At 47.5% G+C, this 71,780-nt stretch overlaps 2 protein-coding genes across 2 annotated transcripts; one reads left to right on the forward strand and one right to left on the reverse strand.

Moving 5' to 3' along the window:
• Positions 1-1,746: 1,746 nt before the first annotated feature.
• LOC306815318 (olfactory receptor 14J1-like) lies at positions 1,747-50,394 on the forward strand (the record flags this gene model as incomplete). Its single annotated transcript, XM_079331904.1, has 2 exons — positions 1,747-2,642; positions 50,328-50,394. 2 exons carry the CDS (start codon positions 1,747-1,749, stop codon positions 50,392-50,394), a joined length of 963 nt encoding a protein of 320 aa, XP_079188030.1.
• On the reverse strand, positions 39,869-40,843 carry LOC306815309 (olfactory receptor 14A16-like; the record flags this gene model as incomplete). The annotated part of the gene is made up of 1 exon (XM_079331896.1): positions 39,869-40,843. The coding sequence occupies one exon, from the start codon at positions 40,841-40,843 to the stop codon at positions 39,869-39,871; it is 975 nt and encodes a 324-aa protein (XP_079188022.1).
• Positions 50,395-71,780: the final 21,386 nt, after the last annotated feature.

The raw sequence follows: 71,780 nt of genomic DNA on the forward strand, positions 1-71,780 counted from the left end.
CACCTCTCATCACTACTTTCAATGCTAGGCTCTAACTGGAATCTGGGGACAGTTTCACAGTCATGTCCCTCAGTGGGATCCATTAAAACTTCAACAAACTTTGGATTTTACTCTGACGTTTAGTTCTTGAGAAGTTTATGAACAGACTCTCAGGGACTGAGTTTGATGTAAACAACATCAAAGCCCTGAGGGGGTAATAAAACTCTTGGTGCTGTGTCTGTGCTTCTGAGCTGGGCTGGGCTTCTGGAACAGCGGGAGCTTCAGGCCACCAAGAAAAGCTTCAAAATGTCAATTCTGCTAAGGAGCAGTTTCTCTCCCAGCCCAGCACGGCTGAGGGCACTGCCTGCAGGCACTGAGGGGACAGGAGTCAGGCACAAACAGGCTAAAGGCAATCAGGACTGGGAAGACATTGAGCTGAGACTTCACTTAGAGAAACATCTTCACAGCCCCCAACATGGTGAGTCCGTGGGTACAAGGCAATGTCCCTTGTGCTCCTGGAGGGATCTCCTGGAGCCAACACAGCCCATAGCCTAGGGGATGTGTCAGGAGGACTCTAACAATTTCTCTGAGGCACAGGAGGAGGAGGATGTTCTGCAGAGTAGGGCTGCCCTGGGCAGTGTCAGAGGGACAGGGCAGGACAGCTTCTGCTGCCAGGGATGGCTGCAGGGGCTGAAGCTGGGGCTGCAGCCAGAGCTGCCCAGGGCTGTCCTGCAGAGCAGCTCCTGCAGCCCTCAGGGCTCTTGGCCAGCCCAGGGCATGTGCCACCTGCCAGGGACAGCTCTCAGCCTACCTGGCAGCTCCCCATGCACTGTAGGGAGAAGTTGGAGGTGGAAGGAGCTACCCCCATCAGGATAGATTCCTCCTGCTGTGGAGATGGTGCTGCATGGCCAGGGCTGCTCTCAGCTTTCTCCTCAAGGCAAGGGAAAGGGGCTGTCTGGTGTGTTGTGTCACTGAGACCCCTGCACTGTTCCACTGGGCATCAGTAGATCTGTCTCACATCTCCCTCTCAAAGTGCCTCCTCACCCTCCTCTGCCTACAGACAGCAGCAGTACCAGCACCTTGGCTTGCAGCATTTCAAATTTTCTGAGCTGCCCTTAAGGCCCTGCTGGCAGGGACTTGTCCCTGGGCAGTGCCCTGTGCTGGGAGGGGTCTGCAGGGTAAAGCTGAGCCCCCAGGGTTTGGTGGGCTCTTGAAGGACTGGCAGGGACAAGGCCTGGATAGAGACAAACAGCTTGCAATAGGCACAACTCCAGGCAACAGAAAGCCACATCAATGCTGGATACCCTCCCTCTTCTGGTGTCTAGGAAAGAGCGAAAGCTTCAAAGAAGTTGACTTTGAAACTAGACCCATCAAAGAGTCATACTTATTTTTCCAACATGTTTTTAGTGCAGTCACACTGAAAAAGAGAGAGATTTAATGATCAAGTGCCAGCTGTGTGGGACCAGCAGTTGTGACAGCACTGGGAGTGGCAGCCCAGTATTCTCTTTGGGCTCCCCATTGTTCAGGCTGAGTTCAATGATGAAAGACGATTTCTGCCCCTTCAGTTAAAGGGACAATATGTTAACAGAAAAACCCCCAACTAAAAACAAATTAAAAAAAAAAAAAAAAAAGAAATGACATTTCTTCAAATAAAGTGAAGCATTTTTGAGTACATTAGTAAGAAAAAAACATAGCATTGACACAAGAAAATCTGTTCCAGTGTATCAATGTCTGCTTTCAATAATCCACAATGCCCAGAATGAAGAAATGTCCAACAGCAGCTCCATCAGCCACTTCCTCCTGCTGCCATTGGCAGACACGAGGCAGCTGCAGCTCCTGCACTTCTGCCTCTTCCTGGGCATCTCCCTGGCTGCCCTCCTGGCCAACGGCCTCATCATCAGCACCGTAGCCTGCGGCCACCACCTGCACACCCCTATGTTCTTCTTCCTGCTCAACCTGGCCCTCACTGACCTGGGCTGCATCTGCACCACTGTGCCCAAAGCCATGCACAATTCCCTCTGGGACACCAGGAACATCTCCTACGAAGGATGTGTGGCACAACTATTTCTATTTGTCTTTTTCCTTTCAGCAGAGTTTTCCCTCCTGACCATCATGAGCTACGACCGCTACGTGTCCGTCTGCAAACCCCTGCACTACAGGACCCTCCTGGGCAGCAGAGCTTGTGCCCACATGGCAGCAGCTGCCTGGGCCAGTGCCTTTCTCTATTCACTGCTGCACATGGCCAATACATTTTCCCTGCCCCTGTGCCATGGCAATGTCCTGGGCCAGTTTTTTTGTGAAATCCCACATATCCTCAAGCTCTCCTGCTCCAAATCCTACCTCAGGGAATTTGGGCTTCTTGCTGTTAGTGCCTGTTTATCATTTGGTTGTTTTGTGTTCATTGTTTTCTCTTATGTGCAGATCTTCAGGGTTGTGCTGAGGATCCCCTCTGAGCAGGGACGGCACAAAGCCTTTTCCACCTGCCTTCCTCACCTGGCTGTGGTCTCCATGTTTGTCAGCACTGCCACATTAGCCTACCTGAAGCCCCCTTCTGTCTCCTCCCCATCCCTAGATCTGGCCCTGTCAATTCTGTACTCAGTGGTGCCTCCAGCTCTGAACCCCCTCATCTACAGCCTGAGGAATCAGGATCTTAAGGCTGCAATGTGGAGACTGATGACACAATGATTTTAGGAACATTGAACTGCTGGCAAATTTCTGCAAATCACTTGAAATAAAAGTTGTTTTTCATAGTTCTTGTTGTTTTGGTTTTGGAGTTTATTTCTGTTGTTCTGCTTTTCTATTATATTCCATTAAAAAATGTCATTATTTTGCCATTATCCTTTTGTTTCTCTCCACATTCCCTGTGGCCAGAGACTGTGTCCATGAGACCCTGTGATCTCAGGGGCCATAAATGTACTAAAGGATCTCCAAGGAAAGTTTTCACTAGAGTTCCCCAATATGTTCCCTTCTCTGGAGCTGCAGCAGCAATGCCTGTGTGCAGAACTGGGGCAGATCAGTGCTGGCACAACAGCTTTGCCCAGCAGCAGCAGCATTTGGTGTTGTCAGTGCTGCTCCCGTGCCACTGCTCTGCTGCCCTCCTGCTCCTCGTGTTGCTGCAGGGCCTGAGTGCTCTCGGGGCTGGGCACAGCCCTGGGGGTGGCAGTGCCGGGGCTGCAGCAGGGACAGGCCATGGGCACTGCTGGGGCAGCGCTGACACCTCAGGGCAGGGCCTGGGGGCTCCAGGCTCCTTGCCCAGGCTCTCTTCACAACATTTGTCCAGGCCAATGCTGAGCAGAGAAAACCCCCATGAGCAGCCCCAAGTTGGCTGTGGGCAGGCTGGGGGCAAGCAGCATGGCTGGTGCTCTGCAAGGTCCCTGAAAAGGGAGAGAGTCTGGCAAGGAGCAGCAGAGCAGGGGCTGATCCATCCCCACTGTGCTGGACAGCCCAGGGCAGCGTCCCAGAGCGTCCTCATGCACCTCTGCAGCTCTGGCCTCTCTCCCAGCTCACACAGGTGCCGCATCCTTGCAGGCACAGACACGGCAGCACTGGCTCAGGAGCCCCTGTTTGCACTGCACAGAGCAGGCGTCAGCACCCCCATGGTGCTGCTGTGGGGAGATGGAGCTGAGTGAGCACAAATGCCATCAGCCCCTGGGGCCAGCAAGGGCTGGGGGACACAAGGGAAAACACTCAGGTTTGTCATTGTCTCTGCAGTCAACCAGAAAGTTTGTTCCCATGAGCTGTGAGTTTCCTATCCCAAGCAGACTCTGTTGCTCCAAGCCAGCGATGCCTGGCAGCCACCACCAAATTGATCTGAGCATTTCCTTTGCTTCAGCTTTGCGTTCTATCCTCTTCTCTGCTCCAGATTTTTTCCTACTGCCAATTCCTGTACCTTTCCTTACAAACAGCCCATCCCTGTTTTACCTTTTCCTCTCTGGCCCCACTCTCCATTTCAGTTCCTGAGTTAGCACCATGAGAATATCCCTTGGGGAGAAGGATCATCCTACAAGTGCTTCAGGAATTGTCTGAAGGGTCTTGCACTGCCTAGTGCTACTCCCTTGCCAGAGGCACCACAGGCCAGGGGGGCACATCTGGGCTGGTGTGTCTGGGTGTGGGACTTTTTGTTGTGGGCAGTGAGGAGGGGCTGCAGAGGCTCTGCAGGACTAACAGGATGGGCTTTTGGGGCTGTGTAGAGAAGCTGAGGGACCTGGGCTGATGGACATTATGAAGGGGAGGCTCAGGGCTCATCCTGCTGCAGCTCCAGGGGTGGTTTCAGAAAATTACAGAATCAGCAAGGCTGGAAAAAACCTTGGAGATCATCAAGTCCAACCTGTGCCCTGACACCACCTTGTCTCCCTGAGCCTCCTCTTCTTCAGGATAAAAAAGCTGAGCTCCCTAAGCAATTCCCCACAAAACTTTTTTCAGATCCCTCACCAGCCTTGTTGCCCTTCTCTGGGCACTCTCCAGCCCCTCCATGTCCTTCCTAAATTGGGAGCCCAGAATTGGACACAGCATTCGAGGTGTGGCCTTACCAGTGCTGAGGTCAGGGGAAGAATCACTGCCCTTGTCATGCTAGCCACACCATTCCTGATCCAGGCCAGGAGCCATTGGCCTTATTGGCCACCTGGGCACACTGCTGGCTCATGTCCAGCCTGCTGTCCATCAGTTCCCCCAAGTCCCTTTCTTCTTGGCTACTCTTCAGCCACTCTCTCCCCAGCCTGGGGTGCTGCAGGGGTTGTTGTGGCCAAAGTTGCAGGACCTGGCACTTGGTCTTGTTAAGTCTCACCTGGCAGGATTTGGAACCTGGATCCAGCCTATCCAGACCCCTGTGCAGAGCTCTCCTTCCCTCCAGCAGATTTACACTCACACCCATCTTGGTGTCATCTGCACATTTGCTGATGGTGCACTCAATGACCTCATGCAGATCATCAATGCAGATATTGAAATCCACGCTGGCTGGCTCTGATTCCTCAGCCATCCTGTAGGTGCCTCGTGATGGCTCTCAAGGTGATCTGTTCCATCACCTTGCTGGGCACCAAGGTCTGGCTGACAGGCCTGGAGTTCCCCAGATCCTCCTTCCAGCCCTTCTTGGGAATGGGCTCACATTGGCACCTCCAGTCCTCTGGGACCTCCCTGGTGAGCCAGGACTGATGGTAAATGATGGCGAGGAGTTTTTGCCTTTTTTTAAATTTTTTGAGGAATTCGAAAACTTTAATTTTCCTCACTGCAAACAGACACACTTCTCAGGTGTGTGCCAGTCCAAGGTGCTACTGAGGAGGTTCCCTTTCCTCAAGGCAGAATCCTGCAAGAAATGTTTGAGATCTTTGCACTTCTTCGTTCCCTGAGACCTTGAAGTGTCACAAAGACCCCTTGGTTCCATGAGGTTCCAGGCTGTCACAGTGGATATTTGGTTCCATGGCGTCCCATGGTGTCACAATGCTCTTTTTGGTTCTGAATTACCAAAATATGAGTATTGGGCTAATACCGATACTCAACTGTGATGGACAAGACTCTCTAACAGTTTAAAGTTAGAAAGTGTATTCAGTGCAGGGCAGCAGCCTGAGGTAATCCTCTAAAACATGCTGCAAAATCACAGGTGATCACAAAGTCTATTTATTAGCAAAAGATTCAAACAAATACATATTCATAATAACAGCCCCTCCCATTCCCCACTTCCTGTGATAATTAGCTTGAATAGCTATTAAGCATACATGATTGACTTCTTAAATTAAGTCTGGGGTCGTTTTCATGGGGAGAGGTCTTAAAAGGAGGAAGTAAGGTGAGTTTTCCTCACTCTAAATCCTGATCTTTTCTATCACTGACAATACAAATTATTGCCGGGGATAGTCCACTTTTCAAAAATAAAATGGGTTTCTGGTTGCATTGTCTATGTTCCTTTGGATGTGGTCACTTAGATTTGTCTTTTCCCATTTTAAACAAAGCAGAACAAACATCAAATGACAGACAATCAATTTTTTCAGGTTCAGATAACTACTCCTTCTAACTTCTAATTTTTAATTGTTTTCAGCAAGGTAACTAAAATTCTAATTTTCTAAGATTAGTGTTTCAAGCTGGAGTATCAGGCCTGAGCTGTGATTTTACAAGGCCTTCCTTTTGTAATTTTACTTAATGGTAATAGGCTGAGAATTTACTCATTTCCTTTTCATACCATTGCACCACAGTGATCTCCTTGCTTCAGTGAGGTCACATCGTGAAACAGTGGACACCTGATTCCATGAGTTTCCATCCCATCACAATCCTCTCTTGCATTCCATGTGGCCCTGCAGTGTCACTATAGAGCCTTTGTTCCATGTGTTCCCATTGTGACACAATGGCCTCCAGCGCTCTATGAGGCTGCACCGTGGAACTGTGGACACTGGGTTCTATAAGAGTTCATGTTGCCACTGTCAGGAAAATCCATAAATACCAGTGGTTTATGTCCAAAAAAAAGGAGACTCCAAAAGAGTCTTTCCACTTTATTTGAATAAAAGGAGAGAGTTCACCAAGACACACACATCCACAGGATTTTCTCTCTTGATGTTTCAGAGGGTGCAGCCTCCTTTTATCCTAAACTCCTGGCCACATGTTGCCCTCTTCCTTTCCCCACTAACCAAGGTACAGGGAAGGTACAACCTTTCCAACCCGCCTACCCCATATCCCTCCTTGAACATGGCATTTCCTCCCAAAGTTCAGCTTTGTGCAGACCCTTGTCTGTTTCAGGAGCCAAGCTGTCTGGGCCCGGTAACAAACTTGCTGCCCAAAGTCAATAGAAATGTTACGACCCATTTCAAAGACCTTAACAACAATCCCTTCACACATCAAATGATTTGCAAATACATTAGCACACATCTTTCCTCTCACACTGATGTTTCCTGTGCTGATAACAGTCTTTAACCCCAGCCTTCCCCCTGACATCTCTGTTGTTGTAGTTCCATGGAAGGAGGTTGTTGTCTTTTACCCCTTCTAAGGGCAGGCAAGTGTTCAGCCATCTCCAGGACAGCAGGGGCCCACCCCACATCACCGTGCCCTGGAAAGTCAAAAACCATCATTCCAAATGTCCCCTCCTCCTTCTTCCCTGGCATTTGGCACTGTCAGTGGGATTTGCTGCTTGTTGCCGCAGGGAAAAGGAGACCACTGTGAAACTGCGAGGCCCAAAGGAACCAAGCCTTCATTATGACACTACAGAACCTCACAGAACCAAGGAAACCCCTATGACACTGCGGGGCATCATGGAACCAAAGGGCTACTATGACACCATGGGGAACTATAGAACCAAGGACACCCTTATGATACAGCAGGGCCTCCTGGAACCAAATCTCCATTGTGACACCACAGAACCTCACAGAACTAAGGGCCCATTGTGACACAGGAAAGCCTCGTGGAGCCACGGAGTCCAGAGGTCTAAAACAGTTCATGCAAATTTCTTCCTTGGGAATAGAAACCTCCTTGGTGGCAACTTGGACTGGCACACCCTTAAGGAGGGTGTCTGTTTTTAATGAGGAAACTCAGGGGCTTTAGATTGTTTCAAAAAAAGAAATGGGAAAACCCCTGTTTGCCTGAGTGCCACCAGTTCTCCAAGCAAAGAAGATTCTGTGTGAGGGGGACAGACAGGAAAGGGTTGGGCAATGTGGAGCAAGGTTGTCCACACTGGGTCACACCTCAAGGCACAGCTTCTCTGAGCAGGCCAGACCTCCTGAGGAGAGACCCTGGATCAATGTCAAAGAATGCTGCAGTCATCTCTGGTCTAAAGAGAACTGCAATAAAATACACCATTTGAAATTAGAATGTGTATTTCTCAGAAATTCTTTGAAGTAGTTCTCCTTAACTGGAGTTGATAATTTTCCTGATGAACTGTACTAGATCAGAGGGAAATCAATGCAGAGCCATAGTTTGGTAGAATTTGCTTGATCCCAGTGAGCCCCGTGGTGCATTTGGTGCTGAGCCCTTGAACTTCATGGCCTGAGAACAGATTGCACAAACCATTCCAGGAATCCAATTCAGAAGAAAAATCAAAAATGTCTAAAGGCATTAATGGGTCCCACTGTGGTCCTTTCCCAACACAGGCTCCTCTTGGACTCCTTGGAGGAGAGGATTGGAAGCCATGATTGCACAAAAACCTCTCAGAGACTGAGTGTGGAAAAGAAAAAAATGAAAATATATTTTAAAACTGAGGCACCTAGAGGCACTGAGCCCCACTGCGTGTTCTTACTGAGAAAGGCTCTCAAGAAACTAATTAAAGCAGATAACTGGAGGCCATGATTGCACAAAGCTGTCAGAGACTCCAAGGCAAAAGCAAAACACAAAGTCCTTTGAAAAACCTGCAGCCCCTGGGAGCATGAAGGAGACCCCCAGGGCCATTCCTGACCAAGGCTCCCCAGGAACTGGTCCCAGCACATCCCTGAGACCACTGGGATGTGGGGAGGATGCTGAGGGCAGGACAAGGGGTGGCAGTGCCCAGCCTTGCTGGGGCTGTGCCAGGAGGCCCCAGTGGCTCAGGACAAGGTGTCTCCTCACAGCCCTTGGTGGCACAGACCCTGCTGTGCCCCAGGACACCAAGACTTGGCTTCTCTTTGTCCCCACCTGTCATCTCTGCTTCCAGTTCTCTGCTCTGATTGTGGCTTGGGGACACTTTCTCACCTGTGTTCCTCGATGGGAACCCTTAAAACTTCAAGAAACTTTGGAGTTTGATTCTCACTTGGAGTTCTTGAGAGGTTTCCTAACAAACCATGGTTGTACCTTGATTTCCCTCTGGTCTGGTGCCGTTCATTAGGAATGTTTCTTATAATAGTTATGGAAAATATTTCGAAGTGCATCTTAAAAATATCCATTCTAATTTTAAAAGGTGCATTTTTTTTGCTGTTCTCTTGATTGCAGCATTCTGTGATTGATACTGATCCAGGGTCTCTTCTCAGGAGATCTGGCCTGCTCAGACAAGCTGAGCCTTGGGGTCTGACCCAGTGTGGTCAACCTTGCTGCACATTCCCCAACATCATCCTGTCTGTCCTCACTCACCTGGGACCTGCTTTGCTTGGAAAACCAGCTTCACTTATGCAGAGGGACATCTCTCTTTTCTTATTTTTGGTGCAATCTAAAACTCTTAGTTTTCCCCATGGAAAACAGACACACTCCTCAGGTGTGTGCCAGCCCAAGGTGCCACCAAGGAGGTTCAGGCCGGGGATTGGTGCTTCAGGGGTGCTGCCTGGAGTCAGCGCCATCTTTCCTTTCTGCCTCTAACTCCCGTCATGCCCCGCAGCCCCATGGAGCCCCATTGGAGCTGGGACCACAATTCCCATCATGCCCTGTGTTCCACAGAACCCCGGAATTCCCCCATATGTCCCATAAGTGTCCCCAGACCACCAAGGATCCCTAAGTGCCTCCTCAGCTCCCATTTGGGAATCCCTAAAAGCCTCCCCAGATCCCCTTAATGCTCCTAACACCATAAATGCCCCTTTACAGCAACTTCTGAGAATTGATCTTCTCTCATTCCTGCGAGCTCAGAGCAGCTCAGAACCCAATCACTTGCCTAAAATTCCTGCCGTGCCCTGCGCTCTAAAGGGCCTGGTTCAAGCTCCCCAAGCTCCCCCCAAGTGCTCCCAAGCCATCTATGTTCCACTTGGAGGACTTGAAATCACAGCTCAGACACAAAGGTGTCCACCAAGTGCCCTCCTGGACCCCCAAACCAAACATCTGAGCCACTTCCAGGACTACAGCTCCCAGCAGGCTTCACAGTTCCATAGAGTGCTGGTTGAGCCGAGATTTCATCTCCCATCATGCCCCACGCCCTACCAGCAGACATGGCAGCCGCGTTTCGGGCTCCCATGATGCTCTATGGCCCTATTAAACCATAAAGATACCTGCACCTACATCTCCCATGATCCCCTGCGCCCCAGAGAGTCCCATCAGAGCCCCAAGTGCCCGCCTGAACCCCGAAGGTCCCCAGATTCACCTCCCGGACCTACAAGTGCACCCCTGGACACCCAAGTGGCACTCTGAAGCCCAGACCTTCCCTCAGGATCCCTAAGTTCTCTCTTAGATCCCACTCAATTCCCCCAAGTGTCTTCTTGTCTCTCAGATTCCTTCTAAATTCTTTCCCCAGACCCAAAACAGCCCCAGATTTGCCCCACAAATGTCTCCCTGGATCTCAAAGTGCCCACCTTGACCCTGTCTGAGAAAAATATGATAATAAAGATGACAAAATGACTGCAAATATTATGAATTATCTTAAATAGGGAGAAATTAGTAACCAATGGAGCTCATTTAATTAATTAAGGGAATTGTGTAACTTAGGCTGAATGACCAATAATTTTTTTATTGCCAATAATGTATAGAGTTTTAATATAAAAATAAAAAATTTAGGTTTTAAAACTATATTATACTAATGTTATAAATAAGAAGAATATAACTGTAATTTTCATATTTAACAACATTTTTATTTGAAAGAGAAATTTATAATGTATTTTAATATTATGAGTTGTCAGCCCCAGGTGTGAGATAGCATGACATGGTGAGGTTGGGGGTGAGGAGCAGGTTGTCCAGACAGGGTCACCATGCAAGAGGCTCTTTCTTCCATGTGCCCAGATCTCCTAAGAAAACATTCAACATCAAGACCACTTGATGTTGAAAAAAGGGAAATCCTTCTATCAGTTTCTCTCTGCACTGAAAAGTAGAAAAATATTCCCCTGAGGTAAATAAAGTCAAGAGATGCACTTTGAAATCTTCCTCTGAAACACAGGCTCCAAATTGACTCCAAGCAGCTGCACAAGCCCTGGAGACTTGAAGACAACAGAACGAAGACAAATTTACTGAGTGCTTTCTGCATTATAATGATCCCCATGGTGAATTTGGGGCTGAGTCCAGGAGCCTCAGACAATGAGAGAAGGTTGAAGAAGCTGCTCAAGGAGTCAGAAGCAAAACTCCAAGTCCCTTGGAGAATCAATGGCCCCTCTGAGGGCATGGACTGCCAAAGGCTCCCCAGGCACTGGTGAGAGCAGGTCCTTGAGGACAGGATTGCAGGAGCCCAAGGCTGTGAGCAGGAACTGCAATGCTGAGCAAGTCCTGGGCTGGTTGGAGGCAGCAGAAAAGCCAAGGGCTGAGCCCAGGCCTGGCCCAGCAGGGCCTGTCCCTCACGGACGGCTTGGGGCTGTTCCTGGGGCACTGGGATGGGAGGGGCAGCAAGGACAAATGGCATCACCCTGTGTTACACTCCAGATGCTCATGGAACCAAGGGCCAGTGTGACACTGCAGGGCCAATGGAAACAAGAGGCCCTTGTGAGCCTGAGGAGCTGTAACACCCCAGAACACTGAAATGCTGGAGGTGACCAAAGGTTCCTTTACCTGAGCTGGGTGCACAGGAGAAACCCCAGCCAGATATTTTCAAGAGATCAAACTGGAAAAAAATTTGCTGACAGAGTACAGAAAATCAAGGAACTTTGGAAAATGATTTATTGCAGTGTCCACTTCAACATAAAAACACTTATCATAACAACTTGAATAACTTCGCCCATTTAAACTTAGAAACCTTCAAATACATAAATAGTTGAGGTACACTAAACTCTTTGATATAAAGAACATTAGAATGACATGAAAGAGAGAGAGACAGAAGATCTGTAGAAAGACACACATGGCTACCAGCTCCTAGGGTTCCAGTGTGGGTGAGACGCAGACCCCAGCAGAAGGCAGGGTATGGACCATGGGTTCAGCGCCTGCTCTGTGGTTTGAAACCCTGGGCCTTCATGGGCCTTTCCCCTGGTGGGACTCGTGATTGCTCGGGCAATCAGTGACTGGATCAGCACCAGCCCACTGTATGACTGACTTACAGCTCATCCCAAGGTGTCTGGGACATTGATCTCATCCAGTTTCTGACAGCCTGACATGGTGACACTGCAGAACCTCATGGAACCATGGCTCAGTTTTTGTGGGAGCTCAGGGCGTACCACTGACCTCCTTGGGGGTCTCAAAACCCCCATGGTGAGGGTCTCAAAGACTCCTGAGTGAGACTCTTGTGTCTCAGGCGCTGAATTCTAATCCCCTGGGGAAAATTACCAACACAGAGGGAATGGAAACAAGCCACCAAAATTAGTAAATTAGATTGTTAGAACGTAGATAAACAGTCTTTTGGGAATATTTGTGATAAGGAACATGTGGCCAAGATGGGGAATTTGGGGGGGATGAATACCTCTTCCTCCTTTTTCTCCCTGTCATCCATGCTGGGTGACATGCTGTCACTTTTAGATTGGATGGGGTCAGAGCTGGACCATTTAACAAGATTATATTGTATTGGAAAATCGTTGTAAACATGTAGCACGTAATTTAGATTATATAAGATAAGCCCTGACTTCATCAGGCAGATTCCATCCTGGATGCCAGGCAGAGAAGACCACTGTTAGCTGGGCAAAAAGTTCCTGAGATGAGAAACAATAAACAAACCTTGAAGCCTCTGAAAACCGTCTCCTGCAATCTCTAATCGGCTGCTTCAGGAAAAACCAGGATTTAACCATTGCATGTCCTTCTGAGGTGATCTCAGGTCTAAGGACAAACCTCAGACTGTGACAAGTTGTGAGAAGCACAGAAGCAGATTCAAGGACACCATGGAACCTCCTGGAAGAGACCATTGTGACACTCTGGTGCCTCATGGAATCAGGGGAACCCTTGTGAAAGTCAGGATGCCTATCGAACCAAGAGTCAAGGATGAAGTTGTGGAGCCCATAGAACTGAAGAGCCATTGTGACATTGAAGGATGCGGAATTAAAATCAAAATTAAAGACTTAAAGGTAAAAATACAGGAAGATGCTTTAGCTGGAAGGGGGCTGACAAGATTCTATGAGTGCTTAACATTTGATGTCTTTACAAGAACAGGAGGACAGAGCAAGGCTACATGGTAAGGTAGAGGGCCAAGAATGCATAAACAGGGTGGAAGGGCGAGGCCTTGTCCAGATAAGGAGGAATCTTTAGACCTTTGAGCCAGCGAAAAATCTCTACCAAGGTTTGGAAAGCTGCCAAAGACTCATACACATGGGCAAAGAAAGCAGGGTAAAAAGTTCACCAGAGAGGAAGAGTGTTTACTTCATCCCAAAGATCCCCAGATGACCACCAGGGTGACCAACAGAGAGCAGTGCTCAGTCGCAAAGAGGCCTGGAGCTATTTTTACTATGAAGTAGGGACAGGCAGGGTTAGGAAATGAATATGGATTAGGTGCATTGTGCAATCCTGGTTTGTAGAGAGTAAAAAGAGAGGCGCAGATCACTGAAGGTGTGCGTATTTTGGAGGAGTTATCCCCCATGCACCTCAGCACTGAATAAAATACATACCTATAACTTACTTTGTGGGTTATTAAGATTTTCCTCACATCAGTTTGGGTGACCCCACTGTTCCCCTGAGATTTTGGGGTGCCCCCTTTGCCCCTCTACAGCTGGAACTGGTGCAGAATGCCATCTTCACTGACCCCACAGACCAAAGAGCCGGGGTGTACCTTTGCTGCATCCTCCCCCGTGGTAACTCAGGGCTCCCTCCCACCCCTGGGGCCCTCACCCACAGTATTGGGGTACCCCCTGATCGTTGGGATGCCCCTTGACAGTCCCCCTGCAGCTGCAGCTCAACTGTGTCCATGTCGACCAGGAGCATGCAATGATGGCCATCATGTTCTCCCAGCCAGTCAAGGTGAATCAGGACACTTGGGTGCCCCAAGCATGACTTGGACAATGCCAAAAATGACCTGGATACACATGGATCCCCCAAAAAATATCTTGGATCACACCCAAAATCACCTGGATACACCTCTGTACCCCTTGGACACTTGGATCACCCAAAACCCCTGGGGCTCGCCAACACTGGTGTCCCAAAATCTTCATTGCTTTGACAGGGTAGACCTGGTTTCCCTAAATTCCTATTGACTTCAATGGGGTAGACCTGATGTCCCTCAATCCCTACTGATTTTTTAATGCAGTAGATCTGGCATTCCTAGATTGCCATTGATTTCATTAGAAATATCTGATGTCTGAAAAATCCCTATCAGGAGATTAATATGACAAGAGATGGGGAACTAAGAAATGTTTTAAAGGAGGATTTATTATGTCATGTCATCAGTCTTATGGAAGGGTGAGACATTAAATGTGTCACATCCAACAGCATAACATCAGAAGCTGTCTAATTCTTAGTTACAACGCCTGATGTTAGTTTTTTAGCCAATCACATACTTCTACAAAGTTTGCTAGTGTCTTTTTGCACCAAACATTAATTGCTTTGCTTTGCTTTTCTTGGCTTTCCAGCAATACGTAATTTTTCAGCCAATTATATAACACTTCACAAACGTACATTGATATATCTTAAGGTTCTAACTAGCTTTGTAGTAGGCTCTATTGCAAACTTGAAAATATTTTACTATCTTAACCAATATATTGCTTTGCTTGCATAATAGATATTTCTGTTTGCTTTAAACATATTGCTACTTAAACTATTAACTTATATTCTTGTTTTACGTTTATTTTACTTTTAATGCTGTTATTCTCTAAGCTTTCTGAAAGGTCTTGGGTCAAACCTTGTATCCATCTCTATCTCTGAGACTGTATGCACCAGGTTATGAGAGCTCTCCATGCCTGCATTTCTGCCTCCAATTTTCTACTCTAACTGGAACCTGGGGACACTTTCTCAGTCATGTCCCTCAGTGGGACCTATGAATGACATCAGAAACTTTGGAGTTCAGTGATGAATGAATTCTTGAGAGGTTTCCTAACAAACTATTTCTCTGCCTTGATTTCCCTCTGGTGTGGTGCAGTTCATTCAGAAGGTTTTCAACTCCAGTTATGGAGAAATACGTCAAAGAGATTCTTAGAAATATCCATTCCAATTTTAAAGTATGCATTTTATTCCTCTTGTCTTTAGAACAGAGGCAATTGCAGCATTCTGTGATTGATTGTTGTGAGAAATGGATTTGTAAAGGATTCTCAAAGCCTGGATGAAAGCTCACAAAGTCTTATACACTTGTATGCAAACTCTGAGATAACATGCGCTGACTTAGAAAGAATGGAAAGAGAAGACATTGTTGAGACAGAGATTGAATTAGAAACAAGTTTCAGATCATGGCTTTGCAAAAAGATCAGATATTTTTGAGAATTAGAACTTTGAAAGATGCATTGTGTCAAGACCATGTGGGGTAAAATTCTAGGTGATTGGTGATAGAAGTATTAGCACCAGTGTGTAGCTAAAGCTAATAGGCTGAAAAATATTTCTAAGGAATTATAACCAGGAAATAACTTGTTTTTTTGATAGAATGGCATTGAATTTTATATCTCTTATGTTTCACCCTTCGTCAAGACTGATCATGGAATAAAATCTTTTAAAATTTCTCTCAGTTGCCCTATTTCTGGAGAGCTGGGATTTTCCAGCAGTGCTGAGTCCCTAGACATCAGTCCCTGAGAGAATGTTTTCAAAAAATCTTCTCAAAACTCAGATTAAAACTCGAAAATTTATTGAAGTTTAATGGTTTACACTGAGGGACAGAACTGTGAAAGTGCCCCCAGGTTCCAGTTAGAGAAGAACACTGGAGGCCTTGATGACAGATCGTGAGAAACAAGGGAAAGATATCTCTGATGCTGAGCAAACCTGGATGTGTTTCAGCAATGCAAAGGGCCAAGGGTTGAGCCCCAGCCCCTGGCAGGGCAGATCCTGTCTCTGCCTCATTGCTCAGGGCTCTTCCCGGGGCACTGGGCTCTGGGGATGTGCAATGCCAAGGGCAGGACCATGGGGAGGCCCCTGCCAGGCTGCTGAGCAGGGACAAGGAGGCAATGAGGCCCCAGCACAGCAAGGCTCACTTGTCCCCTGCTGGCCTCAGGCCCAGGGCCAGCAGCCATGGCCCAAGTGCTGCAGCAGTTGGCTCTGGCAGGGCCTTTCAGCTGCTGCCCATCCCTGTGCCCTCTGCAGCCCAGGCTGTGCCACAGTGTCCATGGCCTGCCCTCTGTCCCTGCAGGCTGTCGTCATCCCCCGGCTGCCCCACCTCGCTGGGCCTTCCTTTGCTGACAGCTCTGCGTTCTGCCTGCCTCTGCCTGGCCACACAATGCCTTGGGCTGCTCCAGAATTTTTCTGAGGGACATGTTGCCCAACAGCCCTGCCCTGACACAGAAATTCCTTTCTCCTTCTGTTCAGTGCAGACTACCGCAGCTTGGCATCAATCCTTCCTTTCTCTGTTTTCCACTATGTCAGAATGATCCACCATCTCTGAATTGGCCCTTCAATCCCTCCCAGGGCTCTCTTCTGCTGTCCTCAGTCTCCACTCCACTGAGCACTGAGCTCTTTTGTCCCTATATATTTGTCATTTGCTTGAGGTTTCCAAGCCCCACCTCTGGAGATCTCTGGCTCCACTCCAAGGTGTTTTCAAATGAAAAAATTCAGCTCATAGTGTAAAAAAATCACCAGAGCAACAAGGCCAGCCAGACCTCTCTCTTCTGGCTACATTTGTCTGGGAGCAATCCTTGGATAGATAGAATTTAGGAGGCCAAATTCCAGTTTCATCCATAGCCCCTGGATGAGAAGTCCAGTTCTTTTCCATAGGAAGGAAAGCACAGGGTTTCAGTGCTTCATGGACTGATGAGACGCTGCCCTTGTGATGTCAAGGACAGCTGGATATGTCAGGTCACCCCTGGGAGGCCAAACAAATCAGACCTGTTCCATCTTCCCTTACCTTAAGAGGCCCCAGAGTGCCACAGTGTTCTCCTTGCTTCTGCACTGTCACAATGGCCCCTTGATTCCATGAGGCCTCACAGTGTCACAATGGTCTCCATGATTCCATGGGGCCTGACAATGCCACAATGTTTTCCATGGATCCACGGTGCCCCGCAGGATCACAATGGCCTTTTGGCTGCAAGAGGCCCTGTAATGTACCAATGGCCTCTTGGTTCCACACAGCCCTGCTGCTTCACACTGGCCCCTTGAGACCATGCAGCCCAGCAGTGCCACAGTGATTTCCTTGGTTCCACAAGGTCTCACAGTATCACAATTGTCCCTTGGATCCATGGTGCCCTGCAGTTTTATAATGGCCCATTGGTGCCACAGGGTCTCCAAGGTGTCGCCGTGGTCTCCATAGGAAGGAAACAAGTGAGCCCCAGTGTTACAGGGGCAGATGAGGGACAGTCACCAGAGGCCAAGGACAGCCAGACCCTTGTCCTGGCAGCTTTCACTTGGGAGAAATCCTTGGATGTAGAGAGTTTTGGTGGTGGAATCCCAGTTTCAGCCATGGAGGCCTGGTCAAAATGGATGGTTTTTTTTTTTTTCATAGGAAAGAAAAGCAAAGCCCAGGTATTTTGGAAAAGATGAGAAATGTCTGCCCATGGGCCAAGCCAGTTGGACCTGTCTCTCCTGACACCTTTCATCTGGGGGCAATCCTTGGATGTGGGTGTTTTTGGAGGTGGAATCTCAGTTTTGTTTTTATGTGCCTGGAATGAAAGGAGAGTTCATTAGGAAAGAAAGCACAGAGTGCCAGTGTTTCAAAAGACACATGAGAGGCAGCCCTCAGGAAGCCAAGGCAGCCAGACTTGTCAGTCAGCTGGCAGCTTTAGTCTGAGAGCTGAAATTGGATATAGGGAATTCTGGAGGGGCATTCCCAGGTTTGGCCATGGATGCCTAGAGGAGAATGATGATTCTTTTCCATACGAAGGAAAGACCAGAGTCCCAGTGATTCAGTTGCAGATGAGAAGAGACCCTCCACATGCCAATGTCTGCCTCACCTGTCAGGTGGCCCCCAGGAGGTGCAGCCAGCCAAACCTGTTCCACCTGTTCCACGTTCCCTTAGTTCCACGGGACCCCACAGTGTCACAATGTTCTCCTTGTGCCCATGAGTTCCTGTAGTGGCACAATATTCTCCTTGTCTTAATATTCTCCTTGTCATAATATTCTCCTTGCATCTGTCATCATGCAGTGTCATCATGGCCCCTGGGCTCCATGCAGCCCTGCTGTGTCACAATGGCTCCTTGTTTCTATGGGCCCACAGCTTCATCACTGACCCTTGGTTCCATAGGGGTCCTGAGTTTCACAATGATCACCCTGATTCCATGAGGCACCAGAGTGTCACAATTGTCTCTTTAGTTCCATGAGGTTCCATGGTGTCTTCATGGCTTCCTTGGATCTGCATTGTCCCAACTCATCCATGGTTCCATGAGTTTCTGTACTGTCAACAATGGTTCCTTTGTTCCAAAAAGGCCTTGATGTGTCAAAATGGCTCCTTGGTTCTATGACATTCCATAGTGTCATGTACGGAAAATCACACTATGAAAAGTCAGTGTCCATAAAGAATACAGAGGAGTTGTTCAACTTTATTTGAATAAAAGGAAAGAGTACACCAGGGCACATGTCCACGGGGTTCCCTCTCCGGATGCTCCATAGGCTGAAGCCTCCTTTTATCCTAAACTCCTGGTCACAGGCTGCCCTCTTCCTTACCCCATTATCCAGGTACAAGGAAGATACAGCAGTCCCAAACCACCTGCCACATCTTCCCCTCTTGAAACTGTCATTTTATGCCAAAGTTCATAACCTCAGGCTCCTGCAGACCCACTTGTCTGTTTAAGGAGCCAGGCTGACTGGGCGCTTTAATAAACCTGTTGCTTCAAGTTAATAGAGACATTAAGACCTATTTCAAAGATGTAAACTTCCGTACCTTCAGTCACTGAATTCTCTTTAAAGACATCTTGCCTATCAGTCACACTGGCCCCATGGTTCCAGGAGGTTCTGCAGAGTCACCATGGGGTCATTGGACCTGCATTGTCACAACTGACCCATAGTTCCATGAGGTTCCGCAGTGTCACCATGGTCACTGTCAGAGGCTGGATGAGATCAATGTCCCAGACACCTCGGAATGAGCTGTCAGTCACTCACACAGTGGGCTAGTGCTGAGCCAGGCTCTGATTGCCTGGGCAATCCAAGTCCCACCTGGGGGAAGGCCCACAAATGCCCAGGGGCTGAAAACACGGAGCAGGCACTGAGCCCATGGTCTGTACCCTGCCTTCTGCTGGGGGCTGTGTCTGACCCACACAGGAACCCGAGGAGTTGGTAGCCATGTGTGTGTCTCTCTATAGAGCTTCTGTCTTTCTGTCTCTCTCTCTTCCCTCTTCTTCTAATGCTCTTTATAAGGAACAGTTTTGGGTATGTCAACAACTGAAGTGTTTAATGCTTTCTATGGTTACATGGATTAAGCTAATGAAGTTCCTGCAATGACAAGTGTTTTATGTTGAATTGGATGTTGTATTAAATACTTTTCAAGCATTCCTTAATTTTTCTATACTTTGCCAGTAAAATTTTGTGTCATTTTGACCTCTTGAGAATATCTGGCTGGGGTTTCTCCTGTGCACCAAGCTTGAATAAAGAAACTTTTGGTGACCCCCAGCATTTCAGTGTTCTGGGGTGTTACAGCCCCTCAGGCTCACAATGGCCTCTTGTTTCCATGAGGCCCCACAGTGTCACTCTGGCCGTTGGTTCCATGAGCATCTGGAGTGTCACACAGGGTGATGCCATTTGTCCTTGCTGCCCCTCCCATCCCAGTGCCCCAGGAACAGCCCCGAGCCACCCGTGAGGGACAGGCCCTGCTGGGCCAGGCCTGGGCTCAGCCCTTGGCTTTTCTGCTGCCTCCAACCAGCCCAGGACTTGCTCAGCATTGCAGTTCCTGCTCACAGCCTTGGGCTCCTGCAATCCTGTCCTCAAGGATCTGCTCTCACCAGTCCCTGAGGAGCCTTTGGCAGTCCCTGCCCTCAGTGGGGCCACTGATGCTCCAAGGGACTTGGAGTTTTGTTTCTGACTCCTTGAGCAGCTTCTTCAACCTCCTCTCAGTACCCGAGGGTCCTGGACTCAGCCCCAAATCCACCATGGGGATCATTAAAATACAGAAAGTTTTCAGGAGCTCTTTTCCTGTCTTTATTTGTCATCAAGTCTCCAGGGCTTGTGCAGTTGTTTGGCGTCAGTTTGGAGTTCTGTTAAGGAGGAAGATTTGAAAGTGTGTCTCATGACTTCTTTATTTTCCTCAAGGGAATGTTTTTCTGTTTTTCATTTATGAGATAAACTGATAGAAGCTTTCCACAGGTGATCTTCGTGCTGAATGTCTGCTTAAGAGCTCTGGGCACAGAGAAGTATGAGCCCCTTGCAGACTGACCCAGTTCAGGCAACTTGCTCCTCACCCCCAAACTCAACAATTCTTGATATCTCCCACCTGGGTCTAGCAACCAAAAATATAAAAAAACCCTCATAAATTTATGTTAAAAAAAAAAAGTTAATAAATAATAAAAGTATGGTTTTATGAGATATAATATTACTATTCTATACAATTAAACCTCATTTTTATAATTATATTAATAAACTTCATATTATTAGCAACCAAATAAATTATTGGTCATTGTTTCTAAGTAAGACAAATCCCGTAATTAATTTATTTCTTCCTCTTTAGGATAATTCATAATATTTGTAATCTTTTTATCATCTTTATTATCAGCTTTTTTTTCAGACAGGGTCAAGTTGGGAACTTCAGGGTCCAGGGAGACCTTTCTGGGGCACATTTGGGGCAGTATTGGGTCTGGAGAAAAAATTTAGAAGGAAGTCTGGGCTTCAGAGGGGCACTTGGGGGTCCAGGGAGGCACTTGGAGGTCACGGAGGAGAATCTGGGACCCTTCGGGGACAAGGCAGGAAATGGAGGAGCTCTGTCAGGGCTCTCAAGGGCGTGGGGGATGATGGGAGTTGTAGGCGCTGGTATAGTAGGGTGTAAAGGGGCTGCAGAGCATCATGGGAGTTCCAGGTGCAACTGCAATGTCTCTTTGTGAGGCATGGAGCATGATGGGGGATGGAGTCTCAGCTGGAATGGTGTGTTAATTAAACCATGGAGCATGATGGGAGCTGTAATCCCGGAACTGCCTCTTGCCGAGAGTTTGGGGTTCGGGAGGGCCCTATGGGGACACTTTTGCCTCTGAACAGCGACTTGAGGTCCTCAGAGGGGAACGTGTACGATTCAGGAGAGCTTGGGGGGATCTTGGGGAGCTCTAACCGGGCTCTTCAGGGCATGGGGCACAGCAGGAATTTTAGATGACTGACTGGATTATGAGGTGCTCTGAGGTCATGGGGGATGGCAGGAGATGAATTCCCAGAAGTGGCTGTAACGGGCATCTGTGGGGTTGGGAGCGTTCCTGGGATTCGGGGATGGTTTGGGGAGGTTCCCAAATGGGCGCTGAGGGGACACTTGGGGATCCTGGAGGACATCCGGGGGGGAAAATACCGGTGTTTTCTGGAGCTCGGGGAGTGATGGGTATTGTAGTCCCGGCTTCAATGGGGCTCTATGAGGCCACGGGGCATGATGGGTATTGTAGTCCCAGCTCCAATGGGGCTCTATGGGGCCACGGGGCATGATGGGATTTTGAGGCACAAAGGAAAGATGGCGCTGGCTCCAGGCACAACCCCTGAGGCCCCGATCCCCGGCCTGAACCTCCTTGGTGGCACCTTGGGCTGGCACACACCTGAGCAGTGTGTGTGTTTTCCATAGGGAAAATTAGGAGCTTTAGATTGCATCAAAAGTATAAAAGTGGGAAAAATCCTGTTTGCTTGAATGGAGGCAGCTCTCCAAGCAAAGCAGGACACAGGTGAGTGAGGGAAGACAGGATGGGGTTGGGGAATGTGGAGCAAAGTTGTCCACACTGGGTCAGACCTCAAGGCACAGCTTCTCTGAGCAGGCCAGATCTCCTGAGAAGAGACCTTGGATCAATATCAATCACAGAATGCTTCAATCACCTCTGCTTTACAGAGAACAGCAATAAAATACACCCTTTAAAAGACGAATGAATATTTTTAAGATGCACTTAGAAATATTTTTCCATAACTATTATAAGAAACATTCCTAATGAACAGCACCAGACCAGAGGGACATCAAGGCAGAGCTATGGTTTGTTAGAAAACCTCTCAAGAACTCCAAGTCAAAATCAATCAAATAAAAGTTTCCTAAAGTTTTAATGGGTCCCAGGGAGGAACCTTAGTGAGAAAGTGTCCCCAAACCTCAATCAGAGCAGAGAACTGGAGGCAGAGATGACAGGTGGGGACAAAGAGAAGCCAAGTCTTGGTGCCCTGGGGCACAGCAGGGTCTGTTCCACCAAGGGCTGTGAGGAGACACCTTGTCCTGAGCCACTGGGGCCTCCTGGCACAGCCCCAGCAAGGCTGGCCACTGTCACCCCTTTTCCTGCCCTCAGCATCCCCCCACATCCCAGTGGCCTCAGGGAACTTCTGGGACCAGTCCCTGGGGAGCCTTGGTCAGCAATGGCCCTCAGGGCTCCTTCATGTTCCCAGGGACTGCAGGTTTTTCCAAGGACTTTGGTTTTTGCTTTTGCATTGGAGTCTCTGAGAGCTTTGTGCTATCATGGTCTCCAATTATCTGCTTTAATTAGCCCCTTGAGAGCTTTTGTCAGTAACAACACTCAATGGGGCTCATTACTGCTTCAAGGCACTCAGGGTTAATTTAAGTTCTACTTTATGACACTGAGTCTGTCAGAGATTTGAGCAGTGATGGTCTCCAATTATCTGCTTAATTAGTCCCTTGAGAGCCTTTGTCAGTAATGATACTCAGTGGGGCTCAGTAATGTTTCAAGGTACTCAGATTTTTTTAGGTACTTGGAGTTTCCCATTTGACACCAACTCTTTATGTAGTTTATGCAATCATGGACACAATTATCTGCTTTAGAGAGTCCCTTAAGAGCTTTGTATTGACACTCACTGGGGCTCATTAATACTTTGAGATACTCAAGGTTTTAAAGGTACTTAGGATATTCCTTTCCTCTCTGACTCTCTGAGAGGTTTTTGGGCAATCCTGGACTCCAATTCTCTCCTCCAAGGAGTTCATGAGGAGCCTGTGATGGGAATGGACATCAGTGGGTCCCATTAATGGTATGACACACTTTGAGTTTTTCTTCTGACTTTGACTCCTGGAAAGGTTTGTGCAATCTTCTCTCAGGCTCTGAGGTTCAAGGACTCAGCACCAAATGCACCATGGAGCTCATTGGGATCAAGCAAGTCCTGACAATCCATGGCTCTGCCTTGATTTGCCTCTGGTCTGGTGCAGTTCATTAGGAAGGTTTCCTAATAGAGTTAAGTAGAAATATTTCAAAGAGCTTCTAAGAAATGCACATTCCTATTTTAATGGATGTCTTTTATTTCTGCTCACTTTAGAGCAGAGGTGATTGCAGCATTCTGTGATTGATGTTAATCGAGGGTCTCTCCTCAGGAGGTCTGGTCAGATCAGAGAAGCTGTGCCTTGAACTCTGACGCAGTTTGGACAACCTTCCTGCACATTCCCCAACCTCTTCCTGTTTGTCCGCACTCACCTGGGACCTGCTTTGTTTGGAGAACATGCTGCACACAGACAAAATAAGTTTTCCCCCCTTTTTTTTTCCTCTCTTTTTAAGCATTTTAAAACTCTTGAATTTCTCATTCAAAAAAGACACTTTCAATTAGGGTGGCGCCAAAGCTGGAGGAGGTTCCCTTCCCCAAGGCAACAACCATGAAAGGAATTTTTAGACCTTTGGGACTCTTGATTTCCACAGGCCTTTTTTGTCGCCACGGACTCTTGGTTCTGTGAGGCTCTGTATTGTCAAAATGGATATTTGCTTCCACAGGTGGTCTGCAGAGTGTCACATGCTCTTTTGGTTCCATGAGGTTCTGAGCTGTCCAGGGAGATTGTGTCGATGGGCACCTTACAATATCACATGATATTTTTGCTTCATGATGCCTTGATCTTCCATTGACTTCTGGGCTGTCACAATGGAGATTTTTGTCCATGGGGCCCCAGAGTGTCACAATGCTCTTTTTGCTTCCATGAGACCTTGATCTGTCACACTGACTTTTGGTTCCTTGAGATTCTGTACTCTCAACAATGGTCTTAGTGTCACAAGAAACCCTTGGTTCCATGAGATTCTTGAGTGTCAAAATGGAATCCTTGGTTCCAATTGGCCCTGCATGTCACCATGGTCTCCTTGGTTCCATTCAGTGGCCATTCAGTGTCACAATGGCCCATAGGTTTCATAAGGCCCCACAATGTCACAGTGGACCTTTGGTTCCATGAGTTCCCCCCAATGTCACAAGAGTCTTCTTGGATTCACAGTGTCAAAATGGTTCCTTGGCTTCACACAGCCCCGCTGTGTCACAATGAGATCTTGGTTCCATTAAACCCTACAGGGTCACAGGGATTTCCTTGGTTCCGTGAAGTTCTGTAGTGTCACAATGGACGTTTGGTTCCATGTTACCCACAGGGTCACAGTGGTTTCCTTTTTCCTGTGGCACCCAGCAGAATACCCCACTGGCAGGGCCAAATGCCTGGGAAGAAAGAGGAGAAGCAGGCATTTGGAGTCATGGTTTTTGTCTTCCCAGGTCACAGTGCCATGGGGTGGGGCCTTGCTGTCCTGGAGATGGCTGAACACCGGCCTGCCCACAGAAGGGGGGAGAGACAGCAACCTCTGTGCATGGAACTGCAACAGCAGAGAGGTCAGGCTTGAGAGGAATGTTGCATTTATCTTTGCAAACAAGCTGTGGATATCTGTTGGTAGATAGAGTTAGCACTAACAGGTAAAAGAAACCAAGGGGCGCATTCCACTGATTGATGAATGGGAAAAGAGATTTGCTTTTACAAAAAAGCCTGTAGATTTGCTGGTAATTGAAATTGGATATCAGAAGATGAAAGAAGCAATGGCGGGGGGTGGGGGGGGATGGAAACTATGAATTCTGAAAGAATTAAAAATTAAAAGGGAGGGTTGCACATCAGAGAGGAATCTCAGGCATCAGGTGTTCCAGGAAGTCTGGGCTTCTCAAGTACTTCAGCCACTGGGGAAAGAGAGAGGGAAATACAGCCAGGAAAATAGGATAAAAAGGAGGCTGCGTCCTCCAAAAAACTGAGAGATCCCAGGGCAATGTGCCATGGCCTCTCCCTTTATTCGAATAAAGCAAAAAGGACTCCTCTGTCTCCTTTTTCGACATAAACCTCTGGTGTTTGTGGATTCATTTTCCTTACAGACTGAAGGTTGAGCTTAAAAGACTGTCACGAGCACAGGAAACATCCATCTGAGAGGGAAGATATGTGCTACTGTCTTTACAAATCATTTGATGGGTGAAGGGATTGGTGTTAAGACCTTTGAAATGGGTCATAATGTTTCTACTGACTTTGGGCAGCAGGTTTGTTACCAGGCCCAGACAGCTTGGCTCCTGAAACAGACAAGGGTCTGCACAAACCTGAACTTCTTAATTTAGGGGGAAATTCCAGGTTCAAGTGGGAATATGGGGTACACGGGTTGGGAAGACCGTACCTTCCTAGTACCTTTGGCAGTGGGTAAAGGAAAAGGTGTGGCCAGGAGTTTAGGATAAAGGGAGGCTGCACCCTCTGAAAGCTTGAGAGAGAAAGCACGGTGGGTGTGTACCCAGGTGAACTCTCATCCTTTATTCAAATAAAGTTGAAAGTGTGCTCTGTCTCCTTTTTGGATATAAACCTGTGATGCTGATGGATTTTCCTGACAATGACAATATGAAATCTCATGGAACCAAGTGTCCACAGTTTCATGGTGCAGCCTCATGGAGCGCTGGAAACCATAACGTCACAATGGGAACACATGGAACAATGGCTCCATAGCAACACTGCAGGGCCTCATGGAATGCAAGAGATCCTTGTAAATGGATGGAATGGAAATTCATGGAACCAAGTGCTCACTGTTTTACAGCAAGGCCTCATGGAATGATGGAGATCATTGTGTTGCAATGGAAACACATGGCACAAAGGCTCCACTGTGACCCAGAAGGGCCTCGTGGAATGCAAGATATCATTGTGATGCACTGGAAACCCATGTAACCAAGGCTCTGTTGGGACAAACCTGGGCCTGATGGAACCAAGGAGATCACTGTGATGAAATGGAATCTCAAGAAACCTTGGGTCAATTGTCAACACATCAGGCTCTCATAAAACTAGGGAGAACATTGTGACACAATGGATTCTTATGGAACCAAGGCCCCATTGTGTCAGCGCAGCCTGATGGAAACCCAGTGCCACTGGGACATGCCCAGCCTTGGAGGAAGCAAGTGTCCACTGTGACACAGCACAGCCCCATGAATCACAGGAGAGCACAGTGACACCATGTAATCTTGGGGAATAAAATGTTAATTGTAAACAGAGCAGGGACTCATGGAAGCCAGGAGACTATTGTGATGCTGCACTTTGTCACAATGGGGCCCTGCTGTGTGAGTATCCATTTCCCCACAATCTGATGGGTCCCATGAGGCCCCACTGTGTCTCAATGTCCCCTTGCTTCCACAAGCCATGGCACGGTCCCAATTGCCCCTGGGTTCCATGAGGCCATGCTATTTTCAGAATTGACTCTTTCTTCCATGAGATTCCATTGCATCACAATGGTCCCCATGTTTCCATGAGGCTGTGCTGTGTCACAAAAGACTCTGGATTCCACAAGAGCTGGCCATGTCCCAATGGCAAATGGGTTCCAGGAGGTCGTGCCATGTCACAATTGACTGTTGCTTTCATGAGATTCCATTGTGACACAGAGCTCTCCCACACCCCATGAGGCCTTGATCTGCCACAATGGTGTCTTGTTTCTACTATACCTGTCAAAATTTTCCTTGCCCTTGTGGTCCATCTGGCCCCTCTCTGTCAGAATTGACTTTTGATTTCATTGCATTACAATACTCCCTATGTTTCCATGCCCTGCCCTGTGTCTCAATGGACACTGGATTCCACAAGAGCTGGCAGTGTCCCAGTGGCTCGTCTCCTATTCGGCTCCACTTTGTCAAAATAAAGCCTTGGTTTCTAGAGATTTCACTGTGTCACAATGTTCTTCTTAGTTTCCTGAGAACTTGATGTGGTGACAATTGACCCTTGGTTCCTTGAGATTTGATTCCATCACAGTGGTCTCCTTGGTCTTATAAAGCCCAGGTTAGTCACAACACTTTCAGGATATTCCATTCCAACATAATGGTCTCCAACACTCTATGAGGCTGCACCGTGAAAGAGTGGACACTTGGCTCCATGGGATTCCATTGGGTAACAATGTTCTCATGTGTTCCATTAGGCCTGGCTCTGTCACAATGGACACTTGCTTGCACCAGCCCTGGAAATGTCCCATTGGCACCTGGGTTCCATCAGACCCTTCTGTCTTGAAAATTTACCTGTTCTTCCAGTACATTCCATTCCTCACAATGGTCTCCTTGGTCCCATGAGGTCTCTCTGTGTCACAATGCAGCCTTGGGTTCTCGACATTCCATTGCCTCACAATGGTCTCCTGTGTTCATTAGGCCTAGTGTGTCACAATGGACACTTGGTTCCATGAGCAGTGGCAATGTCCCAGTGGCACTTGTGTTCCATGACACCCTGCTGTGTTACACCTGACAGTTTGTTCCATGAGATTCCATGGAGTCACAATGGTGACTTGGTTCAATGGGGCCCCGCTGTGTCTCAATGCCCCTTTGCTTCCATGAGCCATGGTATGGTCCTACTTGCACCTGGGTTCCATGAGGCCATGCCATGTTCACAATTGACACTTGCTTCCATGAGATTTCATTGCATTACAATTGTCCCCATGTTTTCATGAGGCTGTACTGTGTCACATGGACACTGTGTTCCACATGCCCTGGTGATCTACCAAAATAAGAGTATTGGTCAAATACTGATACTCAACTGGGATGGAGAAAACACTCTTCAACAATTTAAAGTTAGAAAGTGTATGCTTATTCAGGGCTGGGCAGTAGCGTGAGGTAATCCTCTAATATGCACTGCAAAATCACAGGTGATCAGAGAGTCTATTTATTGACAAAGGACTTAAACAAATGCATATTCATAATAACAGCCCTTTCCATCCCCACTTCCTATGGTAATTATCTTGAATAGCTATTAAGCATGAATGATTGACTTCTAAATTAAGTCTGGGGTCATTTTTTGTGGGGAGGGGTCTTAAAAAGAGGAAGTAAGGCAAGTCTTCCTTGCTCCGAACTCTCAACCTTTTCTATCAATGACAGTACAAATGATTTCTGGGGATAGTCCACTTCTTTAAAGAATGGGTTTCTGGTTGCATTGTCTATGTTTCTTTGGGTCTGCTTACTAGTTTCATGTTTTCCCATTGTAAGCACAGCTGAGAGAACATAAGATGACAGACAATCATTTATTTAAGATTCAGGTAATTACCTCAAGTTAGGTTTTCTTTCTAACTTCTAACTTTTATTTCTTTTCAGCAAGGTCTATCTATCCATTGACTTTTTGATTAATTCTAGTAAACAGCTAACTTTTAACTAAAATCCTAATATTTCTAAGATTAGTGTTTCATTCCCCAATTCTTCTTTGAAATGAGTAATTTATTTAACTCAATATGGGGATTTCTCTTCATCAATCTAAGACACATGGCAGCCATCTCTTAAGACCAAGTCATACACCTTTGACAGCAATGCTAAGTCTGCCACCTGTAGTATCTTCCTGTTGGGGGTTGAATGTTTTTCTATTACTGTGTCAATTTAAAGAGTTTTTCTCATTATCAGGCTAATGGAGCTTGCCGGGTTACACCCAGAATCTTTGAAGACTCTAGACAAAAGGGGTAGGTGGGAGTGGCTTCCAGAGGGGTTACTCATGTTATCGGAGAGCGGAGCCAAGAGGAGGAACCCCCCCCACCCCCTCCCCATCTCCAGCCACGAGGCCAAACACAGGAGAGCCAGAGGGTCTGCGATCACCTGTCCTGCATCTTTCCTGCTAAAGCCTCCTACCTCTGAGGACTCAGCTGACCACCTGTCACGATGTGACTAGAGGGTTTGCCAATTTTAAATATTTAATATGCTTTAGAGATAGGATTTAGGAGTAAAGACAATGTAGTCCTAAAACTCAAAAAAAGGTACAAGAAGAAATTTATTAATAACAACAAAAAAAAATATTTTTCAGAATAAGTTTCTTAGATTATTCCCTCCTCCCTTCATTCCACATTTCTTAAATAACTGCATACAGAGAAGACTTCAGTCAATTATCCAGTCAAGTAATCATTTCAGTTCACTTAAGAGAGAAAAGTTCCTTTTTCTGCTTTAGACTTAGGGTGTGTCTTCACCTTCAGATTCTTCATCTGCCGGTGACATACAGAACAATGAATTTTCCTCTCATTCTCACAGTCCTTCCAGAGCCGTGTATATGGGTTACGATGCACACATGGGGGTGCTACTTTTAAAGGCAGGCTGCTGAAAAACAAAATCCTCTCCATCTCTTTCTCTATCAAATGTCTCAGTTCATATTCCAGTCTCTAAACAGAGAGCTCAATTTCCCAAGGCAAAAAAAAAGTCTTCATCTCAAGCACACATCCTCCTCAAGTATATTTCACAGTTTAAAGGAATTTTAGTGAAGTCACAATCCCCTCATAGCCCCACAAAAAATGTTTTCAACTACTTATCAGTTGCATCTTTTCAATCTCTTCCCATCAGGAACTTTATCTTCACTCCGCTGACCTCTGTAGTCTCCACGCTATATTTCTTCTCATTTAAAGGAGCTCAGGAGATCGAGAATCTTATTTTGGCATTAAGAAGTTAAAATTGTATCTAGATCGTGAAAAAGCCATGCGGTAAGCTGTTGGCCTCTTCTAGCATGAGGAGAGCCGAGCTGAGCTGAGCTGGGGCCCCTGCAGAGCCGGTGTCGAGCTGGGCCCTCAGCAGAGCCGGTGTTGAGCCGGACCCTCAGTAGAGCTGGTGCCAGGCCAAGATGCCAGGCTGGGCCCCAGACCAAGCCCGGAGCTGGGCCGGCGCCCTGGCAGGGGACCCCCACTTCTCCGGAGGCCGGAAGCTGAAAAAGCCCCCCAGCACTTGATCCACTGTGATTTGTGAAAGCAAAATAACTTTTCATTGCTTTCCTGTGCTGTCCATCACCAAATCAGCTCTCTGATTGGTGCCAGCAGCTCACAGGAGAAGCCCCTGAGACGGGACAGCCCCTTCCATTCCCGATCCATGTGGAGCTTCTCCTGAGGGGAAACCACCCCTCCTGCCAAGCACATGAAACCGACACACCACCAGAACCCAAACAGTGAGTGCCCTCTCCAGCCCGCTCCCACCTGAGACCAGCGTGGCTGCTTCTGCCTCCTCCCACCTCCACTCCCACCCACTTTTCTGCTGCTGCTGGGCTTTGCTCCATCTGCAGGACTGGGACTGAGTGCAGAGAGAGCGTGCCTGCAGGTAAAGAAAGGACTGGAACCAAGTTATCTGCTCTGTTTTGTTGGTAATTTTAACAACTGCTGTTGTTTCTGCTTGTATGGTTATATGCATTAGTAAAAGAGCTGTTATTCCTAATCCCTTATCTCTGCCTCAGAGTCCTTGATTCAAACAATTATAATACTTGGGGGGAGTGAAATTAAAGTCTTGATTTCAAAGGAAAACTTCTGCCTTTATCGGCAGACACCTGTCCTTGAAACCAGGACACTTCCAATTCCCAAGAAGTACAGCAATAGACAGAAGCAAACTTGCGCTAACTAAAGTAAGCAGCACAGTGATTGGGTGAATTAAGGCATTAAGCAAACCAGTTGCAGTTGGTGACCATCCAAGACCATCCCACCAATGATGAGACAGATGTTCTTCAAGTAATTTAAAAATCCCTTTTATGGTGTCCATGTTTAGGTGTATCATGATCAAAGTCCTTTTCCCTGCATCTAGAACCTCTTTTAAAATTTTTCTTCATTCCTGGTGTTTCAGTAGCTGAGTGACTAGGTTAAATTCATACCTACAGGTGCAGGCAACATTTTCTCACAGTAACCAGGTTTGCCTTTATGTACTGATGTGATATTACAGGAGCCTGATAGGAAAAGTGGCATCTTTTGATTTTAGCACAATTGCAAACACATAAATTGAATTGAGTTTCATTCACGATTTGATCATCTATAATTATGGTGGGACATTCTGTTCTGAGACAGACACAACCTTGTCCTATATACACAAGTGAAGTTGTCTGGTTGGTTAGATGCATTTCAAAGTGGCAAATGCTTTGGTCTGTGTCTAGGCAAGTATCTTTGTCATTTTCCAAAGTTCCCTCACGTATATATACTAATTGTTTCTTCACAGAACAGGGCTCTAGGTTAATGGTTTGCCATTTTCCCTTAATTTCTCGTGCCCACATTCTATGTTCAGAAGGATACAGTACCTTCATGATTTAATCCTAGAGTGACTATTGGGTGTATTAAGCTCACAGATGCACTATGTATAGTTAAAATAAAAGCTGTTACTTTATTTGTCTCAGGGTCATAGGTAAAATTGACCAAAACCCACAAATACTGAAGCTCTATTTCCATTTCAGAGCATTATCCCAAACAATTTTGTGAATTTCAGAAGGGAATATCCCTTCCTCACCTTCCCTGATAACTACGGCAGCCGCTGACTGCATCTACATTTGTGCTTGAGTACATCCAAGAGCCAGAGAAATGTTTGCACTAGCTGTGCCTAGGGCTTTAATTATTACCTCATGGTCTCTCTCTTCTATATTTTCCCATTTTGGTAATATTTTGATTAGATTCCAATGATTGTTACCTAGTGCTAACAAAGAAGATTGCAAAGATTGCTGTAATTTAACTTAATCGCTTCCCATCACAGCCAATTTGTTCATTAACACAATTTGTTCATTGTATTTAAAACTCCCAATCCTGTTCATAATATCCCAGTCAGGTTTTTCTTTTTCTTTAAATTAGAGGGCATATGGCTTTGAAACCAGTTAGTCCATTCCGTAGAAGGAGCTTTGAGAAATGGGGCACATTATGGCCAAATGGCTGAAGCATTTACTTGCATTGCCATTTCTACTTGCTTAAGAGACCATTCTTGGCTTAGTTAGCAGTCTCTGAATTTCTGTTTTCTTGACAGCATATAGTCCAATTTTAAGAATTATGGGAATTATAAGTTGCTTCACTTCCTCTGAAATAATTGGAGTTTGCATTGTTACAGCCCTCTCTGACACTGGTGGGGTTGATTTGGCTTTTATTTTGTGAAACTTGATGCAATATTTAGTAACGTTAAAATCAAGATTAAACCCTTTTGTTACACACCCTTCAATTTTAAATCTAAATTCAGGACATGTGGTCAAGTATTTGTCACAGCAAATCTAGGGCCAACTTGGACAAGTTCCATGGGTGGATGGTGAGACTCATGGAACATATCTTGTACGAATGCATACTCACATCCCCAGACATTCCTCCCTTCCCAAGTACATGCATTCGTGACCTTTAATATTCTTCTCAAAACCCTATGAGAGTAGGGATTGTAAGCTTTCTCTTGGCATTGGTAAATCTTGGTTACATTGTACTGTTGTGGCGTTACTTTGACTCTTATTATAGTCATGGCAATGACCACAAGGGTCACAACCATTTGCATTATGTTCATGATAACTATAAGTCCATTACTCGCTGTTCCTGGTGAATTTCAACTTTAGGTCTCTGTTGCCTGGTGCAATTTTCCAAATTTCTTCAGGAGCCTTCTTCACTTGGGAGTGATGGATCCAAGCCTTCTGTTCTTTGATCTTGACTGCTGTGAAGGTGGTGAGAAGTACCTGGAATGTTCCTTCCCACTGTGGCTCCAAAGTCATCTCTGCAAAAGACTTAACATATACATAATCCCCAGGTTGTACATCATGTACTGGATCATCTAATTCTCTGCTTTGGTCCCCAGCCACATACATTACAATTTCTCTAAGTTGTTTATTTAGGCCCAATATGTATTTGTGTAGATTTTCTTCCTCTGCTCGAATGGGTGTTATTCCTTCTTGCACTGCATATGGTCTCCCATACAATATTTCAAAAGGGCTTAATTTCCCTTTTGTTCCTGTTTTTGTTCTAATCCCTACTAATGCCAGTGGAAGAGCCTGGGGCCAAGGCAAGTTTGCCTCTTGTCCCAGCCTAACAATTTGTTGTTTGATCATATGGTTCATTTTCTCTACTTGGCCACTGGATTGAGGGTGATATGGAGTATGCAATTCCCAATATATTCCCAAGTGGTGACTAAGTTGCTGTACAATTTTCGAGATAAAATGTTGCCCTCTATCAGAAGATATAGTGGCTGGGACTCCAAAACGTCATATTATTTCTTGTAACAATGCCTTGGTCACCTCTCATGCCTTAGCTGTCTGGGTAGGGAAGGCTTCTGGCCATCCTGAAAAGGTATCTGTTAACACTAATAAGTTACGATACCCCCCTTTCCTGGGCAATTCTGTAAAATCAATTTGCCATTGCTGCCCAGGTCCATAGCCCTTCTCAATTTGTCCAACTTCAGGCTTTGGAATGTTTTTAGGATTAGTTCAGAGGCAAACACCAGAGTGATGAGTTACTTGTGTAACTGTGCCTTGTAATTTTCTAGCCAGAATTCTATCCTTTAAATAATTGTGCAGGGCATTCATTCCCCAATGTGTTTTCTCGTGTCCTTTTAGCCCTAGTGACCACAACCAGTAAGAAGGTACTACAACTTTTCCTTCTTTGGTTACAGCCCACCCTTTCTGGTTATAAGTTCTTTCTTCTTCCTTAATAAGTTTTTTATTGTTTTTTTTATATATACTGGTTTACCTTTAATAGAGATATTTCCATCTGGAATTAATGCTGCCTCAACTATTTCATTGGATACCTCACCTCTGGCTGTGTTTTTTGCCTCTCTGTCTGCAAGCATATTTCCTTCTTCTAATACTGAGCTCACTTTTTGGGTGTGCCCTGTTGTGATAATAGCTACCTTTTCAGGTAACTGAACTGCATCTAACTCTTTTAGTATTTCTTGTGTGTGTTTAATATTTTTTCCTTGTGAGTTCAGCAGTCCTCTTTCTTTCCAAGTATCTCTGTGTACTTGTGCCACTCCAAATGCATACCTTGAGTCTGTATAAATGTTGATTTCTTTTCCTTTTGCCATCTCTAAGGCCCGGGTTAAGGCAATTATTTCAGCTTTTTGTGCAGAGGTATTTGTTGGCAATGGTCCAGATTCTATTACTTCTCTGCTTATGGTAACTGCAGACCCAGCATGTCTTTTTTTCCCTGATGATACAGCTGCTCCCATCAGTGAACCAGCTCTCAGCATCCTCGAGAAGGGTGTCCTTCACATCCGGGTGACTGCAGTAGGTGGCTTCAATGGTCTCCAGGCAGTCGTGGATCACTGGTTCTCCCTTGCTCCCGCTGGGGAAAGAAGCTGGGTTCACAATGTTAGTTGCCACAATTTCAACATCATCTTGTTTTACTAGTATGGCCTGGTACTTTAGAAATCTTTGTGGGGAAAGCCAATGTTCCCCTTTCACCTCCAGGACTGCAGACAGTGTGTGGGATACTAGCACGGTCATCTTCTGGCCTAGGGTGAATTTGTGTGCCTCTTGGATGTTCACTGCTACTGCTGTCACAGCTCTGAGGCACCCTGGCCACCCCTTGACTGCCGTGTCCAGCTGTTTGGAGAGGGAGGCGACTGCCCTCCAGTACATCCCCAGGTCTTGTGCTAGTACTCCCAGAGCAATCCCTTGTTTTTCGTGAGAAAACAGAAAGAATGGTTTACTCACATCGGGAAGTCCCAGGACTGGAACTGACATAAGAGCCTTCTTCACTTGGTTGAAGGCTCATGTTGCTTCTGTGGTCCACTGAAGATCCCTGTTCCCTTCTGTGATTAACGCATACAGGGGTTTAACAAACCCATAGTTATAAATCCACAGTCTGCACTACCCCATCATGACCAGAAAGGTTCTCAGTTCTTTCACTGTCTGGGGTTTTGGGGTTTGGCATGTTGCTTCCTTACGGTCCCCAAGGTCCTTTGTCCAGCACTTACTTCATAGCCCAGGTAAATCACTGTTTGTTTTACCATCTGGGCTTTCTTTTGGAATACTCGGTACCCCTGCAGGCCCAAGAAGTTTAGGAGGCTCACCGTCCAATCCACACATGCCTCCTGGGTCCGGGTGGCTGTTAAGAGGTCATCCATGTACTGAAGCAGCTCTCCTTCTCCTGGTGGGGGTTCTCAAAATTCCAAATTCTTTGCCAGCTATTCTCTAAATATAGGAGGGGAGTTCTTGAACCCCTGGGGCAGCACACACCATGTGAGCTGAGTTTTACATACAGTTTTGGGATTTTCCCATTCAAATGCAAAAATTTTCTGGCTGGCTTCATGGAGAGGGAGGCAAAAGAAAGCATCCTTCAAATCTAGAACAGGAAACCAGGTTAGTTAAAGTGTTAAAAGAGTTAACAAGGTGTAGGGGTTAGCAACCACTGGATATAAATCTTCAGTTATCTTATTAACAGCTCCTAAATCTTGTACTAGCCTGTATGATCTATCAGGCTTTTTCAAGGGCAAAATAGGAGTATTAAAATCAGATTGACAATCTTTTAATAGTCCTATTTTAAAAAGCTTTCATTAATTGGGCTAATTTCTTCTCTGTCTTCCCTTTTCAAGGAATACTCTTTGACCCTTACAGATTGTTCTCCTTTTTTAAGCTGGATTTGTACTGGTAGAGCATTCTTTGCTTTCTCTGGTATATTAGAGGCTCACACTCCAGGGAACACTTGATCTTTAATTTCTTTAAAATTTCTTCTTCATTTTCAACTTCGATTTTTTTTTTGTTATTAGTATTAAGCTTAACAGTTCCACATACTGTTGATCTTTTACCTCCAAACTAATTTCCCCAACCTTAAATATTATTTTTGCTTTCAGCTGCTCTATCAGATCTCTGCCCAAAACTGCAGATGGAGTTTTAGGCGTATACAAAAATCGATGAATTCCCTATTGTTTTCCCAATTTATATTTGAATGGTTTGCAAAAATATGCTTTTTCAGGTTGGCCATTTGCCTCCTTTACTATAATATGATCATTTGTTACAGGTATCAGGGCATTGTTTAACAATGAAAATGTTTCCCCTGTGTCTACTAAAAATTTAACCTTTTGTTCGTTGTTCCCTAGTTTGGTTATAACCAGAGGGTCCTCTAGGGTAGACCCCTCTGATCCCTTTCAGTCTTCCTTTACGTGAGCCACCACCCCCTCCCCTTTTCAGTCACCTTTTCTCTATTTTTCACCCCTTCTTAGTTCTGGATACTTGTTTTACCAGTTTCCAAATTTCTTGCAAAATGCACATTTGTATTTTTCCAGTCGGGGTGGTCCTTGGTTTTGGGAACCATGCTCACATTTCCCTTTTACATTTTCCTGTATTATTGCTACTAGTTTCTTTGTCCCTGGTTTACACCCCTCTTCCTGATTGCTGAAAACTCTCCATGCCTCATCTAACAAAGTCTCAAATTCCGACTTGCTGGGCCCCGCATCTTCTGGAGCTTTCTCCTGATGTCACCTGTCGATTGCTCTAAAAACAAGTTTACCAATTGTTGTGTTCCCTCATCAGATTCAGAATCCAGGGTGGTGTGCCGACGCATTGCCTCTCACAATTGGTCTAGAAATTCAGAAGGAATTTGAGAGGAATCATGTTTAACAGTATAAAGGGCTGACCAGTTTATAGTTCTAGGAATTGCTCTCTCCAGTTCTTTTATTTTCAATTCCTGATATTTTGTTAGCCGTGCTCTTCCCTCTGACCTATTAGCATTCCAACCTTTTTGTAAGCCAATACCAGAAGGTATAAGGAATGCTTTAACCCTTCCCCTCTGTCCCTATCCTATTGGCAAAAAGCCAAATTCCCCTCCCTGACCTTTTCCTAGAAAAGACTGTTATCTGAGATCCTCCTCCTGTTATTGCCCTGGGACCACCAGGAAATAAACTATGAACTTTGAGAAAGGCAAGGAGCCTCTTTTGAACCTTTGTTTATCCTGTGCAGTGCCTAGCTCCTTCTTAGAGACTAACGCAGTAAATAACTAGGAAGGAGTTACAGTATATGCACAACCCGGATCCTGAAGGGGAAATACATCCTTAACATCATCCTATGTTATTCTACAATCATCCTAAGCCAGATCTTTAGCCATCTTTAAAACCATCTGCCTCTCTGATTCTATTAAGGAATCAAGTAGCATCTGAATGTCAGTCCAATCAGGCCTATGTTGTTTAACCATAAATTTCATCCTTTTAGCAACACTTAGTGGGTCAACCCGACAATTTTTAGCAATCTTTTCCCAGGAATTTAAATCCCAGGCAGTAAAGGGGACTCTGACTAACACTGTCTCCCCCTCAGAGGTGGCTGTTTCACTTAAAGTGGCTTCTATGGCCTCTCTCATTTTTCTTTGGGTCCTTGTTGCTATAGGATCCTGTGGGGAGAGTTCTTCTTCCTCACTATCACTGGAGAGTAAGGGTGGATACAGTCGGGTTGGCTCCTGTGGCTCAGGAACTGGTGGGGAAGACTCCCATATTAATTACTGCTCTCTCAAGTGAGGATGAAGCAGGTGATGAAGCAGGGGTAAAACCTGAAGTTGATGGCAATTCCAAATTTGCTTCCCCTACCACCCTTCCCCTTCCCTTGTCTTTTAGGGGGTGGTTTAAGCAATTCCTCTGTCTCCTCTTTCTGAGTCTCCATACAATATGCCTTGTCAGGATGTGTACACCTTTGATTTATCAAGCATGTGCTGCACCATCTCCTGGGCTTTTCCTTATTAGCTTTATTGTCTTTCTCAAGAGCTAACATTAAATGGTCAGAGGATGGTCTAATTCCACAAGCCCTTTTCCACTCAGGGTGATTCCTAACAGTGAAAAACATGTCAGCGTAAGTAACTTCATGCCATTTCTGCTCACACCTAAGGAAAAGCATCAGCTGTACCAAAGTGTTATAGTCCAATGTCCCTGATGGGGGCCACTTCGCCCCCTCCTCAAGTTTATAAAGTGGCCACCACTGTGTGTACAACTTAATAAGCTCTCTTTTAGTTTCTGTATCCCTACAATCCACCAGCTCTTTCCAATATGCCAAAACACACCCCAAAGGAACCGCTTTGCTTTCACTTGCCCCCATACTGAAGATTCTTTTTCTCTCAATGCCTTTTAACCTTATCCTAGATCCAGAGCTTCACCTGGCAGTAATTTGGTACAAAGATCTGCCACTTACACACTTGTCCGACCCACAATTCTCTACAAACTACACAATGAAACACAACTCAGGGGTTACAGTCACAGCCCTCTCTTGGACAGGGAAGTTCTTTTGTCCTGGGATCTGCCTCCCTGAACCTTCCATTCATTGGCATGCAATTTTATCAGCAAAGGAAAATGGAAGGGATAAAAGCAACCAACAAAATAGAGTTAACAGTGAAAACCAATGAACCAAATCACTTAAAACAACTCTAAGGGACACACATATCACAGCCAAACACTCTTAAACACTTTGCTCACAAAACTTACACAAAATAACAAATTTCTTGTCTCCCTCTTTAATGACTAATCATAGGTACCAAACCTCTCTCGTTATACCTAGGGTTAAATATTCACAAAGCTGGGCCAAGAATCTATCAAACTTTGGCCAAGACACAGTTTCTCTGTGGTGGGGGAAGAAAGCAACTCTGGGCTCATGTGGTTGCCTCACTCCTCTGCACTTAGAAACTAACCATGCTTAGTCAAAGTATCACCCTTCACACTAACAGTCCTAAAGCCTCACAAACAACTAACTATATTTTCTCACAAATCCACAATTCTTCTTCTTACACACAGTCAAAACACACATACACAGCCTAGTTCACACAATTCAAGCATGATGCCTGTGCTCCAAATTCCTCTTCCCTCCTGGGCATAAATATCCCTTCTACTACTCCGGTGTAAACCTCAAAATTTTTCACAACTTACAAATGCAAAACTTTTGCCAACACACTCCCAAAAGCACACAAACCAAAACACACTCAGCCAACCACTGACCCACTATTCACGCATACAAAACTCACAAAAACAAGCTGCACGCTTGTCCTGGTTTAAAAGGACAGGTGTCTGCCAGTAAGGGCAGAAGCTTCCCTTTGAAACAGAGACTTTGGTTCCACTCCCCTCAAGTATTATAATTGTTTGAATCAAGGACTCTGAGGCAGAGATAAGGGGATGGGAATAACAGCTCTTTTACTAATATATCTAACTGTACAAGCAGAAAACAACAGCAGTTGTTAAAATTGCTCCCAGAACAGAATAGATAACTTGGTGTCAGTCCCTTTAGATGCAAGCACGCTGTTTCTGTGCTTATTCCCAGTCCTGATCTGCCGCAGAAAGCAGGTGGGGGGCACAGGAGGGGGCGGGGGCTGGCAGCGGCCACGCCGGTCTCGGGCGGGAACGAGCTGGAGCGGTGGCTCCTCGCTCACCGTGTGTGTCCGGGTGATCAGCTGTGTCCGCAGAGGCAGGAGGCTGGAATGGGGCGGATGCAGGGCAGGTGATCACAGAGGGTCTGGCTCTCCTGTGCTCCGGCCGCGTGGGCTGAAGATCCGGGCGTCCGCCTCCGAGCTCCCCAGAAAACATGAGTCCCCTCCCGGAAACCTCAGAGGCCCCTCGGGTAGCCACAGCAATTGATACCTTTTGTCTGGACTCATCAGAGACCCTGGGTGTAACCCGGCCAGCTCCATTGCCATGATAATGGGAAAAATTCTTTCAATTGACGCAGTAATAGAAAAACACTCAACCCCCAACACATGGGAAGAGCACTGGCAACACCAAGTGCTGCTGCTGCTAGGCACAACTGCTGTGCCAGCACTGATGTGCCCCAGCTCTGCACACAGACATTGCTGCTGCAGCTCCAGAGAAGGGAAGAAAAGGGATAAGAGATCAACTCGGATAAACTTTTCTGGGAGACAGATCCTTTATTTTCTTTAAGGTCACCAAGAGCACCACCCCTCATTGATACAGTCTTTCCCCACAGGAAAGGTGGAGAAAATCCTCATAAGAAATGGTACAGATAATGGCATTTCTTTGCAGACTATAATAAAAAACAAAACTGAACAAAAACAACCTCACAACCAAACCACCAGAATTATCAAAGATAGCTTTTATTACAAGTGGTTTTCAGAAACTTGGGAGCAGTTTAATGTTTCTGAAAGCATCCAGTCATCAGTGTCCATACTGCAGCCTTGAGCTCTTGGTTCCTCAGGCTGTAGATGAGGGGGTTCAGGGCTGGAGGCACCACTGAGTACAGAACAGACAGTGCCAGATCCAGGGATGGGGAGGAGACAGAGGGGGGCTTCAGGTTGGCAAATGTGCCAGTGCTGAGGAACAGGGAGACGACAGCCAGGTGAGGGAGGCAGGTAGAAAAGGCTTTGTGTCGTCCCTGCTCAGAGGGGATCCTCAGCACAGCCCTGAAGATCTGAACATAGGAGAAAACCATGAACACAAAACAACCAAATGCTAAAAGGCCACTAACAGCAAGAAATTGATGTTCCCTGAGGTAGGAGTGTGAGCAGGAGAGCTTGAGGATCTGTGGGATATCACAGAAGAACTGGTCAAGAGCATTGCCATGGCAGAGGGGCAGGGAAAATGTATTGACTGTGTGCAACAGAGCATTGAGAAAGCCACTGACCCAGGCAGCTGCTGCCATGTGGGCACAAGCTCTGCTGCCCAGGAGGGTCCCGTAGTGCAGAGGTTTGCAGATGGACACGTAGCGGTCGTAGCACATGACGGTCAGGAGAGAATACTCTGTTCCAAGAAAGAAAAAAATCAGAAAGACCTGTGCAGTACATCCAGCATAGGAGATGTTCCTGGCGTCCCAGAGGGAATTGTGCATGGCTTTGGGGACAGTGGTGCAGATGCAGCCCAGGTCAGTGAGGGCCAGGTTGAGCAGGAAGAAGAACATGGGGGTGTGCAGGTGGTGGCCGCAGGCTACGGCGCTGATGATGAGGCCGTTGCCCAGGAGGGCAGCCAGGGAGATGCCCAGGAACAGGAAAAAGTGCAGGAGCTGCAGCTGCCTTGTGTCTGCCAATGGCAGCTGGAAGAAGTGGCTAATGGAGCTGCTGTTGGAAACTTGCTGTGTCTTGGCATGGGCATCTGTAAGAAAAGCAATCATGGAATAGTACAGTTTGGAGAGACTTTAAATATCCCAGCCCAGCTTTGTGGCACTTTCCTCCCCCCGCCTGCCCAGGGCTCTGCTGCCCTGAGCTGTCCCTGCCAGCAGCTGCTTCCCTGTGTCGGGGCTGGGTCCTGCCAGTGCTGCCAGATCCCAGCCCAGCCCTGGGGGCTCAGCTCTGCTCTGCAGACCCCTCCAAGCACAGGGCACTGCCCAGGGCCAGCTCTGCCTCTGCTGGCTCTGTTGGCAACATCACAGCAACCCAGAGCAGGCTGGAAAAGAGACACTGATGCTGCCTATAAGGGACCTTGTGCTGATTTCTTCCTAGGCCTGCTTTATTCATGCTTAAGAGAAATTGTTATTTTTCTCAACCTAAACAGAAAGATGAATATCAATGTGCACTTTCCTATCCAGACAACACAAAGAAATAAAGTATAAAATCAGGATTTTCCCTTTTATGCAGCCTCTGCCTCACTCTGCTCCTTATGTAATCTAGTTGGAAATATTCTGGAGGTAAATGTCATGCTGGGAGCAGCCCTGAACAATGCAGCATCCTCACCAAGCAAGGAGAACACTTCCAAGCCTTACCAGCTGTATCCTTCGACTCAGACCTTGTTCCCCAGTGCTGTGAGCAGCTGCCAGGGCTGGCTGAGAGCTGTCCTTGGCAAGCTGCAGAGTCCCTGCCCCCAGCACAGTGCCCTGGTCTGCAGGACCCTGCTCTGCAGGACAGCCCTGGGTGCCCCTGGCTGCTCTACACAAAAGATAATCAGAGAAGGTACTCACAGAGTCTGTAGGCATTGGGATGTTGCAGCTTTAGGAGATCTCTGCAGGAGCTGCAGCTGCATGACAATGCAGCCAGAGGATTCCTCTATTAAAGGCTGCAAGTAATTCTGCCCCAGTCACTTCTGAGCACTACCCCAAACCTGACTGATTGAAGCTCTCTGTGCCTCTGAGCTGTGCCCAGGGTGGCTGCAGGCAGTGCCCTAGCCATGCTGGGCTGGAAGAGGAAATGTTCCACAGCAGAAATGTCTTTTTGAAGCTCTTCTTGGTTGCCAGGATCATCATCTGTGCCAGGAGCCCAACCCAGCTCAGCAGCACAGACACAGCACGAGGACTTTGATGTAAATACCATCAAAGTCCTGGGAGGGTCATTAGACTCAGTCCCTTAGAGAATGTTCAAAAAACTTCTCAAGAACTCAAAACAAGATTGAAACTCCAAAGTTTCTTGAAGTTTTAATGGGTCCCACTGAGGGACCCAACTGACAAAGTGTTCCCAAGTTCCAATTTGAGCAGAACACTGGTGCCATTGATGACAAGTGGAGACAAACGAAGGAAAGCTGTTACTGATGCTAAGCAAACCTGGATGTGTTTCAGGAATTCAAAGGGCCAAGGACTGAGCCCCAGCCCTTGGCAAGGCACATCCTGTCCCTCCCTCATTGCTCGCGGCTCTTCCCGGGGCACTGGGCTCTGGGGATATGCAATGCCAAGGGCAGGACCATGGGGCAGCCCCTGCCAGGCTGCTGAGCAGGGACAAGGAGGCAATGAGGCCCCAGCACAGCAAGGTTCACTTGTCCCCTGCTGGCCTCAGGCCCAGGGCCAGCAGCCATGGCCCAAGTGCTGCAGCAGTTGGCTCTGGCAGGGCCTTTCAGCTGCTGCCCATCCCTGTGCCCTCTGCAGCCCAGGCTGTCCTACAGTGTCCATGCCCTGCGCCTCTGTCCCTGCAGGCTGTTGTCATCCCCCAGCTGCCCCACCTGGCTGGCCCCTTCCTTTGCTGACAGCTCTGCATCCTGCCTGCCTCTGCCTGGCCATATAAAAATTTTGGGTGTTCCAGACTAATTCTGGGGGACGTGTTGCACCCCAGCCCTGACCCGAGATGGAAATTCTTTTCTCCTTTTGTTCAGTCTGGATTGCCTCAGCTGTTCTTGACACGAATCCTTTCTTTCTCTGTCTGTTTTCCATTATGCCACAAGGATCCCCCATCTCTGAATTGGCCCCTCAGTCCCTCCCAGAGCTCTCTTCTGCTGTCCTCAGTCTCTACTCCACTGAGCACTGAGCTCTTTTGTCCCTATATAGTGGTCATTTGCTTGAGGCCTCCAATCCCCACCTCTGGAAATCTCTGTGCCCTTTCCAAGGTGTTTTCAAATGAAAACTATTACCTCATAGAGTAAGAAAATCACCAGAAGAACAAGGCCAGCCAGACCTCTCTGTTCTGGTTACTTTTGTCTGGGAGCAGTCCTTGAGTAGGTAGAATTTGGGAGGCCAAATTCCGATTTTGTCCATGGCCCCTGGATGAGAAAGCCAGTTCTTTTCTGTAGGAAGGAAAGCACAGGGCCCCAGTGCTCCATGGACGGATGAGACACTGCCCTCGACATGTCATGTCAGCTGGATCTGTCAGCTCACTCCTGGGAGACCAAACCAATCAGTTCCATCTCCCCTCGCCTTCATGACGCCTCACTGTGTCACAATGTTCTCCTTGCTTCTGCAGTGTCACACTGGCCCCTTGCTTCCATGAGGCTCTGCAGACTCACAATGGCCCTTTGATTCCATGGGCCCCACAGTGTCACAATGGTCTCCACGGATCCATGGTGCCCTGCAGGATCACAACAGCCTTTTGGCTGTACAAGGCTCTGTAATGCCACAATGGCCTCTTGGTTCCACACAGCCCTGCTGCTTCCCACCGGCCCCTTGGGACCATGCAGCCCAGCAGTTCCACAGTGATGGCCTTGGTTCTACAGGGTCCCCACAGTGTGACAATGGCCCCTTGAATCCATGAGGTCCCCACAATGTGACAATGGCTTCTTCATTTCAGAACACGCCACAGTGTGCCCATGGTCTCCACAGGAAGGAAAACAACTGAGCCCCAGTGTTTCAGGGGCAGAGAAACTGCAGTCATCAGAGGCCAAGGCCAGACAGACCTGTCTGTCCTGGCAGCTTTTGTCTGGGAGAAACCCTTGGATATCAAAAATTTTGAATGTTGAATCCCAATTTTAGCCCGTTTTTTGTCTAGAGGAGGTGGCCAGTCCTTTTCTGTAGAAAGGAAAGCACATATTATTTGGAAGAAAGGTGAGAGCTGGCCCTCATGGGGCCGAGGCCAAGGCCTACCAGACCTATCTGTAATGGCACCTTTTGTGTAGGAGCAATATTTGAATCTAGGATTTTTGGTGGTGGAATCCCAGTTTTGGCCATGGGCACCTGGAGAAAAAATATGGTTCTTTCCCATGGAAGGGAAGCACAGAACCCTGGTGTTTCAGGGCAGAATGAGGTGACCACCAGAGGACAAGGCCAGCCAGACCTGTGTGTCCTGGCAGCTTGTGTCTGGGAGAAGCCCTTGCAGATAAGTGTTTTGAAGGAAAAGTATAAATTTTGGCCATGAGTGTTAGTGCAGGAGGAGTGGTTTTTTCTATAGGAAGGAAAGCACACAGCCCCAGTGTTTGAAGACAGGAGAGAGCCAGCTCTGAGGAAGACAAGTGCAGCCAGACTTGGTGGAAATGGCAGCTTTTGTCTGGGAGCAATCCCTGCATTTCAGGAATTCTGAAGGGAGAATCCTATTTTGGCTATGGATGCTTGAATGAGAAGAGAGGTTCTTTTCCATTTGAAGGAAAGCCCAGAGCCTCAGTGTTTCAGGGGCACATGACAAGACCATGGCAATGGGCATGCCGGGGTAGTTGGACCATTCAGGCAAAGACAACCAGGCCTGTTACCTGTTCTCTTGTTTCCATGGAGCCCAGCAGAATCACAATAGTAGTGTCATATTGGATCCTTGTTTTCATGAGCCCCAGGTGTGTCATACTGGCCTCTTGTTTCCATGGGGCTCCACAGTGTCACAATGGTCCCTTTTCTCCATGAGGCTTTGCAGTATCATAGGGGTATCCTGGGTATCCTTGGTGTTACAGTATCACAATGGACCCTTGGTTCCATGGGGACTCACAATATCAGAAGGGTCTCCTTGGTTCCACAGGGTCCTGCAGAGTCCCTTGACTCAACAAGGCCCCCAGGATGTCATCGTGGTCTCCAGGAATCCATAAGACCTGGCAATGTCACAATGGACCTTCGGTTCCAGAGGGTCTGGCACTGTTACATGAATCCTTAGTTCCATAGAGCCCTGTAGTGTCACAATGGACTCCTTGGTTCCATGGTGCCTCACAGAGACACAATCACCCCGTGGCCCAACAAGACCCCATTATGTCACAATGGTTCCTTGCTTCCACGAGACCTTGCAGTGTCACAATGGAGTCCTTAGTTTCATAGGGCCACAAAGTGTCACAGTTGCCCCTTAGTTCAGTGAGGCCTGTGATGCCTTAAGATTTTTGCCTTTATATTTTTCAAATCCTGTACTGCATTAGTGCATAACTCTGAACTCCATATAAAGCATTAGTTAACTATCTTCACACTTTGGTCAGACAAAACAATCCCTTTGAAACTCAAGGACACCCTACAGCCTCAGACTCTGAAAAGCAGAAACAAAAGTGGGGGAATAAGGCTTCATTACTTGAAGCTGTAATTGAAGGATTAAGTCCTGATATGTAAATTTACCAAACTTATAATTTCTTAAAAATGTCGTCATCACTATCAATCTCAGGTGTAGCATTTGGGAGGCTTCTGACTGCCCAAAGCGTATCTATTGAAGGCCTTTAATAAATACCCACTTTGTTCTCTTAACCTTTTCTAGTCTCTGTTCTAGGTAGCCACTCTAAGGCATCACCTTTAGTGTCACAATAGTCTCCATGATTCCATAAGGCCCTGCAGTGTCAAAACAGACCATTGATTCCAGGACACCTCACAGAGTCACAGCAGACCATTAGTTCCACTGAGTCCCACAGTGTCATTATGGTCCCCTTGGCTCCACAAAGGTCTGAAGTGACACAATGGCCCTTTGATTTCACAAAGCCTCATACTGTAAAAATGGTTTCCTTGGTTCCATTATGCCCTGATGTGTCACAATGCACCTTTGGTTCCACAGTGCCCCATAGTCTCCCAACCATCTCCTTGGTTCCACAGTATCAGAATGGCCCCTTTTTCCCATGGAGCCCCACACTGTGGTACTCTTGATTCAATGAGGCCCTGCCTCATTACAATGGCCATGATGGCTACAATGGTCTCCAGTGAGATTCTCTGCAACGACCTGAAAAGAGGTTATGGTCAGGTGCGGATTAGTCTCTTCTCCCAGGAAACCACTGACACAATGACAGGTCACAGTCTGAAGATGAGTTTAGGTTTGACATCAGGGAAAATATTCTTCACTGAAAGAGTGATTGGGCACTGGCAACTTCTGCCCAGGGAGGTGCTGGAGTCACCACCCCCTGTGACATTTTAAAAAAGACAGGACGTGACACTCAAAACCATGATTTGTTTGATGAGGGGATGTTAGGTCATAGGTTAGACTGGATGGTCTCAAAGGTCTTTTCCAAACTCATTCACTCTGGGATTCTGTGTCATAATTGTCTCCACTATTCCATGAGGCCCTGCAATGTCACAATGGACCTTTGGTTTCATGAGGCCCTACAGTCTAACAATAGACCCTTGGTTTCATGAGGTTCCTCGGTGTCGCAATTGTGTCCTTGGATCAACAGTGTCACAAAGGCTCCCCATGAGCTTTCATACTCTCAGCAATAGTTCTGCAGTGTCACCATGGACCCTTTGTTCCATGAGTTTCTGGAATATAACATGGTCACCTTAGTTGCATGAGGTACAGAAATGTCACAATGGACTCCTTGGATCTGTGAGGCCCTGCAGTGTCACAATGGACTTTGTGGCTCTGTGAGGTCCTGCAGTGTCACCATGGCCTCCTTGGATGTGCAGTATAACAGTGGACCATTGGTTCCATGAGGACTTTCTCTGTCACAAATGACTTTTGGTTCCATGAGGATTCTCAGTGTCACAATGGTCTCCTTGGATCTGCAGTGTCACAATGGACCATAGGTTCCATTTGGCCGCATTCCGTATAAACGGATTTTGGTTCCATGAGCTCCCACAGTGTCAAAAGGCCCCTTTGTTCCTTGAGGTTCCATAGTGTCACAGTTGACTCCTTGGTTCTGTGAGGCCCTGCTGTCTCCAAATCTCCAAAATTTCAGAATAAGACTCCTTAACAGTAATTTGGTGTTAAAGAGCGCATAATTTTTTCAGGCCTCAGGTCCAATGGGGGATAACACCTAACCTAACACAGATACAATATTCTAAGGGTGTTATCTTACATTCAGTCACTACATGTGTATTAAAATTTGCTCATTTCCATAAAACCCACCTCAAGTCCCCAGGTTCTTTCCTTGTTTTTTCTCTCATTTCACTTTTGAGACAGATGCCTTCATCATGTCTACCAACTGTCCCTGCTGGGAAAGCATCCCCTCTATGCCTTGTTCCTGAGCTAAAAGTTCACGGGCAAAGTAAAAGTTGAATTAAACCTCTTGGTATCAAGGCCAAGGCCTTCTGTGGCCAAGCAGAGGCAGGCAGGACACAGAAGTGTCAGCAAAGGAGGGGCCAGTGAGGTGGGGCAGCTGGGGGATGACAACAGCCTGCAGGGACAGAGGCGCAGGGCATGGACACCGTAGGACAGCCTGGGCTGCAGAGGGCACAGGGATGGGCAGCAGCTGAAAGGCCCTGCCAGAGCCAACTGCTGCAGCACTTGGGCCATGGCTGCTGGCCCTGGGCCTGAGGCCAGCAGGGGACAAGTGAGCCTGGCTGTGCTGGGGCCTCATTGCCTCCTTGTCCCTGCTCAGCAGACTGGCAGGGAACACCACATGGTCCTTCCCTTGGCATTGCATATCCCCAGAGCCCAGTGCCCCGGGAAGATCCCTGAGCAATGAGGGAGGGACAGGATGTGCCTTGCCAAGGGTTGGGGCTCAGGCCTCGGCTTTTGGTATTGCTGAAACACATCCAGGTTTGCTCAGCATCAGAGACATCTTTCCCTTGTTTATCCCCCCCGTCATCAGTGCCACCTGATGCTCTAACTGGAAGTTGGGGAAAATTTCACTCATATCCCTCAGTGGAACCCATTAAAACTTTGAGAAACTTTGGAGTTTCAAATAAATTTTGAGTTTTGAAAAGTTTTTTGAACAGTCTCATGGACTGAGTATGATGTAAACAGCACCAAAGCCCTGAGAGGGTCATTGAAGTCCTTGTGCTGTGTCTCTGCTGATGAAGTGGGCTGGTCTCCTGGCACAGAGGCAGCTCCCAAGGTAAACCAAGAAGAGCTTCAAAAAGACATTTCTTCTGAGAATCAGCTCCTCTCCCAGCCCATCATGGCTGAGGCACTTCCTGCAGGCACTGAGGGGACAGGATCCAGGCACAGACAGGCTAAAGGCAATCAGGACTGGGAAGACATTGAGCTGAGACTTCACTTGGGGAAACAACTTCACAGCCCTGGACATGGTGTGTCTGTGGGTGCAGGGCAACGTCCCCTGTGCTCCTGGAGGGATCTCCTGGAGCCAGCAGAGCCCACAGCCTGGGGGATGTGTCAGGAGAACTCTCCCAGTTTGTCTGAGCCACAGGAGGAGGAGGAGGATGTGCTGCAGAGCAGGGCTGCCGTGGACACTGTCAGATGGACAGGGCAGGACAGCCCCTGCTGCCTGGGATGGCTGCAAGGGCTGAAGCTGGGGCTGCAGCCAGGGCTGTCCAGGACTGTCCTGCAGAGCAGCTCCTGCAGCCCTCAGGGCTCTTGGCCAGCCCAGGACATGTGCCACCTGCCAGGGACAGTTCTCAGCCTGCCTGGCAGCTCCCCATGCACTGTGGGGAGAAGTTGGAGGTGGAAGGAGCCACCCCCATCAGGGCAGATTCCTCCTACTGTGGAGATGGTGCTGCATGGCCAGGGCTGCTCTCAGCTTTCTCCTTAAGGCAAGGGAAAGGGGCTGTCAGGTGTGTGTGTGTCACTGAGACTCCTGCACTGTCCCACTGGGCATCAGCACATCTGCCTCACATCTCCCTTAAAAAATGCCTCCTCACCCTCCTTTGCCTACAGACAGCAGCAACAGCACCTTGGCTTGCAGCATCTCAGTCTGTTTGAGCTGCCCATAAGGCCCTGCTGGCAGGGAGATGCCCTGGGCAGTGCCCTGTGCTGGGAGGGGTGTGCAGAGCAGAGCTGAGCCTCAAGGGTTGGACTGGACTCTGGCAGCATTGGCAGGGACAAGGCTTGGATAGTAAGAAACAGCTCCCAGTAACCACAATTCCAGGCAGAAGAGAGACAGACAAACCCTTGGTATCCCTCCCTCTCCAGCTGCATGGAGAAAGAGAGAAAGTTTTCAGGAGACTGACTTTGAATCTGGGCCTTCAAGAAGTCCACTTTGTTTTTCAAGCACATTGTAATTGTTATCAAACTGAATACGAGGGACGTGTAATGAGCACAGGGCAGCTGTGTAGCACCAACGCGTCTCACTGCCCTGCAGCACTGGAAACCCTATTTTCCCACTGGGATCTCCATAGTTCAGGTTGAGAGCAATGCACAAGATGAGAAAGTAATTCAGCAGCACAAAACTGAACTAAAAAAAAGCTTTTATTTAAGTTACCACACAGTAAGAAAAGTATTTTTAAGAAGATTCCTAATATAATTGCACAGGATTGACACAAGGAAAACTATTGCATCTTTTTAATATCTTCTTTCAACAGTCCACCATGCCCAAAGTGAAGAAATGCCCAACAGCAGCTCCATCAGCCACTTCCTCCTGCTGACACAGGCAGACACAAGGCAGCTGCAGCTCCTGCACTTCTGCCTCTTCCTGGGCATCTTCCTGGCTGCCCTTCTGGCCAACGGCTTCATCATCAGCGCCATAGCCTGCAGCCACCACCTGCACACCCCCATGTTCTTCTTCCTGCTCAACCTGGCCCTCACTGACCCGGGCTGCATCTGCACCACTGTGCCCAAAGCCATGCACAATTGCCTCTGGGACACCAGGAACATCTCCTACTCTGGATGTGTGGCACAGGTATTTTTGTTTGCCTTTTTCATTGGAACAGAGTATTTCTTCCTCACCATCATATGCTAAGACTGCTACATGTCCATCTGCAAACCCCTGCACTATGGGACCCTTCTGGGCAGCAGAGCTTGTGCTCACATGGCTGCAGATGCCTGGGCCAATGGCTTTCTCTATTCACTGCTGCACACAATCAATACATTTTCCCTGCTCCTCTGCCATGGAAATGCCCTGGGCCAGTTCTTCTGTGAAATCCCACAGATCCTCAAGTTATCCTGCTCTAAATCCTATATCAGGGAACTTGGGCTCATGGCAGTTAGTGTCTGTTTAGGAGTCATATGTTTTGTGCTCATTGTTTTCTCCTATGTGCAGATCTTCAGGGCTGTGCTGAGGATCCCCTCTGAGCCGGGAGAGCACAAAGCCTTTTCCACGTGCCTCCCTCACCTGATTGTAGTTTCCATGTTTCTCAGCACTGGCACATTTGCCAACCTGAAGCCCCCCTCCATCTCCTCCCCATCGCTGTATCTGGCACTGTCAGTTCTGTACTCAGTGGTGCCTCCAGCCCTAAACCCCCTCATCTACAGCCTGAGGAACCAGGAACTCAAAGCTGCAGTGTGGACACTGATGACTGGCTGCTTTCAGGAGCATTAAACTACTGGCCATTTTCTGCAAAACACTTTTAATAAATGTCATCTTTGATACTTTTTCATTGTTAAGTTATTAGGTTATTTTCTTTTGTTTTAGTTTCTTCATACATTCCAGAAAGAAGAGCCATTCTTTCTGGCATTTCTTATTTTGTTTCTCACCACCTTCCCTGTGTTCTCAGTTTGTGTCAGTAAGGAGCTGTGCTCTTGGTGTCTTTAAACAAACTAAAGGATCTCTCTCTCCAAGCAAAGTTTTCTCCAGAGATGCCCTTTTTGTTCCCTTCTCTGGAGGTGCAGCAGTCTGTGTGCAGAGCTGGAGAAGAGCAGTGCTGGCACAGCAGCTGTGCCCAGCAGCAGCAGCACTTGGTGTTGCCAGTGCTGTTCTCATGTCACTGCCCTGCTGTGCTCCTGCCCCTCGTGTTGTTGCAGGGCCTGAGTGCTCTCGGGGCCGGCACAGCCCTGGGGGTGGCAGTGCCGGGGCTGCAGCAGGGACAGGCCATGGGCAGTGCTGGGGCAGCGCTGATGCCTCAGGGCAGGGCCTGGGTACTCCAGGCTCCTTGGCCAGGCTCTCTCCACAACACTTGGCCAGGCCAATTCTGAGCAGAGAAAAGCCCCATGAGCAGTCCCAGGCTGGCCGTGGGCAAACTGGGAGCAAAGATCATGGCTGGTGCTCTGCAAGGTCCATGAAAGGGGGAGACCCTGGCAAGGAGCAGCAGAACAGAGGGCTGATCCATCCCCACTGTGCTGGACAGCCCAGGGCATCGTCCCAGAGTGTCCTCATGCACCTGCCAACAATATCCCCCTTCTGCAGCCCTGACTTCTCCCCCAGCTCACACAGGTGCTGCATCCTTGCAGGCACAGACACGGCAGCACTGGCTCAGGAGCCCCTGTTTGCACTGCACAGAGCAGGCATCAGCACCCCCATTGTGCTGGTGTGAGGAGATGGAGCTGAGTGAGCACAAATGCCATCAGCCCCTGGGACCAGCAAGGGCTGGGGGACACAAGGGAAACCACTCAGGTTTGTCATGTCCTTAGCAGTCAGCCAGGAAGTTTGTTCCCATGAGCTGTGAGTTTCCAATCCCGCTGCAGAATTTGTTGCTCAGAGCCACAGCTGCCTTGTAGCCACCCCCACAAAGCCCTGAACATTTCCTCTGCTTCACTTTTCCTTTCTTTCTTCTTTCCTGATCCTCATTTACTCTTCTTGCCCACACCTGTCCCCTCCCCTGCAAACAGCCCATCCCTGTTTTCCCATTCCCCTCTGGCCCCACTCCCAATTTCAGTTCCTGAGCTGGCACCATGGTAACATCCCTTGGGGAGCAGGATCATACTACAAGTGCTTCAGGAATTGTCTGCAGGCTCCTGCAGTGCCTCGTGCTTCTCCCTTTCCAAAGGCAGTGCAGGCCAGGGGGGCACATCTGGGCTTCTGTGTCTGGATGTGGGGATCCCTGTTCTGAGCAGTGAGGTGGGGCTGGAGAGGCTCTGCCGGACTGACAGGATGGGCTTTGGGGCTGTGTGGAGAAGCTGAGGGACCTGGGCTGCTGGTCCTTCTGAAGGGGAGGCTCAGGGCTCATCCTGCAACTTCTCCAGGGGTGGTTTCAGAGAATCACAGAATCAGCCAGGCTGGAATATATCTTGGAAATCATCAAGTCCAACCTGTGTTCTGACACTACCTTGTCTCTTCTGAGCCTCTTCTTCTTCAGGATAAACAAGCTGAGCTCCCTCAGCAATTCCTCACAAAACTTGTTTTTCAGATCCCTCACCAGCCTTTTTGCCCTTGTCTGGGTACTCTTCAGCCTTTCCATGTCCTTCCTAAATTGGGAGGCCAAAACTGGACACAGCACTCGAGGTGTGGCCTTACCAGTGCTGAGCACAGGGGAAGAATCACTGCCCTGCTCCTGCTGGCCACACCATTCCTGATCCAGGCCAGGAACCATTGGCCTTCTTGGCCAACTGGACACACTGCTGGCTCATGTCCAGCCTGCTGTTCATCAGTTCCCCCAGCTCCTTTTCTGCTTGGCCACTCTTCAGCCACTCTGTCCCCAGCCTGAAGTGCTGCAGGAGTTGTTGTGGCCAAAGTGCAGGACCCAGCACTTGGTCTTGTTAAACCTCACCTGGTCAGATTTGGGACCTGGATCCAGCCTGTCCAGGTCCCTCTGCAGAGCCCTCCTACCCTCCAGCAGATCCACTCTCACACCCGTCTTTGTGTCATCTGCACATTTCCTGATGTTGCATTCAGTGCCCTCCAGATCATCAATGCAAATATTGAAATCCACACTGGCTGGCTCTGATCCCTAAGCCATCCTGCAGGTGCCATGTGATGGCACTCCAGGTAATCTGTTCCATCACCTGGCTGGGCACCGAGGTTAAGCTGACAGGCCTGGGGGTCCCCAGATCCTCCTTCTAGCCCTTCTTGGGGTTGGGGTCCTCCAGCCCTCTGGGACCTCCCTGGTGAGTCAGGAGTGATGATAAATGATGGAGAGGAATTTTTGCCTTTTTTTAATTTTTAAAGCAATTTGAAAATTTTAATTTTCTTCACTGAAAAGAGACACTTCTCAGGTGTGTGCCTGTTCAAAGTGCCACTGAGGAGGTTCCCTTTCCTCAAGGCAGAACCCTGCAAGGAATGTTTGAGATCTTTGCACTTCTTCGTTCCCTGAGACCTTGAAGTGTCACAAAGACCCCTTGGTTCCACGAGGTTCCAGACTCTCACAGTGGATATTTGGGTCCATGGGGCTCCATGGTGTCACACTGCTCTTTTTGATTCTGAATTACCAAAATATGAGTATTGGTGTTATGGGCTGATGTTTGGACTGGGTCCTCTCCTTGCTTCCCCCATGCAGCTGCCGGTCCCTCCCTCGGGCTGTTTTATCTAGGCTGGTGTTTTCTGGCTGGTTCTTGTTGCGCTTCGGTTGTGGGCTGTGTCTTGCTCTGGCCATCTGCTCAGGTGCAACCCCCTCCCCTGGCTGCTTTGGCCGTTTTTTCCCCTTTCCCCCCCAGCTGTTTTGCCTGTGCTCCTGTTTTGGCTTGTCTTGGGTTTGCTTTTGTTTGTCTTGGGCTCGCTTTAGCTTGTCTTGGGCTTGCTTCGGGCCTGCTCCCGGCTGCCCCTCCCCCTCTCTCCCTTCTCCCCGCTCCAGGGATTTGCACTGACTCCGGAGGACGAGGATCTGGACTTCGGGTGCCACTGCTGTAGGTCAGCTCGGGAGGCTCTGCCGCTCTCCCCGGCGAGGACCGGCTGGGTTCGTCTCATCTGGGTTTGGGTTGGGGAGTGTTTCTTTTGTATTTTTGTTAATGAAAAAGTTTTTTCCATTTTCACCTGAAGAACAATTCTTTCTGAGCTCAGTGAAGGAAGGAATTGTGGAAAAGAAAATGGGGGGGGGGGGGCCTTTAGAGCTCTTTTTCCCCAAATTTGTCCTAAACTTGGACACACACTTATCTACTCCTTTTGCCAGAAAAAATCTTGCCAACTGGTAGGAATTGCTAGAGACAAGGCTTTCAAACCAGTCCCCAGTATGATTAGCACAATGTCCCTGCTTAAATCCAGGTATGCTTATATTAGAAGGAGTGAACTCTTCTAACTCCACTGTTGCGTCCCGTTTTTTTTTAGTAGCTCTTCAGGCAAGTCCTGTATGCCATTCCAAGTCTTTGTTATCAAATATGTGAAGTGATGTTGCTGCTGTAGCAGCACCCTTAGTTCAGTGGGAACAACTGCAGAGCACTGGGTGCCACAGCAATGGGCTTGGTGAGAGACTTGCCTCCACTGCCATGACCATCCAGCCACAGGCAGAGCAGCTGCAGGGGCTGCCCCCATTCTGCTGACAGCAGTCTACCCCCAACATGTGTACTGTGTGGCCTTTGATTTTGGCAGAATGTGGAAAATGCATTGTTTGAAAGTATTTTTATGTTGCCTAACATCTCATGACTGGAGCAGTTTGGTAGGCTCTGCCCTGTGGGTAGGGCCATGGCAGGGATGGGTGGCTGTCACTTGCACTGGCAGTGTCATTTTTCCAGGCAGGCTCCTGATACAGCTGCAGGGGAAGGCACCAGCAGGTGAATCAGGCCCAGGGAGCAGCAGCAGCAGCACATTGAGGAGACCCTCATCTGCAAAGAGCCCCTCACCCCCTTTGCTCCCCCATGGCAGCACAAGGTGATTCCACTGCAGGTGCAGGACTGCAGCAGACTGGAGACTCCTTCAGGCAGGACTTGCTGCAATCTCAAGTCCAACCTGTGTCCTGACACCACCTTGTCTGTCCTGAGCCTCCTCTTGTCCAAGATAAACAACCCCAGCTCCCTCAGCGATTCCTCACAGGACTTGTGTTCCAGACCCATCACCAGCCTTGTTGCCCTTCTCTGGACACACTCCATCCCCTCCATGTCCTTTTTAAATTTGGGGTCCCAGAACTGGACACATCATTCGAGGTGCTGCCCAACCAGTGGCGAGCACAGGGGAAGAATCACTGCCCTGGTCATGCTGGCCACACTATTCCTGACCCAGGCCAGGAGCCTTAGGCCTTCTTGGTCACCAGGTCATACTGTTGGCTCATGTCCATCCTGCTGTCCATCAGTGCCCCTAGGTCCCTCTCTGCCTTGATGCTGTCCAGCCACCCTGTCCACAGCCTGTAGCACTGCAGGTGTTGTTGTGACCAAAGTGCAGGACCCAGCTCTTGGTCTTGTTAAACCTCACCTTGCTGGATTTGGGCCCTGGATCCAGCCTGTCTAAATGTTAAGGGAGGTTGGACTCCCAGCCAACTTGGTGTCACCTGGGTAACACGAGGGCCTAGACTGCCAAAATGGTCTCCATTATTCCATGAGGCCTCCCAGTGTCGCAATATCCCTTTGCTTCCTTGGGAGCCCTTGGCATCACAAAGTCCCTCAGATCCTTGGGCTACAAAGGGTCAGCACAGTGGATCCCTGGGCCCCACAGTGTCACAATGGTGCCTAGGTCCCCCAAGGCCCTGCAGTGTTCACAGTGGTACCTTGGTTCCATGAGGTCACGCAGTGCAGCAATGCTTTCCTTGGTTCCACAGTGTCACAATGGCCTCTTTGTCTCAAGGGGCACCACAGTGTCAAACGTTTCCTTTATCCCATGAGTCCCTGAGGAGCAACACTGGTATCTTGGTTCCATGGGGCCCTGCAGTGTCACAATGACCCCATCATTAAATGAGGTCCTGCTCTGTCACAATGCTCTGCATGGTCCCACAAGGCCCTGCAGTGTCACAGTGGCCTCCGTGGTTCCACGAGGACCCAGAGTGTCACAATGGGCTCCTTGCTTCCATGTAGCCCCACAGTGTCACAGTGGCCCCTTGGTTCTGTGGTGCCATGTTGTACACAGTGTCACTCTGGTCCTCTCAGTTCCATGAGGCCCTGCAGAGTCACAATGGCCCCTTGTTTCCCCAGGGCCCTGCAGTGTCACAATCATCACAGAATCACCGAGGCTGGAAAAGACCTTGGAGAGCATCAATTCCAACCTGTGACACAACACCAGCTTGTCACCCTGACCATGGCACTCAGTGCCACATCCAGTCTATCCTGCAAGACTTCCAGGGATGATGACTCACCCACCTCCTTGGGCAGCCCATTCCAATGCCCAGTCACCCTTTTATTCAAGAATATTTCCTAATGTCCAACCTAAAACTACCCTGGTACATATTATGACTGTGTGGTTTTGTCCTTTCACTGTTCCCTGACAGAAGAGCCTCACCTTTACCTCTCTGCACCCCCCTGTCAGGGAGTTGTAGAGAGTGATGAGGTCTCACCTGAGCCTCCTCTTCTCCAGGATAAACATCCCCAGCTCCCTCAGCTGCTCCTCTCATCACTTTTGTTCCACACCCCTCACCAGCCTTGTTGCTCTTCTCTGGACACACTCCAGCACCTCCATGTCTTTCCTAAATTGGGGGCCCAGAACTGGACATAGCATTCATGGTGCTGCCCAACCCCTTGCCGAGTGCAGGGGAAGAATCACTGCCCTGGTCCTGCTGGCTGCACCATTCCTGATCCATTGGAATTCCAGGGGTTAGATGGCAGAAATGTTGGGGATTGTGTGGAGACTAAGTGTTATTGATTGCCAGCCATGAAGGGTCTTGATTTTCATATCTATTCAGAGTGCATTAAAAGGTGCAGGGGGTCAATATGAATTGGACATTGCTGGTATCAATCTATAGATATGAAAAGAAAACTTAACAGGACAAAACACTTCTCTCTGCAATGCTTTCAGTATAATATACAGCATATTCACTTTGAATACACTTCTGAAATCTGTCTAATTTACCACAGAAGAATTGAAAGCTTAAATTATTCTCGGGGGCATGTCTTGTTTGGGTGTTTTGAAGAAATTTTATGAGCCTTTGTCACTGAAATCCTGAACTGAAGAGCTCAAGAAAGAAGAGTTCAATTTTATGTTTGCCATGGATTTAGCCTTGGTCAAATTGCCAGTGCATTCACTAGAATTTTTTACACATTTACTGCTGTGAGATAGGATTATGAGGAAGGCCAAACAAGCTCAAACTTTAAAGGGTACAAAGAAAGTATGAAAAAAACCTCAGAATAATACTTTCAGAACGCTACTCTTCACCCCCCCAACTTATTTTCTTTCACACTGATATCGTACAGAAACAGATCAGTCAGTTTACCATCTCTAAAAATAGCTATTCACCAATTGACTTTGGTGAGGAGAATTTCTCTTCAGTCTATGGAGATTACTCCACAAGAAAACAGTTTTCTCCTGGCCTTATGTCAGTGAATCAGCCATTCAGGAGAATGTAAATTGGATCACTGTGTCAAAATCCCTTCCTTGACTTACAGTTATCCCAAATTTAATTGTGAGGACCATATCAAGTTATGGGGCACACTTTAAAAATTATAATAGTTCAAACAAATGCTCTCTTCATCTTTGAAAACAGAGGCCTTTCTTCTTCTCTTCCCTGGGGAACAGCAGGGATCTTCATTTCTCTCCTCTCTATTCAAATTTCTCATGGAATCACAGCCATTTCAACATCTGCTTTCTTTAGCACAAATGCCTCTGCTCATGTCTACAGTTAAAACATTTCATCCTCCCCATAAAGCATTTTCTATGAGTTAGAGGGAAACAAGAGTCTCTTCTCCATGGCTTAAAAACAGAGAAATTTCAGTCCACAACACAACTTCTTCTCTCATATGGGACTTGACGCTTCCTTTTGTCTGACCTTGGTGTTTTCATGCTGCTTCTGTGCCTATCTTCACCTTGGTCCAGTTCTTTCACTCAGGAGAGAGAAAAAATGTCTGCAAGTCATATTCTGGGTAGTTAAAGAGTTCATATTTTGCCCAGGCCTGCAGATGGTCAAGTGATCTCTCCTGGGCCACAGTCCAGAGTTATTTTATGATGGAAACTTTTTCTGTAGCTGTACTGGGGGCCCAGGCCAGGATAGCAGAGGCCAAGGCCAGAAGGGCAGGGGCTGCTGTAGGAGGGGGGCAGGATCTCGACAGCAGGCTAGAAGTCAGAGGCTGCACCCATGGGTCAATAGCTCCCTGTCCCACTTGCCTTGTGGTTTCTGGAAAAACTCATCAGGGGAAGCATTCCAGCCACACCATGGGCCAGTCTGGCCACTCTAGGGGGAGGGGAAGGTGGCAGGACTTCAGCAGCTGATGGCCCTTCCTAGCAATCCCCCTCCCCCAAGTTACTCAAAATTTGGAAGAGGACAGAAACAGAAGAAATAGAAAACACAGAGAGAAAGACAAAATAGTTACAGAGAAGCACACACACTGCTAGCAACTCCTGGATTCCAGCGGTGTTCAGTTCGCAATTCCAAGGGTAGGTAGGATCAAGATGTGTGCTTACAAAATGGTCTGTTCTAAATTCTCCTTGGTCTTCCTGGGTCTTTCCACTGGAAGGGACTTTTGGTCATTTGGTCACTCAGGAGCTGGGCTGGGACTCCAGGATTGGGTGTGGAGCATTTCCTTTGGTGTGACACAGACCACAAGAGCAGAAGAAAGGGTAAAGACCATAGGCTGAGCCCATGGTCTGTTTTTTTAAGCCCCTGGGCCTTCGTGGGTCCCCCCCAGGTGGGTCCTGGATTGCTTGGGCAATCAGAGCCTGGGTCAGCACCAGCCCACTGTGCGACTGATTGACAGCTCATCCCGAGGAGTTTGGGACATTGATCTCATCCAGCCCCTGACAGCAACAATGGTGACACTGCAGAACCTCATGGAACCATGTCAGTTGTGACAATGCGGGTCCAAGGATACCATGGTTACACTGAGGAGCCTCATGGAATCAAAGAGACCATTGTGACGCTCTGGTGCCTCATGGAATCAGGGTGACCATTGTGAAACTCAGAATCCCTATGAAACCAATGGTCAAAGATGACACTTTGGGCCCTGTAAAACCAAGGAGCCATGGTGACACTGAAACAGGGGAAATTAAAATTAAAATTAAAGAGTTAAGTGTAAAAATACAGAAGGATGCTTTAACTAGAAGGGGGCTGACAAGATTCTATGAACGCTTAACTTTCGCTGTCTTTGCAGGAACACGAGGACAGAGCAAGGCTACAAGATAACATAGAGGGCCAAGAATGCATAAATGGGGTAGAAGAGTGACATCTCTTCTAGATAATGGGGATTCCTTAGACCCCTAAGCCAGCAAAAACTGGTATCAATGTCTGAAAAGCAACTACGACTGATAAGCACACATTAAGAAGGCAAGGTGGAAAGTTCAACTGATAGGACTACTCTTTGCTTCTTCCCAAGGAACCCCAGACGACCACCAAAACAACCAACAAGGAGCAGTGCACAGTCACAAAGAGGCCTGGGTCTAATTTTAACATGAAGCAGGGACAGGCAGGGTTAGGACATGAATATGTATCAGCTGCATTGTGCAATCCTAGTTTGTAGAGAATAAAAAGAAAGGAACAGGTTGCCAAAGCTCTGCATGTTTTTGGAGGAGCTATCCCCCCTGCACCTCAGTGCTGAATAAAATACATACCTATAACTTTGTGGGTTATAAAGCTTTTCCACACATCAATTTGGGTGACACCACTGCTCCCCTGAGATTTTGGGGGTGCCCCTTTACCTTCCAGATCTGAAGCTAGTGGAAAACACCATCTTCACTGATCCGACAGACCAAAGTGCCTTGGTGTACTTGCGTTGCATCCTCTCCCAAGGTAACTTGGGGTTCCCTCCCACCCCTGGGGCCCTGATCTGAAGTTTTGAAGTGACCACTGAACATTGGGTGCCCCCTGACAGGCCCCCCTACTGCGAGGGTCATCTATGTCCACATCGACTGGGAGAATGCAACAGGGGCTGTCATCTTCTCCTGGGTGATCATGGTGAGTTGGGACACTTGAGTGCTCCAAAAATCACCTAGATATCCCCAAAAATGACCTGGGTATCCCGCGGTACTCCCAAAAATTGCTTGAGTATCCTCAAAAAATCACCTGGGTACACCTGGGTAACCCTTGGACACCTGGATAATACAACACTCCTGGGCTCCCACAAAATTAGTGTCCCAAAATTCCTCATTGTTTTGATTGGGTAGACCTGGTGTTCCTAAAATCTACATTGACTTTATTAGCTACACTGGGTGTTCCTATATTCCTTCTGACTTCAATGGGGTAGACTGGGTGTCCTCTTTATCCCAAATTATTGTCACTAATTTCTCAGTGGTCCCAGTCTTCCCCCAGTGCTCCAGTAACCCCAGTGCCTGCCTTAGCTGCTCCTAGTGTTCCAAGGAATAGCTCCCAGTTTGACTTGTTTGCCCTCCCTGTTCTCCCAGTACTCACAGTTTGCCCACTTTCCCCCTTTTCTCCTTTCTAGCACTTCCAGTTTCCCCTCAGTGGTTCCAGTTCCACCCCCAGTGCTCCCCCTTAGCTCTTTTCATTGTTCCCAGTTCAACCAGTAACCATTCCCAATCAAGTCCTATTCCTGGCAATACCTGGTGTCCCTCAATCCCCATTGACTTCAATGGGTGGATGCAATGTCCCCAAAGTTACATTGCCAAAAATCCCAATTTTGGCCTTAGAATTCTCAGATATTGGGCTGAAAACAGATTTTTTGGCTTACCTGTAGGCACAGTTTCAGCACAGGCGACATGTGTGGTTTCAGGGATTCAGGACTGGCTTGCAGGAATTCATCCACGATTTTTAGAGCATTAGCACCGCAATCCTGGAATGGAAATTCACAGAATTCAGCCCAAGATTTCTGCCGGATTTACCCAAATCTCATTTTAGCCCCAAATTTCCTCAAATCCACATTTACTTAAAGGGGTAGACCAGATTTCCCTAAATCCCTATTGATTTCAATAGGGTAGACCTTTGATCTCTACATCCCATTTGATTTTTAATATGGTAGACCTGGTTTCCTTACATCTCCATTGATTTCAAAGGGTAGGTCTGATGTCCAAAAATTTCTTATCAGGGGATTAACATTTCAAAAGACAGGGTAACTGAGAGACATCATCAAAGTTGGTTTATTGCCTTATTGCAATAGTCTCATAGAAGAGTAAGACATTAAAGGTGTCAAATACAAGGCCATAATATCAGAAGCCACCTAATTCTTAACTTCAATGACTTTTGTTGGTTTTTCATCCAATCAAATACTTCTATGAAGTTTGCTAGCATCTTTTTACATCAATCATTAATTGCTTCACCTCTCATGGCTTTGCTGCAATGTGTCATTTTTCAACCAATCATAAAACACTTCACAAACCTACATTAATACATCTTAAACTTCGAACTAACTATAACATATTGTATTGCTAAACTTTAAAATATTTTACTATCTTACTTAAATACTGCTTTGCTTACACAATACATATCTCTGTTTGCTTAAAACATACTTCTATTTAAACTACAAACTTGTCATTCTCATTTTTTATCTATTTTACTTCTAACGCTCTACTTCTCCAACATTCACCAAGGTCTTGGGTCAAATCTTGTCTCCATCTCTACCGCTGTGCCTCTATGCACAAGGCCCTGACAGCTCTCCATGTCCGCATTTCCCTCACCATTGTCATCTCTGCCTCCAATTTCCTGCTCTAACTGGAACCTGGGGACACTTTCTCAGTCGTGTCCCTCAGGGGGACCCATGAACGGGATCAGAAAGTTTGGAGTTCCATTCTGATTAAATTCTTGAGAGGTTTCCTAGCAAACCATAACTCTTCCTTGATTTCTGTCTGGTCTAGTGCAGTTTATTTAGAAGGTTTTCCTAATCCAGTTATAGAGCAATACTTCAAAGAACTTCTGAGAAATAGTCATTTTTATTTTAACGGGTGTATTTTATTTCTGTTCTCTTTAGACAAGAGGGGACTGCAGCACTCTGTGTGATTGATCTTAGTGAGAAATGAATTTGTAAAGGATTCTCAAAGCCTGACTGAAAGCTCACAGTCTTGTACATCTATAAGCAGACTCTGAGATAAGATGTGCTGTCTTAGAAAGGCCATGGAATAGAGAAGACGTTGAGAGAGAGAGATAGAACTAGAAACAAGTTTCAAATTATGGCATTACAAAAAGACCAGATATTTTGGAGAACTAGAACTGTGAAAGATGTACTGTAGCAAGACTTTCTAGGGTAAAATAATAGGTGATTAGTGTTAGAAGTATTAGCACAAGTGTTTGACAAAAGCTAATTGGCTGAAAAATGTTTATAGGGTATGGTAATCCGGAAAAAGTTCGGCTTATGATAGAATTTTGTCTTTGAATTTTACATCTCTTATGTTCCACCCTTCAAGGAGACTGATAATCGAAGAAAATCTTTAAGAAAAAAACATGACTCAGTTGCCCCATCCCTGTAGAGCTGAGATTTTCCAACAGTGCTGAGTCCCTGGACATCAGTCCCTGAGAGGGAACGAAGGAAAACTTCTCAAGAACTCAAAATCATATTCAATCTCCAAAGTTTCTTGAAGTTTTAATGGGTCCCACTGAGGGACACAATTGAGAAAGCGTCCCCAGGTTCCAGTTAGAGCAGAACACTGGTGGCACTGATGACAGCTGGGGACAAACAAGGGAAAGGTGTTTCTGATGCTGAGCAAACTTCCTTGGCTGACAACTCTGCATCTGCCTGCCCCAGCCTGGCCACACAAAGCCTTGGGCTGCTCCAGACTCCTTCTGGGGGATGTGTTGCACCACAGCCCTTCTTGAAGAGAGAAATTCCTTTCTCCTTGTATTCAGTCAGGACTGCCTCAGCTGTTCATGGCATCAATCCTTTCTTTCTCTGTCTGTTTTCCACTATGTCAAAATGATCCACCATCTCTGAAATGGCCCTTCAATCCCTCTCCTCTGCTGTCCTCAGTCCCCACTCCACTGAGCACTGAGCTCTTTTGTCCCTATATAGTGGTCATTTGCTTGAGGTTTCCAAACCCCACTGCTGGAGATTTCTGGCTCCACTCCAAGGTGTTTTCAAATAAAAAAATTCAGCTCATAGTGTAAGAAAATCACCAGAAGAGCAAGGCCAGCCAGACCTCTCTGTTCTGGCTACATTTGTCTGTGAGCAATCTTTGGATAGACAGAATTTAGGAGGCCAAATTCCAGTTTCATCCATTGCCCCTGGATGAGAAGGCCAGTTCTTTTTCATAGGAAGGAAAGCACAGGGTTTCAGTGCTCCTTGATGTCAAGGTCAGCTGGATATGTCAGGTCACCCCTGGGAGGCCAAACCAATCAGACCTGTTCCCTCTTCTCTTAACCTTAAGAGGCCCCACAGTGTCACAGTGTTCTCCTTGCTTCTGCACTGTCACAATGGCCCTTTGATTCCATGAGGCCCCACAGTGTCACAATGGTCTCCATGGTTCCATGGGGCCTGGCAATGCCACAATGGCCTCCATGGATCTACGATGCCCTGCAGGATGACAACAGCCCTTTGGCTGCAAGAGGCCCTGTAATGCAGCAATGGACTCTTGGTTCCACAAAACCCTGCTGCTTCACACCAGCCCCTTGGGACCATGTGGCCTAGCTGTGCCACAGTGATGTCCTTGGTTCCACAAGGTCTCACAGTGTCACAATTGTCCCTTGGATCCGTGGTGCCCTGCAGTTTTATAATGGTCCATTGGTGCCACAGGGTCCCCAAGGTGTCACAATGGTCTCCATAGGAAGGAAACAACTGAGCCCCAGTGTTACAGGGGCAGATGAGGGACAGTCACCAGAGGCCAAGGACAACCAGACCCTTGTCCTGGCAGCTTTCACATGGGAGAAATCCTTGGATGTAGAAAGTTTTGGAGGTGGAATCCCAGTTTCAGCCATGGATGCCTGGTCAAAATGGATGGGGTTTTTTTTCCATAGGAAAGAAAAGCAAAGCCCAGGTATTTTGGAAAAGATGAGAAGTGTCTGCCCATGGGCCAAGCCAGCTGGACCTGTCTCTCCTGACACCTTTCATCTGGAGGCAATCCTTGGATGTAGGTGTTTTTGGAGGTGGAATCTCAGTTTTGGTTTTATGTGCCTGGAATGAAAGGAGAGTTCATTAGGAAGGAAAGTACAGAGTGCCAGTGTTTCAAAAGACACATGAGAGGCAGCCCTCAGGAAGCCAAGGCAGCCAGACTTGTCAGTCAGCTGGCAGCTTTGGTCTGGGAGCTGAAATTGGATATAGGGAATTCTGGAGGTGCATTCCCAGTTTTGGCCATGGATGCCTAGAGGAGAATGACAGTTCTTTTCCATAGGAAGGAAAGCCCAGAGTCCCAGTGATTCAGTTGCAGATGAGAACAGACCCTCCACATGCCAATGTCTGCCTCACCTGTCAGGTGGCCCCCAGGAGGTGCAGCCAGCCAGATCTGTTCCATGTTCCCTTGGTTCTGTGAGACCCCACAGTGTCACAAGGTTCTCCTTGAGCCCATGAGTCCCTGAAGTGACACAATATTCTCCTCATCTTAATATTCTCCTTGTCACAATATTCTCCTTGCATCTGTCATCATGCAGTGTCATCACGGCCGCTGGGCTCCATGCAGCTTTGCTGTGTCACAATGGTTCCTTGGTTCTATGAGCCCACAGCTTCATCACTGACCCTTGGTTCCATAGGGGTCCTGAGTTTCACAATGATCACCCTGATTCCATGAGGCACCAGAGTGTCACAATGGTCTCTTTAGTTCCATGAGGTTCCATGGTGTCTTCATGGTTTCCTTGGATCTGCATTGTCCCAACTGATCCATGGTTCCATGAGTTTCTGTACTGTCAACAATGGTTCCTTTGTTCCAAAAAGGCCTTGATGTGTCAAAATGTCTCCTTGGTTCTATGACATTCCATAGTATCATGTATGGAAAATCACACTATGAAAAGTCAGTGTCCATAAACAATACAGAGGAGTCATTCAACTTTATTTGAATAAAAGGAAAGAGTACACCAGGGCACAGGTCCACGGGGTTCCCTCTCCGGATACTCCATAGGCTGAAGCCTCCTTTTATCCTAAACTCCTGGTTACAGGCTGCCCTCTTCCTTTCCCCATTGTCCAGGTACAAGGAAGATACAGCAGTCCCAAATGGCCTGCCACATCTTCCCCTCTTGAAACTGTCATTTTATGCCAAAGTTTATAACCTCAGGCTCCTGCAGACCCACTTGTCTGTTTAAGGAGCCAGGCTGACTGGGCGCTTTAATAAACCTGTTGCTTCAAGTTAATAGAGACATTAAGACCTATTTCAAAGATGTAAACTTCCGTACCTTCAGTCACTGAATTCTCTTTAAAGATATCTTGCCTATCAGTCACACTGGTTCCGTGGTGCCTGGAGGTTCTGCAGAGTCACCACGGGGTCCTTGGACCTGCATTGTCACAACTGACCCATGGTTCCACGAGGTTCTGCAGTGTCACCATGGTCGCTGTCAGAGGCTGGATGAGATCAATGTCCCAGACACCTCAGGATGAGCTGTCAGTCAGTCACACAGTGGGCTGGTGCTGACCCAGGCTCTGATTGCCCCAGCAATCACAAGTCCCACCTGGGGGGAGGCCCACAAAGGCCCAGGGGCTCAAAACATGGAGCAGGCACTCAGCCCATGGTCTGTATCCTGCATTCTGCTGGGGTCTGTGTCTCACCCACACTGGAACCCAAGGAGTTGGTAGCCACGTGTGTGTCTCTCTATAGAGCTTCTGTCTTTCTGTCTCTCTCTCTCTCCTCTCCTAATGCTCTTTATATGGAACAGTTTTGGGTATCTCAACAACTTAAGTGTTTAATGCTTTCTATGGTTACATGGATTAAGTTAATGAAGTTCCTGCAATGACAAGTGTTTTATGATGAATTGGACGTTGCATTAAATACTTTTCAAGCATTCCTTGATTTTTCTATACTTTGCCAGTAAAATTTTGTGTCATTTTGTCCTCTTGAGAATATCTGGCTGGGGTTTCTCCTGTGCACCAAGCTTGAATAAAGAAACTTTTGGTGACCCCCAGTATTTCAGTGTTCTGGGGTGTTACATGGCTTGTTTCCATGAGGCCCCACAGTGTCACACTGGCCCTTGGTTCCATGAGCATCTGGAGTGTCACACAGGGTGATGCCATTTGTCCTTGCTGACCCTCCCATCCCAGTGCCCCAGGAACAGCCCCGAGCCACCCGTGAAGGACAGGCCCTGCTGGGCCAGGCCTGGGTACAGCCCTTGGCCTTTCTGCTGCCTCCAACCAGCCCAGGCCATGATCAGCATTGCAATTCCTTCTCACAGCCTTTGGCTCCTGCAATCCTGCCCTCAAGGATCTGCTCTCAGCAGTCCCTGGGGAGCCTTTGGCAGCCCCTGCCCTCAGTGGGGCCAGTGATGCTCCAAGGGACTTGGAGTTTTGCTTCTGACTCCTTGAGCAGCTTCTTCAACCTTCTCTCAGTGTCTGTGGCTCCTGGACTCAGTCCCAAATCCATCATGGGGATCATTAAAATACAGAAAATTTTCAGGAGCTCTTTTCCTGTCTTTATTTGTCATCAAGTCTGCAGGGCTTGTGCAGTTGTTTGGAGTCAGTTTGGAGTTCTGTTAAGGAGCAAGATTTGAAAGTGTGTCTCATGACTTCTCTATTTTCCTCAAGGGAATGTTTTTCTGTTTTTCATTTCAGAGATAAACTGATAGAAGCTTTCCACAGGTGATCTTCGTGCTGAATGTCTGCTTAGGAGCTCTGGGCACAGAGAAGTATGAGCCCCTTGCAGACTGACCCAATTCAGACAACTTGCTCCTCACCCCCAAACTCACCAACTCTTGATATCTCCCACCTGGGACTGGCAACCAAAAATATAAACAAACCTCCAAAATATATCTTATATAAAAAAAAGTTATTAAATAATAAAATTATATTTTTATGAGATATAATATTACTATTCTATACATTTAAACCTCATTTTTATAATTATATTAATAAATCTAATATTATTAGCAACCAAATAAATTATTGGTCATTGTTTCTAAGTAACACAAATCCCCTAATTAATTTATTTCTCTCTCTTTAGGATAATTCATAATATTTGTAATCTTTTAATCATCTTTATTATCAGCTTTTTTTCAGACAGGGTCAAGGTGGGCACTTCAGGGTCCACGGAGACATTTCTGGAGCACATTCAGGGAAGTTTTGGGTCTGGAGAAAAAATTTAGAAGGAAGTCTGGGCTTCAGAGCGGCACTTGGGTGTCCAGGGGGGCACTTGGGGGTCCAGGGAAGCACTTGGAGGTCACAGAGGAGAATCTGGGACCCTTCGGGGTCCGGGCGGGCACTGGAGGAGCTCTATCAGGGCTCTCTAGGGCGTGGGGGATGATGGGAGTTGTAGGCGCGGGTATAGTAGGGTGTAAAGGGGCTGCAGAGCATCATGGGAGCTCTAGGCGCAACTGCAATATCTCTTTGTGAGGCATGGGGCATGATGGGGGATGGAGTCTCAGCTGGAATGGCGTGTTACTGGAACTGTGGAGTATGATGGGTGCTGTAATCCCGAAACAGCCTCTTGCCGAGAGTTTGGGGTTCAGGAGGGCCCTGTGGGGACACTTTTGCCTCTGAACAGTGACTTGAGGTCCTCAGAGGGGAACGTGTATGATTCAGGAGAGCTTGGAGGGATCTTGGGGAGCTCTAACCAGGCTCTTTAGGGCACGGGACACAGCAGGAATTTTAGACGACTGACTGGGTTATGAGGTGCTCTGAGGTCATGGGGGATGGCAGGAGATGAATTTCCAGAAGTGGCTGTAACGGGCATCTGTGGGGTTGGGAGCGTTCCAGGGATTCGGGGATGGTTTGGGGAGGTTCCCAAATGGACGCTGAGGGTACACTTGGGGATCCTGGAGGACATCTATTGGACATATGGGGGGGGGAAATACCGGTGTTTTGTGGAACTCGGGGAGTGATGGGTATTGTAGTCCCAGCTCCAATGGGGCTCTATGAGGCCACGGGGCATGATGGGTATTGTAGTCCCAGCTCCAATGGGGCTCTATGAGGCTGTGGGGCATGATGGGAGTTTGAGGCACAAAGGAAAGATGGTGCCAGCTGCTGGCACCACCTGAGGCCCCGATCCCCAGCCTGAACCTCCTTGGTGGCACCTTGGGCTGGCACACACCTGAGCAGTGTGTGTGTTTTCCATAGGGAAAATTAGGAGTTTTAGATTGCTTCAAAAGTAAAAAAAAGTTGGGAAAATCCTGTTTGCTTGAATGGAGGCAGCTCTCCAAGCAAAGCAGGACACAGGTGAGTGAGGAAAGACAGGATGGGGTTGGGGAATGTGGAGCAGGGTTGTCCACATTGGGTGAGACCTCAAGGCACAGCTTCTATGAGCAGGCCAGATCTCCTGAGAAGAGACCCTGGATCAATATAAATCACAGAATGCTGCTATCAGCTCTGCTTTAAAGAGAACAACAATAAAATACACCCTTTAAAATACGAATGAATATTTTTAAGATGCACTTAGAAATATTTTTCCATAAATATTATAAGAAACATTCCTAATGAACGGCACCAGACCAGAGGGAAATCAAGGCAGAGCCATGGTTTGTTAGGAAAGCTCTCAAGAACTCCAAGTCAAAATCAATCAAATAAAAGTTTCCTAAAGTTTTAATGGGTCCCAGGGAGGAACCTTAGTGAGAAAGTGTCCCCAAGCCTCAATCAGAGCAGAGAACTGGAGGCAGAGATGACAGGTAGAGACAAAGAGAAGCCAAGTCTTGGTGCCCTGGGGCACAGCAGGGTCTGTGCCACCAAGGGCTCTGAGGAGGCACCTTGTCCTGAGCCACTGGGGCCTCCTGGCACAGCCCCAGCAAGGCTGGGCACTGTCACCCCTTGTGCTGCCCTCAGCTTCCCCCCACATCCCTGTGGTCTCAGGGATCAGCTGGGACAAGTCCCTGGGGAGCCTTGGTCAAGAATCGCCCTGGGGGCTCCTTCATGCTCCCAGGGACTGTAGGTTTTTCCAAGGACTTTGGGTTTTGCTTTTGCCTTGGAGTCTCTGAGAGCTTTGTGCAATCATGGCCTCCAGTTATCAGCTTTAATTAGTCTCTTGAGAGCTTTTCGCAGTAACAACACTCAGTGGGACTCAATGCCTCTAGGTGCTTCAGCTTTCAAAGGTTTTTTACTTTTTTCTTTCCACACTGGATTTTTGAGAACTGACAACACTCAGGCAAAGCGAGGGTTTCAATTATTTAGAAGAAACCCAAAATTTTCAAGGTTCCCCACTGCAAACAGGCACAAGGTCCCACCAAGGAGATTCCTCATCCCCAAGGCAGAACCCTGCAAGGAACGTTTGAGACCTTTATAGTCCTTGCTTCTCTGAGGCTTGGATCTGTCACAATGGACCCTTGGTTCAATGAGGTTCATTGGTGTCACCATGGTCTCCTTGGTTCCAGGAGGTATCACAATGTCACAATGGACCCTTGGTTCCATGAGGTTCCTGCGGCAGGACTTGCCCTCTGGCCCAGCAGAGCTCATCTGTTCTGTCCATCAGCTGGGGCCATCACTCAGGGCATCTTCCCACTCTCAGGAATTGCTGAGATAACCCAGGCTGAACATCTGTCCTGTCCTGAGTTCTCTCTGGTGCCAAGGAGGTGGAATTCCCAGCTGACCATGAACAGCTTGCTTTGTCAGGAGACTGGAGATAATCAATTTGGTGGTAAGTTACATTGACTCCTAATCTGTGCTATTTCATCACGTGCTGTAGTATCAGTAATTTTATTGTGCACTGTGTTTGTATCTACCTGCACTTCTTTTGTTTATCCTGTGCAGTAAATAGTCCATTTAAAGTCTCTTATCTGTTAATTTTGAGTCAGTTCCGTAAATAATTCAATTTATAATACATCAAATCAGGCATTTTTAGGAACTTGTGAGCAACAGTCATTTGGGTTGCAGGTTGCCGGAAACAGAGTGACTGCCAGCCTGTGCTTTAGGAAGGACTTGTCTAAGCTTTCATTCCATTCAAAACATATTTCATTTTAAAATAAGAAGTGATAAGATCTTTTTTACCCATTTATTCTTCTCCTGTTACAGATTAGTGTCAGCAATCTCAGTTGATGTTGATCCCCAACACCTCCTAATGTAGTCGGAACAGATACAAAAATCAAGACCCTTTATGACTGACCATCAATCACACTTTGTTCCAACCTCCACCCCACCATTTCCCCCATCCAAGCCCTGGCACTCAGAGCAGCCTTGTGCAAATCTGAGCTTCCTCCACTCCAGGCTGTGCTTGAAGCTTTCAGCTCCTTGGCATCAACTCCCACCTGCTTTCCTTGCAGAAGGAACTGCTCAAGACACAGAGGGATGTTCAATTATTGTAAGCAAACAAACCAAGGGAAGGCACAGCTCCATAAAAAACAAAAATCATTCCTCTGCTGGATATTAAATCCACTTTCACAGCAGACAGTCTCAGACCAATAGAAAACACATTCTGTGCCCAGCACAGATCCCAGGATGTCCCAAACCCTCCCTGCCCCGATTCTGCCCAGAGTTGCTCTTTGCACACACAAGTCACACGCTGAAGTCACGAGCTCCCTCCATGCCCAGAGGAAGGAAAAGAGAGAAAGTGGCTGCAGAGCTCTCTTGTGCACAGCTACAGCTGCACTAATGCCAGTCTTCTGGGCTCACAGGAACTTGATCCAACAGCCTCTGCAGCATCTGTTCCCTGGGTAAAAATCTGTCTGGATGGCTCTGTGCTCTCCATCAGCTCCTGGGTGGAACTGCCAGGCTGGCATGAGGAGCCCCTCAGCCTTCCCTGCTCCAGGCTGGACAAGCCCAGCTCCCTCAGCCTCTGCTCACAGCCAAAGGGCTCCAGCCCCACCTTGGAGGCCCTTCCCTCACCCTGCTCTAGCTGCCAGACATCATTCCTGCTCTGGGAAACCCAAACCAGGCCCCAGTGATCTGGATAATCCACGTCCTTGATGTCCTGGTCACACAGCCCTGGCCCCTTGTCCCCGTGTCATGCTCTGGGGTTGATTTGTGGAACATCCTTGAGGGAGACTGTGGCTCCAGGTGGAGCAGGGGGATACAGAGGGACAGGGGACCCTGCTGGGCATGAACAGCATTGGACTTGTCTGGGGAAACTGTGAGGTGGGGCTAGGGCAGAGTGACCAACCCAGTGACTTCACACAGCCCAGGTGATGATGCAGAGACAGCCTATGATGTCGTAGCTGCTTGATCACCTCACAAAACCCACTCTGTGATGTCATAGCCCACTCTGTGACCTCATGTTACCAGATGATAAATTGTCCACCCCACGTGAAACAACACAGTGCTTGTTCTCCAAAACCACTCGCCTCTGGAAACCACACAATGCCTGTTGCATAAGAAGGGGAACTGTAAATCACCAGCCTCAGTGTCCTGCCAACTCAGCCAGGCCCACTGGAACATTGGGGGTCCACGACCACCAGGAAACACTAGCGAGACCCCCCAGGACAGAAGAACACTCCCAAGGAAAGCTCTGTCTCCTGCTGTTCACAAACAGAGATGGGTTGGTGAGAGATGTGGTGGTCGGTGGCTTCCTGGGGTACAGTAACCATGAAATATTAGAGTTTTGATTATTCTGTGAAAGAAGTAGAGGCATCAACAGAAGTTCTACCCTGCAATAATGGAGAGAAGACTTTGGCCAATTGAGATGTAGATTTGTGCAGAAAGTGCCAAATCAGCTATTGGATTTTTTAAGGGATACCATCCTTAAAAACAAAAGGTGTCCAGGAATGATGGACACACTGCAAGAAAGAAATTTTGAAGGAGAAGGAGCAGCCTGTCCCTGTGTGCCAAAAGTGAAAAAAATGACTGGCCTGGCTGAGCATGGAGCTTTTTCCAAGAACACAGGGAAAAAAGAGGTTGCATCATCTTTGGATAGAGGGGCAGGAAACTCAGGAAATGTTTAAGGCTGTTGCTCGGTCATGCAGAAAGAAAATTAGAGAGGTGAAAGCTCCATTAGGGCTTAAACTGGCCACTTGTGTGAAGGATAACAAAAATAATTTTTTCAATACATTATTGGCAATAGTGTGGGTAAGGACAACCTACATTCCTTATTTCTTATTCCTTATCATATTTTCAAAAATAAAGGAG

Source organism: Erithacus rubecula (assembly GCF_903797595.1).
Source record: "Erithacus rubecula genome assembly, contig: scaffold_114_arrow_ctg1, whole genome shotgun sequence".
Classification (NCBI taxonomy): Eukaryota; Metazoa; Chordata; class Aves; order Passeriformes; family Muscicapidae; genus Erithacus; species Erithacus rubecula.